This window comes from Eretmochelys imbricata, chromosome 7, assembly GCF_965152235.1.
Source record: "Eretmochelys imbricata isolate rEreImb1 chromosome 7, rEreImb1.hap1, whole genome shotgun sequence".
In the NCBI taxonomy this organism is placed as follows: Eukaryota; Metazoa; Chordata; order Testudines; family Cheloniidae; genus Eretmochelys; species Eretmochelys imbricata.
This window is the reverse complement of record NC_135578.1, coordinates 97,910,271-97,982,359: the sequence shown is the minus strand read 5'-3', so window position 1 is coordinate 97,982,359 and position 72,089 is coordinate 97,910,271.

The window sequence follows — 72,089 nt, the reverse complement described above, 5'->3', positions numbered from 1 at the left end:
TACCTATTTAGTGTTGTTATGCTCAGTCTGTAGTTTTGTTTATTTACTAAGGTAATCTGCTTTGATCTGTTTGCTACCACTTATAATCATTTAAAATCCATCTTTTATAGTTAATAAACTTGTTTTGTTTTGTCTAAAACCAGTGTGTGTGTGTGAATTATAACTTGGGGCAGAAAGCTGTTGTATATCTTCCTCCACATTGAGGGAGGGGGTGAATTTAATGAGCTTACGCTGTACAGTTCCCACTGCAGCGCAAGACGGTATAATTTTGGGTTTACACTCCAGAAGGGGGTGCACACGTTGGCACCTGGGAGGTGCCTTAGCTGAGCCTTCCCATGCAGAGCTGATCTCAGCATCTGTGTGTATAGCTGCAGGTGGGTGGGTCCATACCTGTATGTGTGTTGGTTAAGTGCAGTCTGAAGCCTGGGGAAAGGCTTTACAGGCTGCATAGAAGTATAGTGTAAAGGGAACCCAGGCGGGTGGGTCGGGGGGGGGGATTAGTGGTACCCCAGTTCCAAGTGGCACCCAGTGGGAACCCATCACATAGCTGTCCTCCGGTCAACTGGCACAGAAGCTGATTTAAATGATAGGTTACATACGACACTTATTAGCTCTGCAATTTCACATTTGAGTTCCTTCAAAACACTTGGGTGAATACCATCTGGTCCTGGTGACTTATTACTGTTTATCAATTTGTTCCAAAACCTCCCCTAATGACACATCAGTCTGGGACAGATCCTCAGATCTGTCACCTAAAAAGAATGGTTTAGGTGTGTGAATCTTCTTCACATCCTCTGCAGTGAAGACTGATGCAAAGAATTCATTTAGCTTATCCACAATGACCTTGTCCTTTAGCATTTCGAACGTCTAGTGGCCACACTGATTGTTTGTCAGGCTTCCTGCTTCTGAGGTACTAAAAATGTTTTGCTGTTTGTTTTTGAGTCTTTGGATAGTTGCTCTTCAAAATCTTTTTTGACCTCCCTAATTATAGTTTTTTACACTTGACATTCCAGAGTTGATGCTCCTTTCTATTTTCCTCAGTAGGCTTTAACTTTCAATTTTTGGAGCTGCTCAGAGGGAGGCAGTAAGCAGCTTTCAATGCTTCTCCTAGTCTAGGAAACCATAAAGCCAAGAATCAGAGGGGTAGCTGTGTTAGTATGGATCTGTCAAAGCGGCAAAGGGTCCTGTGGCACCTTATAGACTAAGACGTATTGGAGTGTAAGCTCACCCACGAAAGCTTATGCTCCAATATGTCTGTTAGTCTATAAGGACATTTGCCACAGGACTTTTTGCCACAAAGCCAAGAGACTCCCCACCCTAGCCTGCTTAGGGGACCCAGATTGCTTGGGAAGGAGAAAGTGCTGCTGACAATCTCTTCATTCCAGGGCTTTGGAAGGAGCCTTGAAAAAGAGAGCTGGAAGACTAGGAATAAATCTTAGGAAAGGGATGTTTGTGTTGGGTTGTTCAAGCTTATGTGGCTTTCTGCAGTCTGTCCGCAGAGTGCCTCAAACCCCTAAGAAGGATTAGGATGATGCCATGGAGGGGAAGTTTTGTTATCTAAACTCTTGCATTTATTGGGCTGGACAGACAGTACATTCAGCAAAGTTGGTTTAGTTCTTCTGTACTGCCAGAGACAGGCCACAAATACTCTGGGCCTAAGGGGAGCTGTAAGAAGTGGTTCAGGGAAGCAGGGAGGTCTCAAGGCTCAGACTAGGATGTCTGCTGCCTTTTTGGCTCCTCAGGCTCGATTTCCCAGAAACAGTGGGTGAGAGCTCCATTTGAACTTCACAATGTGGGAATGTACCGCACCCATTTAAAGAGACCTACCCAAAGTCTTCAGTCAGTATTGAAAGGTTGACTCTTGCCTTTGACTGGTTCATGATGCCAGCTTCCATCACCCACTTGTTAAATTTAAACAAGCACCTTTGTTCTTTCTCCTGTGCTACCTCTTGCGCTTGGGAGAAGCTCCCCATGAACATCCACAAAACTATCTCATTACCCGCTTTCAAAACCCTCCTTAAATCTCTCCTCTGCCGTGAAGCCTGCAAAAAACTAGTTCAGGCCATAGCCTATTGTGCTGACCAATATTGTCTTATTGTTTTCTTGTATTCCCCACTCTGTTGTCTTCTGTCTTCGATTTCGGCAGGGACTGCTACAGTAATATTTTTCAGTCTGGAATTATTTATTATTTGTAAGAAGTTATGTTTGGTAAAACATTATTCATTGCATGCATTCTTATCCAAACATACTTAGATTAGTCAAGGGTATTTGTGCTCTTAATTTGGGGTTGGCGGCATTGGTTATGTTTTTTGCTGTTTTTACATAATTGGCACTTGCACTATATCCTCCATTTGAGGACTGCAAAGTCCATTACATATATTCATGAATTAAGTCTCACAATATCCCTGCAGATCCACATGTTCAGTATAGATGATGGCCAAACTGTGCTCTTAGTTTTTTGATTCATCTAACTAGCAGCTGCTAAATGTATTCCTGAAGCAAATAAATCTGGAAAATGACTAAAAATACCTTTGGAAAACTACATACATTGCAGAAGTAGGTCAAAAATTCTGAGGAAAGCCTGCCTGGAGCTAACTGTACTGGTATCAGTACTGGCCTCTCCTTATAAATAATGGAGTGAATCTCCCCAATACAGTGTTGAGTTATATTTTTTTTCTTGCAGTACAATTTCCAAAGCATTAATTAATGTTCAGTATTTTTTAATATAACTGGGACTGCATTTTGCATTGTTATATGCTGCAGTAAATCCCTGTATAACAGAATTTAACTTGAAATATTCTGCATAAGAGATAACAAAGTAGTTTTTTACAAGAAGTAAATTGTATTACTTATTCTGTTTATCTTCTTTAGTTAGCTCTGTACTCCACATATTTCCTGCTGTACCCAAAAAATGAACACCAGGAGACAACATAAAGTGCTTGATAGAGTTATATATACCCATCACTATGCCTTTAAGTCAATTCAAACTGGAAATTCAATCAAAGTAATAAGCAGCTGAGGAACCACAATTTCCATTGGATTCAAGAGGGTGTGGGTGTACCTAACGGTGGGGTGAATTTCACCCCTGTCCTGGGGGCCAACACAAGGCCTAAATTCTAACACTTAAGTTCCCTTAAACTCTACTTTGAGGGCTTAAGATAGACCTGCAATGATGCATAGGTTTTGTGCTTCATTTTCTGCACTGGGGTGCATTTCAAACAGAAGACCCACAGCACCTCACACACTAGGGCTCTTGAATACGTTAATCACTTTTAAGTTACTAAATTATTCATTGTTCAGAGAGCATACTTTAATTTACTGAGTTGGCAAAGGAAAATATCATTGCTCCTACAAAAATAGGTCATCCTTACCCCATATATGAATTATCAGTGGCTTTTTTCCACCATAGATATTATTTTTATACTCTGTTTCATGAGATGAGGGACTAAAATAAAACCTGCATTTTTCATAGAGTTCCAATGCGCCAAATCCATGTCCTCACAATTTGCCCTTGGTTTGATACATTTTAATAAGCTGCATCAGCAACAAAATTAATAGACCTGCTCCCATCTTGTAGTAGAGTGGGGCCTGTTAGCAAAGCTACCTACGTTAACAGCATCACCTTATGACCCTGGCTTTCTGAAGTTTCTAACTCAACCACAAAAAATCACTCTGAGTTGGAATCTGGCAAGCAAAGATGCAATCAAGAAGCCTTTTTATTTGCTTATAAGTTTGCAACATAAAATCTTTTTGTTATATTAGTTTAAAAAATTAAGATTTGCTGGTCTCACTTGTGCTGCTCTTTATGTACTTCTATAAATCAAATGTAGCTTTACATTTTAAAGGCTATCCTTCAGCCAGCCATTAGTAATAATGGCCCTATGCCAGCTCCTATTGAAGTTAATGTAAATTTTTCCTTTGATTTCAACTGAGCAGGACTGGGCCCAGAGTAGAGCTAGTCCTTTTGTTATTTTAATACTTTGTATAGTTGTATGTAGCACTTGTAAATGTTAGGGAGATCCTATTGGCATATTCCTCCAGGAAACTGAATACAATTCAGAGGAGACTATGGTGAATGAAATAAAAGTACTTTCAGCACATAACAAACAGCCCTAACCAGTTGTCACTGAAATCAATGGGAAAGTTCAAGATCAGGCTCAAAAGGCATTTATACACAATTTCTCCACAATTAGTGGAGAAAAAACTAATCTGACAGGTGTGGTGAATGATGCACCAGTTAGGGATGGCAGTGTGGTCCATAGTATAGGAATCAGGAGACGTGGGTTCTATTCTTCACTCTCTCAATGTATCTCTATGCTGAAGTTACACCTGCAGCTGGCTGCTGTCAGCTGACGGACTCAGGCTGCAGGGCCATAAAACTGCAGTGTACACATCCAGACGTGGGCTGGAGCTCAGGCTCTAGGACCCTCCCTCTGCGGAACCCAGACATCTACACTGCAGTTCTATAGCCTCGCAGCCCCAGCTAGTTGATACAGGCCAGCCATGGCTGTTTAGTGGCAGTGCAAATACCCTTACTCACCTGTTGTGTGACCTAGGGCAAGTCACTTCACCTCTCTGTCTTGTTTCTTTAGAATGTAACTACTTCAGGAACAGGAATGTCTCACTCTCTGTATGTACAAAACCTAGCCCAATGGGGAATCCATTCTCAGTTGAGGCCTCTTAGTGCTACTGAATTAAAAAGAAATAAAACTTACCAAAAACATAAAATAACAATTTTTACTAATTCTTAGAAAGATCCTGCAGCGTAGGTAAAAACAGCGGGCACACAGATATTGCAAACCCATGCCGTATCTTTGGGGGGCACTGTATTAAATGTGTGAATGGTTTATTTATGATTGTGTTTTGCTCCATACGGAGCGGTACCATAGCTCCTCCAGGAACTTAAAACAGTATGGGGTGATGAAGGCAAGTAAGTTGCTAAGACAGTAAACAATTCCAGAGCCGTGGCTTGCGTATACTGGTTCAAACTGGGTTTTCCAGTGACAGAACACTTGGGATATATAAAGTTTGAGTTTAAACAGACTCAGGCAGTCTTCCTTTTGATTCAGCAAAAGGACAGGACCTTTACCCCTAGGAGGATTCCAATACTTGCTGAAGGGTTGGAAGAGACATTGGCCTGTCAGGCTCCCCATGTGAAAGTTAGGAGCTTTCTGGTGTGTTTAATAAGCATGTAGGAACTTGTACTGTTTGTATGTTTTCTCTCTGATGCTTTTACCCTGAGAATAAATTTATTCAGCTGAGAAAAAGCTGTGTGATAACTTGTAAGTGCTGGCACTCAGTGGTCATATGGCCCTTGGAGAGAAAGCAATGCATAGGTGCAGACCTTTAGGCAGACTGGCTTGCTGGGGAATGGAAGGAAGTGAGACAAGTGTCCCTGCTGAGAGACAAATGATGGCTAGTAGCCCAAGATCTAACTGGGCACTCCTATTATGGACCATGAAGGGAAGGGAAGGAGGAAGAAACAGGTACAGTCACCCTTGAAACTGTGACAAGTTTTTACTAATGAAAAATAATAGCAACAGAAGGCAAGCAAGGATAAAAGTTGTTTAAGTGTAAATATAGACTTGATCCAGTAATTTTAGAATTAGCAATTACGCATTCAATTATTACTATCTACATTTCAAGTACTGGAGTCCACCGTTGCAAACTCATAGTTGAACGAGCAGTCCCCATGAAGTCAGTTGGTTCCAATGCTACACAGGACTTGCATTTTTTGAACATTGCCAATATGGATGAAAAAGAGCTTGCATGTCCCAAAAGTGCACCAGAAGTGCGCTATTTATTATGTTTTGTTCACTGTGTGTCATTTTCCTGTTAAAATTTTCAGCCGTCCAGTCAAGGAGTAGAAATACTATGTGATCAAATCACATGCTGCATAGAAACTTGAATAGAATAGATGTAGTCAGCAGTACATGAATAACACATTGCATGAAAACTATTTATCCAGAATATTTGGTGAATTCCAATAAATCAGGAATGCTTCATAAACTATTTGCAAAATCTAAGAAGGCCTAACTTCACTGACCAACCCTATTTTAAAAGGCATTTGTAAACTTTGGAAGTGATGGTGAAATCCTGGCCCTGCTGGAGTCAACAGGAGTTTTGACATTGACTCCCATCACACCAGCATTTCACTTTTGGGGTGTGTCTGCAAAGCAACTAAACACCTGCGGTTGACCCGGGAGAGCTGACTCGGAGTTGCAGGGCTACAGCAGCGGGCCTGTTTCATTGCTGGGCTTGGGCTGAAGCCCTGGCTCTCGGACACTGAGAAGTGGGAGGGTCCCAAAGCTCAAGCTCCGGCCTGAGCTCAGCAATGAACAGCCCTGCAGCCAAAGACCTGCAAGCCCGAGTCGGCTGGCTTGGGCAAACCGTGGGTTTTTCTTTACTGTGTGGATATACCCATAGAAGGTTTTCACCTGAAAGCATGGAAGATAATGCATGTGTAGTTTGTGTCTGGTTTGCTCAAAATTTCAGCACAGTAAGCATAAGGTAAGTTGCATTTTCTTAATGCATTTGCACACACAAAAAAGAGTTACCAGATGAACAGATATTAGTATTAACTGCCAAAATCAATAAGTGTCAGTGAGCCAAGAAGCATTTCTTTAGGACAACTTTTAAAAACATTTGAGATGTACAATGTTGATTACTACAAAACAATCAAAACCTTAAAGGGATCATCAAGCTGATTGAGGGTTTTTTTAAAATATATATATACATACATAACTTCCAACTTTAGTTCCACAAAACGTCTTGGATTGGACTCACAACTGGTTCACTCCAGTTTCAGTTTGTGGCAAGCTGGGGTGTAAATCTGCGGCCAGCTAGCCTGCTGCGCACTGACTGTCTGCATGGACCCTGCTGCTGGCCTCTACAAGTTCCCTAGTGCAATTTAATTGACTCCGCTTTGAAACAGGAGTAGATTTAAAAGGACACTACCAAATGTTTAGAGCATGGCAGCAGGGCCCACATGGACAGTCAGTGAGCAGCAGGCTAGATTTACACCCCAGCTTGCCACAAATTAAGTCCTTGTCTAGACTACGGGGGTAAGTTGACATAAGTTATGCAACTCCAGCTACATGAATAACGTAGCTTAGGTCGACTTACTGCGGTGTCTACACCGCGCTGGGTCGATCTGCGGTCAGTTTAGCAATTCACTACACCTGCTAAATCAACCCCCAATGCATTGATTGCCAGAGCGTCGCTCTCCAGTAAGTGTAGACATGCCCTGAGTGTTCACATAGACAAGACCTTACCTGGGTGTGTTCACGCAGACAAGACCTTACTTGGGTGTGTAACTTCATTGACTGATTGGTACAAAACTGGTGTAAAGGCAGTGCTGAATCAGGTCCCTCGAGCTTAAAATGTGACTGTGTGTCTAGCTGACTTGTGCTTCATACCAAACACAGGTGACACTGATCACCGAAGTGGAAGCTGCACAAATGTATGCAGTAGATCACCAACTTGTATTTTTGCAGCAGGTCAACAATGATCATTATCATCTTAGCACAAAATACCACCAGGGTGCTAATAATAGTATCACTTACTACCAGAGTCTAGCATTAAATTCCAACCCAATTGTTTAGCTCAATAGCCAAGAGCCTACATTAATTCCTTCTCAGGCTTAATGTTTGGATAAAGGGAAATACATATTGAAATGGCACATTCTTATAATCAGAGGGATTAACTCTTCTTCCTCTAAACTTTATTATGTGTAGTCAGATAGCACTTGATGTTACTTCTTGCTTAGTTAAAGCTAACAATACACTTCTAATGACTTCAGTGTACATATGTTGATGGAGCTAATTAGGGCTCCCATAGTGCTGATCTCAACTTTTTTTCAGTCTTGTCTAAACTGAAAACACAATGTTCTGGAAGTCATACTGTGTGGTTCAGATTCTGTACAGACAGCTCATTTCTGTGCATCTGCAATAACTCAGCCAAATGTTTATAAGGGGGGAAAAAACAGTTTTATCATCTCAAAAGACAAAGTAGACATTAAATGCTCTAATTACCGGGCTCACAAAGGACTCAGATGTGAAGCTGATTGGATCAAATTGGGAACACACTCAAAGCCTTATTTGCATGTATTGAAATGGATTATGCAAAAAAACTGAATGAAATAAAAGGTCAATTTAAAACTACATGCTGGAAACTTTCTCTGTCTATGGCCCTGTCTTGAATGAGTGAAAAGAACTGCAAGTTAGTGCAGTTGAGTTAACCTCCATCTTAACAGGATTTTTCAATCCTTTAAAAATAAAAAACTGTCCGACTTGTAGTCTAGATTTATGAATTTAAGTAAGACAAAGAAGTGTTTAAAGAAACTAAAGCCCAATATTTATGAACAATCTCTCCTGCTTGCGGTCATGCCTCAGGCAGACAGAGAACTAAATTCATTTGTCTCTAACTCCCCTAGGGATAAATTGTGCTTTTATAAGAAGTCCTGGGTAAAAGGTGATGTGTTGCTGCATTGTCCCAGGTGCACTCCAGGGACAGAATCCTTTTCTCCCTTGCTCCCAGGGGTGGAGAGTGGGACTAACAGCTGGTCTATACTGAAAATTTACATCGGCATAGCTACCATCTCTCAGGGATGTGAAAAATCCACACCACTGAGAGACACAGCTATCCCAACGTAACTTAATTCTTTCATTGACCTAGCTACCACCTCTCAGGAAGGTGGATTAACTACAACAAGGGGAGAACTCCTCCCATCACTGTAATGAGTGTCTGCACTGAAGTGTCGCTGTAGCATTTTAAGTGCAGACATAGCCTTAGTAATCTTCCATTGGCCCATCCTAGTAGCAGGTTACTACCTCCTGATGCAATTCCACTATGCTGTTCTGCGTGTTGGAGGGACAGAGACAAGGCCTCATTCATCCCTTCCATCCACCTGCAGGGGAGTCTAAGTCCCTGCCGCGTCCCTGAGCGGCCACCTAGGCTGAGCTATGATCTAACCCCTAGTGGTCAGGAGGAGGTAGATGCAAATGAGTGACTAGTTCTTACTCCCATCATGTCAGAAATCCAAATCACAGTGTAGCCCTTAATATTATTTCAGTACCACTAAGTATAGAACTTTGTCCTATCAACAATTTAAGGGCTCAATCTAGCAGAGTCATATTCAGCTGAGTAGTTTTATTGAAGTCAATGGGCTTATTCATGTGAATAGTTACTGCTCAGGTGAGTAAAGGTTTTCAGAAGTGAGTCCAATATTATTATGGTAGAATATTTAGCACACTTCCAAGGGCTAATAAAGGAGGAATTGTTTGAACCATGTATGACAATGCTACTATAAATGCAAACTTGAAAATAGCATTAGGAAATTCTGATTTCTGAGAAGCATGTCTAGTTATCATCTGTTTTGAGGTTCTGTAAACAGAAATAGTTCAAACCATTGAAGTTATACCAAAATATCTCCATGGCACTGACTAATAAAACAAATCTGATTACCAGATTTCCTAGTGTCCTTTTTACAAGACGTAACAATGCTTAGCACCATTAGTTATATTAATTTTATGTTCTCATTTAGTTAAGGTTTTACATGTTAAATTATTTTCTGTTACTCTTGTCAGGTTTGTACAATGTCCCAGATGTATATCTTTATTATACATTGTTTTAAAGAAAGGATATAATTAGACAACATTCCAATCTCTTCAGATAAAAGTTTACAATTCCCAGTTGCCATCATATGGATTTTTATCAGCTCAACTCCTTAAAAACATCTTTCTTCACTTTGCTCACTACTATAACTTTACTGCAATCTGAATTGTAAGACACATGAATGAAACTGGAACAAAAGAGTCCGTACACCAAACTCAAGCTTTGAGAGCATTTTTGTTTTTTCAACTAGATAACATTTTAAAATTACCAGATTCATGCCCCTCTTGTTTTGAGGAGCTTGGCAAAGAGTCATACCGGACCTTGTCAATTAAGCCTGAATTAAAATGCTATCTTCCAAGTTTAGTGAATGGAAGCTGAATGAAAGTTGACACACGAAAGGTTATTCAGTACAGGACATAACATTTTACAAAAGAATTGCTTCAGGAATGTAACAAGTGACATGGTATTTAAGGGAGTTCTTTAAACCACAAAGTGACCAAAGTAAACAAAAAAAACCTATAATTTCCAGTGAATAATGCTCCAGTCTTTTCTTTCTAAAAAGAATCAACAATGTTATGTGCAAAATACATTATGGAAATAAATGAGCTGACCTGTGGTCAGGACATATAACAATTACATTTTACACAAAGCTATGTATTAAAAAAAAGAAAATTAACTTAAAAATTGCTTTTTACGGGATTGAGGTATAGGCACTACAGAACAGAGGGCTTTTTTTTAAAAAAAAAAAAATGGGAGTGAAAAATAAAAGATATACAGTGAAATTGCCTAGGTTCATGCAAATAAACCAAGCCCTATAAAATAGCTTCTTAAGCACATGGCTATGCTGCAGAGGACTTATTATATAAAATTTAATAAATAATATGAACATAAGGTTCTAAGCCTTAGGGAAGTGGTTAATCTTGAGGTGTATATGCCATAAGGACTAACTGGTTTCTTGGGGCTTTGGGAGGCCACTGTGAGGCACTAGACTGGGAAAGCCTTTGGCTGCTGGTGGAAGGGGTAGATCAGGACTTGTGTGAAAACTGAATCCTGTTCTACCTCTGCTATGCTAGTGGCAGTCAGGAAACTCTCCCCACAGGCAATGCTGTATGCGCAGCACAAGCGGACACCAACTCTTTCTGCTGGGCCCTGCCCCAAGTCCAGAAGTAACTAGAGGCAGATGGTGCCCAAAAGCAGGAGAGGTTGTGGGCAGAGATACTCTGGCACAGAGCTGACAGCTGCTTAATGCTGAAATGCAGGAGGGTGGCAGGGCTGAGATGTCCCCACTTCATGCCAAACTGCTGGTCTGCTGGGGATTGGAGGGTTCCTTTTAATTCCTTGAGGGACATTAGACAGAAGGGAGTGAGAGGTATAACCAGGTCGGCAATACAGCTCTGTGCTCCCATTATTTCTTTTTGAATGTGGAGGAGGAGTACACTCTAAGCTCCTGTCCTGCTCCCACAGAAGTCAATGGGAGTTTTGGCACAGGCGCCAACAGGAGTGGAACAGGCTGTGTAAAATCTTTGGGCTCCACATCACACAGGCTTAAACTTTCTTATATTCTTCTGTTTGGCTGTGCTGGGGCAATTGAGTCTCACTCCTGCTGTTGAACCAGCAGTGTCTGGGGGCCATTGCTGCCTTACCTGACTTCCAGCACTTTTTGCCAACAGGAAAATTAAGTCCTTCAGCAATTTATAACTTATGAAAAACTCTTTTGATACTACTTAATAGAAAAGAATCCCCTATTAGCACAGCCTGTAATTAATAAACACAAGTCCCAGCAGTCCTTTTTCAAAGTTGACTTGACTATCCCAGCAGCACCATCTAATGGGGAGGTCACAACATTACTATTATGATAACGAACATGTGTCTGTTGACCTTTGGGGCACATGGAAAAACCTATTTTTGGGGGGTGGGGGTTATGAAGTAGGATGACAATAGGTACTTGGTTAGGATGTGTGAGGCCCATGTCATGTGTAGTACTCACAATGGGAAGAAAAAATGCGGAGGAGCACATATAAGATGAGGATCAAGGGGGAAGACATCGTAAGAGGAAAGAAAAATATAGGAAAGGAGGATGAGTCGGTACTACAGAACAGGTCCAACCAGAGCCGGATACTGAATTGTTCTCTCTCATGTCATTTATCATTCCTTTCTTTATTTACTTTAACCTTATTTCAGTTTATTTTCATCCTTTTCACCTCTTTCCTCCTTCCCAACTACAAGAAAAACTGGTAGTTAAGTCTTGCTAGAAAAACAGCAACAAACTCAGCTCGCTAGAGCTCCTACTGCTCAGATGTGTTCAATTCATGTGAAGAACCAGCATCTTTCCCCTGATCCACCACATGCATGTGTCAATGATCCTTCCTCTGGGGTCCTTTTCACTTATTGAAAGAACAGAGGCAGAAGTAAAAATAACATTGAAGCTTGTAATAAATAACTACAGTATTCTATAGTAATGGCCCTCAAACTGCAGTAACATTGTCGTCTCCACCATTATTGGAAAAGATAGCTGGTCAAACTTACAAATTTAGCTGCTTTCATGGCTAATGAATCATTTAAGACCCATTCCTGATTTCTACAAATGCTTTCATAAGTATCCACCAAAAGGTTTAAAGGAATAATTTTCAGCCTGTTGGTTAATGCACAAACCTCCTAGAGTTGGCAAAAATGTGCATGAATGCCAACGGTCATCTGTATACTCCTAAATAATGTGACCCACCAAACTGAACTCTGTGCTTTCTGTTGTGAAAATATTTATAACCAGCTTTGTTGTACAGTGCTGGGCCTTTTTAGGGAAGAATAGGAGGCGCATTACAGGTTTATGGACATTCTTGGCATTGGGAGAACTTTGTAATTATTTTGTATATACAATGATGATTCTAAACATAAGGAATTAATTCTGACAGTTTCCCTAGACGCTGTATGTTTTTCTTCAAAGATTTAGCATGGAGAAAAGTACCAATATATATTGTACCTCTGAAAAGCATTTCTCTCTAATAGTGCTTACAGATTCTCTGACTATAAATCCTTCAGAATAGGTTGTTTTTATTACGTGTACTTCAATGTGTGGCAGGGTTGTTTGGTTTTGTTGGTTTGTTTTTCATTGTGTTTTAAACCTGCAATAATTAGATAACACTAGAAAGCAACTTCAAATTGTGATTCATTAAATGCTACCATGTGGCTACATTTTAATTATTCCTTTCCTGGGCTACACTATGAAATATAAAAGTAAAATTGTTTTATATTTTGAAGTCATCATTAACCCTGTACATTTATATTAATCTTTCACCCCATGACTACTATATGCTGGGTTTAGATATGAGTTGTTGTATAGCTACAAATATATAAATAGTCCTCTGAAAATGGATATGGATATAGTCCCAATTCTTATTTATACCAATGTCCCTTTACACTGCTCAGATGTTATAAAACAGAGCTGGATGAAATTTTTTCAGCAAACAGTAAATTTTCCAAAAAATGTATTTTCAGGGCACCAAAACTCCTTGTGAATTTGGGTCGAATTTGATTAATAGTTTCAGGTGATCATTTCAAAACAAAATGTTTCACTTTTCCATTTTAAAATGACTTTTGGTTTTGAAATTTAGCTATATATTTTTTTAAAGGGGATGAAAAACAAAACACTACACAAACTTTATTTTGGGTTTTTCATTTAGTTTTGGGAATTTTTTTCAATCCAAAACTTTTATTTTTTTTATTTTTTGTTTTGGCAAGAAAAACCCAAAAATTCAGCTTAATTTCAAAATTAACCAATTTTTTTTTTCAGTTCAGCAGCCATCAAACCAAATAACCAATTATTTGCTCAGCTGTAGCATAAAGCAGGGGATGGCAGGGTACAGTGTAAATGAAAATGAGACCCTGTATGTTCATTTTAGACTTTTACTTTAGAAGTGCTGCCATTCATATGCAGTTTAGAGCATATTTCTGGTACACTTGTTTCTGTTTGGTTTTATCTTAGAAATTTCTTTGATGCGAACATATAATTTTTAAATGCTCTTTTCCAGTTTGTGACCTTCCCTTACATCAACAAATACACTTACTGTTCCCCAATCTTAACAAGAATCAGGAAAGTGAATCTCATGATCAGGGAAAGCAGAAGCAAATTAAATAATCCCTACTGTCCATGAAATAACGACCTCCTATTGTGAAAGCAAGATCAAACACTCACAGGAATTATTGCCAACAACACAAGGGTAGCAAAACAAGTCTTCATGGACTGAGGAAGTGAAAATAAGCATATTCAACAAGGAATAAAGTTTCCAATGACTCATATATACCACTCTGCACCAGATGCTCTGGAATTTGGGGACAAAAACAGAGGTAACATTTGCTGGTCACACAAAATCATTTAGGTTAGTCCAAACTAGGGAAGGGTGTAAGAAATTCAACAAGAATCTGACAAAACAAGGGACTAGGACAGCACAAAGGAACAAGATATTCAACCTCAATTAGTGCAGTAAAATAGTTGCACACAGCAAGAAACAATTTAAACTACTTGGACACCAATGAGTTATGAATTAGGCAATGACTGTGTTTGCAAGAACCCTGTCTCCCATCGCACCAGCTCTCTAAACCAGGATGCTGTCCATGTAGAAACACATACGCACACTTCCATTATGGCAACAGGGTGTCACCAGTGCTTAATTTGTAATGAAAGAGGTCCTGGGGCTCAAGCAATTTTTTTTACATTCATAACTGATACAGCAAGCCTAGAGATGCCAGGGCTCTGAACTGCAAAGCCTACAGGTGCTGGGGATCAGCCCTAACAAGCCCTGGCACAAATTAAGCATTGGATGTCACGGGCTGACTGGCCCCTTTAAGTGATGTGGGACCAGTGCCTCTGTGCCAGCACAAGTGTGTTCCAGGTTGACCTGATGCACAGGTGGAGCACCATCTGGAACTAATAAATTAGAGGAAGACAGTTGTAGTTGAGGAGAAGGTGTTTAGAAGGCCTTCCATTCAGAAAGCTGAAGACCAACAGAGGAGGTAGAGCCAGAGTGCTGTTGAGGACTAGGAAATCAGGGGAGGGACTAACTTGCTGACCTTTCCCAGCCAGAGGCTTGGCATCTAGAAAGAAGCCTGAGAAAGATCCTAGGTAGAGAGGCTGGGATGGCTGTTTTGATAAAAGAACACATAGGGATGGAAGGAGAGACTTGTTAAGATTGGGGAACTGCGTAGCAGAAGTTGCTGGTGCTGGGGGTATGAGGAGTATTGATAGACTGCGTTTAGGACTTTTATGGACTATGTGTGTAAATGGACTGCATTTAGGGCTTGCAGGGCCTATTTATATTATGTGGGATAATGTGCCAGCCCCAGATCTGGGATAATATTGGACCTAAGAAAATTTGTGCTGGAGTCTTTAAGGAGCCTGAGAGGAGGAATGAAGACAGTAATTCTGGCGTTACTGTGTCCAGCTATAAGAGCGTGCTTTGGGCAATGGGGGAATTGTAATAAGGGGTACATTTGGGGCATATCTGGACTCCTCCCATATGACTACAGTGCTCAACACCACTATCTCAGAGCTGCTGCTGACCCTCCATGACCTTAGAAAGCAGGACAAGATTACCAAACACACTTGGTATTTGAATAGGGCAATCAATTACAAATACAGCATTTTACTCCAAGTCAGAACTGTTCTCCCCCTTACATGTCAACCCTAGAGATACAGATAACCAAGATATCTAGAAGCCTGAATTATAAGATGAAACAACAAGCCAAAATTCAGTTATATTAAGAAAAACAATCAATGCAACAAGCATATCGAAAGGAAAATCATGCCATCTGGAGTCAGCTGGATTTTCCATGTATTCATTACTGCATTTTATTTTCCAGATAATCTGGTTTGTGGGTGTATTGGATTTAAAGCAACTGTTTTAAAATTAGGATGTTTTCATATAGCAGCTACACATTAAAAAGTGTAAATTTTAAATTATAAAAAGATTCATAGAGGAAACTGAAAATAAGAAATGAAAATAGGCAGTGCCGGGCTGTGTTTTAGTGGCTAGTAACTGACTTTACTCAATTGTATGAGCAGAAATATCTGGATCTTATTATGGCTCAATTAGAGAATTACAAAAGATACATTTGGTAAACTCTCTGCTTCCTCTTATCACCAATCCCACTCCAAGCCCTGGGTTCAGAAACTTTATTTTTTGATCTGTAGAAGAAAATATAGCACACAGAAACTGAGAAATGGATAAACCAACAGATAATTTATTTAAATAGCATCAGATGAAGAAGTCATTCCTTGTGGAATGTCCTAAACATTGCCCTGCAATACATCTCAAAAATATAATGAAGTTCTGGTCCCATTGAAGTCGATGGCAAAACTCCCATTGACTTAAGCAGCTGGCAATGGCAAGGTTATAGGTTTATTGAGCTTTGTGTCATCAGGATGTAGACAGTTATTACATGGTCCTCTTACTTGTTTGTTACACCCTTTTCCCTACTGCGCCCTCTCCATTTCTCTTGTGCTCTCTGTTTATCTTTTCAGAGTGTAAGCCCTCTGAGGGCATGATTTTGCCTTCTTTTGTGTTTCTTGTGCCTATTGTTCTGTGGCAAACACTGGGACCTATGAATAATAGGACTGGATGGAAAAATGACAAATTTCCATAGAAATTTTTGCAGATTTCCACCCATTTTTCATCAACAAATTTTCTGGCCAGTTATGGAGCTGTCTGAAAAATGAACAACTCCCCTCCTCCCCACCTTGGTTTTTTTTTAATTGAAACTTTGAATATTTTCCAACAACTTTAATAACTGGAAAGTAGTAATTTATTGCTTTCTCCCGCTGACGTGGGTTACATCTCCTGCTTCTGGCATGAACGGTGAGCCATTGTTTGACAGTCTTTATAACAGCAATATGTTGGGAACATTGCAAAAACACAAACCTCCCTAAACGAACAGAGATATACAAACAAATAATGAATTAAATATAGGAGAGCTGGTTATTGGAACCATAACATTAGTTTTCAGCTTCACAGAAATTTCAGTCACAGAAATTAGAAGGAAAAAAAGATGACATAATTATGGTAATTCACTTCTACTGTTCTCTTAGAAGAACTCCATTATACTGAGAAGAGAGACTAAAGAAGGTCAATCTAGTTAATTTATCTAAGAGCTGTTTAAAAAGAGACTTGATCACAGTCTATAAGTATTTATGTGGAGAGTAGATTTCTGACATAGAGAGCTCCTTAATACAGTAGATGAAAGTGTAACAAAATGAAGAAGCTGAAGCTAGATAAACCCAGACAAGAATTAAGGTGCACTTTTTTCTCTGTGAGAATAATTAACCATCGGAACAACTTACTGAGAGATGCAGAGAATTCTCCATCGTTTTAAGTCATTAAGATTGGATGTTTTTCTAAACGATATGCTACAGCTCAAACAGACATTATGGATTTTATTCAGGAAACACCTCATGAAATTTTATGGCCTATGTTATGCAAGCGGTCACGGATGGCCATAATGGTCCCTCAAGCTTTAAAATCTATGAATCTTACAGAAGCCTAATTTTCATAGGAATGATACCTCTGTGACCCAGAAAGAAAAGGTTTAGACATTTCTAAAATTCCTTAATCCTACTTATCTTCTGCCTCTCCCTAACCTGCTGCCTCTCCTTGAAAAATCCAAAGCCTGATAAGTCCTTTAGGCCATCCACTTGACTAATAGATAAAATTGTCAAGTTGTGGAATAAATCTATGTCATGTGACTTGTGTTACTAATCACTTGAATGTTGAATATGGATTCAAATACTGTTCCCAATCAATCCATAACATACAAATATACATACACACACACACACTTTAAAAGAAAAAATTCAGTGAAATTGCAATTAGTTCACAGAATTTCTGCATGCAGGAAAAAAGACTAAATTCATTAAAAAATTATTTGCTCATTTTAACCATTAAGATAAAATAGTGTCTATACGCATAGCAGATATAATAAGGAAAGGGTGGGTTTTTTGCTTTGTTTTTTGCTCAAGCAATAGGAAATAATTAGACTTATTCTCTGCTTGAATGAATGACTATTCAACACAGGGTATTGTCTCATCACGACACAAGAAATTTAAATGTTATCTATCATCTTACAAATAACATTAAAGTCCCTACTAACAATATAGTTGTCTTTTATCTACCTTACTTAGTGCTTCTCACTGTGGAATCTAAGTATTGATGTCACATAATTTATAAGGAAATGAGGTTATGTTCTGCCCAAACCATTTTCTCAAGTCAAACCACCTACGTGACATGAGTGGAGAATTCTCAGCACAGAACTTTCAAACCCTCCCATATCAAGAAAGACATTTATTTCCTTTTTAAAATAAATTGTGGTGGTTTGATTTGGTTGTGAGTGGGTGTGTATTCTTTCAGTTGTTGTTTTCTAACTGAAGAGCATCAGCAGCAAAAGACAAGTTTCTGATCACCCAAAGTTTGTAACACAAACCAAATTTTCCCAAAGTTCCTGGGAATTCAGGGATAGAGTTTTGGTTGAGGCCTGTGTCTAAGTATTTTTGTCTTGTCATAAAATAATAATGTTTACAATATTGAACAAAATATTCAATAAATAGCTATCAAATACAGCAGGTTCAGTTAAGCGTTTAATTACCTGCAAATGTAATGTGTAACCTTGTAAATCCCCCACGAACATATCCCTAAATAAGTCCAGGCCAAATACAGTTCATGTTACTCATGAAGAGTGAGTAAGCAGGATTTGGTCCTTTCAACTGCAGTAGGGTGGATCACTTCCAAATGATTCTTTCATCTGACACTTCTTACATCAAAAATTTGGCCTACCTTAAATAGGCTGGCTATGCCTTAAAAGGTTTGGAGCTAGATTGTGACTTGAACTATATATCTTACATAGGCTGCCTACACCTTGGGTCTGGCAGTGTAGTAGTAAATAAAGTTAATCAACTGCTTACTCCAGCCCAGGTTCAAGTGGGCAAGGAATGGGCAAGTATGGGCAGGGAAGAGGTGGAGCCTTGGTTCCATCTCACCAGTCCCTGGCCAGAGTAGCTATGCCAGAGCAGAGTAGGATAATTATTTACTGTTGGTATAAGCCACTTGTAAATTACTTCTCTCTGGATACAGGGAGGAAGGAAAGGAGGAAATGTGACTCAGAGGAATGTCTCTGAAACAGTGCCACCTAGTGTTACTTTTGAGGTGGTGTTATTAGGAACCATTCCCCTACTTAGTACTATGCCTATAGACATAATCTAGCCCTTAGAGATTTAGTTTATAGGAATATTTGGCTGTTGAAACTTATCCAAATCTCTCAGGTCTGCAGTGCTGGGCTGGAAATCCCATAGAAACAGGTTCTCTTGTCAGAGTTCTACCTCCTGCTTCTAGTCAGGTTGCAAATAACTTGAGAAAACTTATTCTTTTGGTATTTCTGCTGCTTTTACACCAAGAAGTAGTGAAGTGTGCAAAAATGAAAAATGAGGAGAAACAAAGATGCAAAATTTTTCAAACCTCACAAAAAGTTCAGTCCAGATTTAAAATTCTGGATGAAGTTTCAGGTACATTCTTGTATCTTTTGCACCAGTATATGTATTGTTAATCAAAATCTATCTAGTGGGGAATATCTGTGATTTGGAAGTCTAAATACTTACAATACCAAAAAGTGTCAAGATGATTAATTTTCTTCTTGCAAGGAGGTCAAAGACCAGTGAAATGGCAGGGAGTCCAGTCACTTTGGTTTCTTCTGTTCAGTAAGTAATTTAAAAGAAAAATAATTGCTGCTCCTTCAGTTAGATAAAACCAAACTCCAGGCCTGTACAACATGTACACTTTCCGCCTGACCTCCCCCAAAGCGCTCTGTAATTAACCATAAAACAATGTGCCTTTGTACACCAGAGAAGGAAGAAAAATGAATGGAATGCACAGCAGTATAGTTCTTGATGATATTACCTCTCTTGCTGGTGCTAGAGGACAGAAAGGAAACAATGCAAAAGGCGGCCATCTTGCAGGCACTGGAAAAAGAGACGCATCACATCTTTGCTAAATGAAGGACAAAATCTGTAGTGAACACTTGCAGTGAGATCTTAGAAACTATGAAAAGTAAAACTAACAACACTGTGTGTTCTGAAAATAAGTACCTTAACAGTTTGGATCAGTTAGATTCTTGATTCATTTGTGTTACCAAAATAGTCACAACTCTTTGTGCATGAGATTAAAAAAATGTGTTCTGTTTAATGCTTTAACTATGGTATGGTAGTCTATTACTTATGCTATACTTGTAAAAGTTCAAATGCACAGTATAGAAGTTTCATTGTAACAGTATCAAAATGACTTTGCACCAGCCTTGTTCTATGGTTCAAGACAACCTTAGAGAAGTTTCTTTCATGTACTGGCTGGAATAGATCTACATCGAATAGGCTGACCGGACAAAAGCCTCAAACAGATCTGAAGTCATCTGATTATTTCTTGTCTTAGCACCTGATCCTACCATGCAAATTATACAGGAGCAATAGCAATCTGGACATGAATAGAAAATACTTCTGAGAGAAGGCTGCTTGTTACTCTTTCTGTTATGTTATGTTTATAATTTGGTGTCTTAGGTTACTAGATTTTAAAAATTATAACCAATCAGTTATTAGAAAGTTAAAAGAATTCTATGAAACCTAAAGGTAAACCATGATCTGCTAAACACTTAGCACCAATGGCTTCCATATGCGCATACAGCTGTCAACAGACACCATGAATCTGATTCTCGTCTCCCTGGGCCAAATTCTTCTCTGTTACACCAGGGGAACTTCACAGATACTGGTGGGGTTCTTCCAGATTTACACCACCGTAACAGCAAGAAAACCTGGGCTTCTGACATCAGTGTTACTCCACTGCCTTAAATGGAATTATCCCTGCTTTACATATTTAAGTAAGAAGACCATAAAGCACACTTGTTTTAACTGAGACTATTAAAAACCCCTGAGAAATCAAACTGATTACCTGGAACTGGGGTTAAACCTAGGAACTTCCTCCTATGGAACATATTACTGGTAATACACAGTAAAATTTCCAACATTGAAGGCCACATTGCCATTGGCTCCAGTGTGGGTTCACAGAGATTCTTCAAGGAGCAACCCCTTACTTGCTCATCCTGGTCTGTGGTGATCACCATCCATATTCCATGGGAATGTTCACCATCCATTGGGAATGGGGAAAGTGAGGGAGGAGAGAAGGCTGGGTGCAGTGAGTGAGCCCGCTGCAATATCCCTATGATATGGTGCACTGTCCAAGTTGAGGAAAGTGCAGAATGTACGCAAACAGCATAAATTGTGGGAAGTAAATTAGAAGCTTTAAATCTTTTCTGTTTTTTTATAATCCACCAGAGTCCACATAAACACAGTGCAACAGATAATCCAAAACATAGGCATATAAGGATCAGCTGTGGCATTAACTATAGCATGCACTCTGCCAGCCCTGCTCACATGGTCAATTCCATTGGCTGGTGTGGATGGGCTTCCCTCTGGGAAGGCTTCCTTTTGGAAGGTGAGTTTCTTTATGGGCACTAGGCTGGAGCAGTTCCTGGGAGGGCAAACACTTTTGACTGGCCTTTGATTGCATGCTTAAGGGAGGAGAACAGATCCTCATACTCCCTCCACCCTTGCACACCTTTACACAATGCAAGCCTAAACACTTATTTTAAATAGACATTCGCTACAGTGCATTATGGTTCTAAAGGAGCAGCAACCAAATCACGTTATTTGAAAATAAAGCTGGAATTACACTGTCGTGGGATGTGTAGTGTGGGCCACATAGAGGGGTGTTAGGCATAAGAGATGGTCAAACCTAGCTGGAGAGGAGCTGGATCTTCATAAAGGAGGGAGCTTGTCTTCATAAAGGAGGAAACGTAATGCAGCCTGAGCAGTGGCCTGGGTATGTGAACAGGTGACAATCAAATTACCATCTGAGATTCATACATTTTGGAGCTCAGGATCATAGTAACTGATTTGCCCCCAGAGAAGCTGTATTTGGGTGCTAAACAAATCTGCTTCTTGAATTTGATCACATCCCTCACAGTGATCAAAAATCTCTACTTTGTTCATTTATGGCATATGTGAATTCAGTGAATAATCTCTACCCATTCCTGTGTGAAATTAGAGGGTGATCTCTGTCTAGTTCTCAGAGAATAGGGTCTAAATACTCAGTTAGTATCATGTGATGTACCTTGATTGACTTCAAAGGAGCTATGCCAACTGACATCAATCAAGGATCTGACTCCATCCCAGCAATTATCACACTAACTGGCATTCTGTTTCACAAAAGAAACCAAAAAGTAAAGGAGCATGACATTTACCTCTCTACTTAGTTTATGACATTGTGCTGCTTTTCCAATTTGAGGTTTATTAGTGGGATGGCACAAATTCCAACTAGTTTCAGTTCTCAAAGTCCTCCCTTTTAACTGGGTTTAAGGTGAGCCTTAGGACTATATGTTCCCTTCATGTCTCATTAACATAGAATATCCATCTAAAGGTATAAAGACTAGAACATAATGGGCCCAGTATTACTCTCACTGGAGTCAGTGTCACTGGCTTTAATGGGAGCAAAACTGGGACTACAGCTGGTTAGAAGATACTCGTTTTTCATGGAATCATGCAGATTTTCAGTTAAACAAAAACTTGAAATTATTTTGTCTCAGGGTAAACATGGAAGAAGGAAGTGAAGGGGTAGGGGAAATAGTTCTTAAATACTCCCGCTTTTGAAAACTGTTTTCTGTTCCTTTTTTATCAAGAAAATTGAACATTTCTAACTTAAAAAAAACCTTCTGTGAAAATTTTGTTACAGTCAACAAACTAAGTTTTCAGTTTTGATGAGAAATTTTAACCAGCTCTACGATCTTTAAATGTATACTTCAGATATGTTGCCACTAAATTGATTTTGCAAGTGCATTGTAATTCTCCTCTCTTCTATTCTAAGTGTATATTCTAATTTACATTGTAATTATTACATTTTGTGGGTTACTTTTACTATTTCATTGTTACCACATACATGTTTCATTACATTGCCAGTCACAGTTATGAAATCATGAAAATTCTCTCTTTAGAAAGGGTGCAAAATATCTACCAAAGTAGTTTTACTTTGAAATACAGGCATGGTCCGGCCAGTTTTCTCTCAACTCCATGCTACATTTAAATGGGTTTTTATTAGTGGTAAATCAACTAAAAGTAAGACTGTTTAATGCTAACCATTTTAAAACTTTCTGGGACATTAAGTTCTAATAGGCCGTTCCAAACAGGTCTAAGTAGATCAGTAAGACGTCATTTGGCTGCTTATTAACTATTAATCCCAACTTCACTAATTCTATTTGGAGCTATGTGTACATTGCCACAGAAACCAAAAGTTAATGCACTGACACTACGACTTGCCCAAAGAGACATGAAGAAATAATTTACGCTTAAAACTGTTGACTTGCACTTGTTAAAAGTCATAGGCAAAAGCCAGCTTTCCATCTGGGTACAACATATTTCCAACAGGGATTGTCTTTCTTAACAAGTATTGCTTTGTTTAAAACAGAAATATGGATATTGAAGTAAGGCATGGTGGAATCTACACTCTGTAGAACTAGTTGAGCATTAATCCGGAGAAATGTGCAGCATATTTAAACAAATGTTGACAAGACTGCTAATATGGGTCTTCAATGCCGCAAAGAAATGTCCCTGTGGATCATAAAAGTTGTTTAGCTGAAGGACTGGTTAGTGAACTTCTTTATGTAAGAAAACAACATGGTTTAAAGTGCTATTCAGTTATTATAAACAGCCAGCCTCGTTCATTCAAGAAAAACTGCACAGCAGTCCCCTAAAACAGTTATAAAGGCTATGATGTTCAAGAGCTAATCGTGTCTTTGGAGGATTAAAGGCACAATGTCCCTGTATGTCATAACTTGTGAAAATGTCCTAAAGATTGGTACTGGCTTAGTTTGATCAAAAGAACCCTGCCATAATTTATTTTGACTACAGCATTCCAATGTTTATACATAAAAACTTCCTTTCTTAAAGTATAAGATGCACTTCAGCCATCTTGCAGTTTTGGGGACTGAACTCATGTGTTAATCATACCTCTCCTGCTAAAGAGTTGCCCATCGAAATTTTCATCACAGCCGTGTTGAAAATTATCTCCTTCTACTGATTTGATTCTGCCCAATTAAGTCAATGGGGTACATACCTCCATTCAAAATATTTTAGGGGTCCGCAAATGAAAAAAGGTTGAAAACCACTGCTTTAGAAAGAGCTCCCAATACAAATATTTACCCGGCTGATGTGACTGCTCCTTGGTGGCACAAGGCTTTAATGCTCCAATAATTGCAAAGGATAACTTCACAAAATTAGCAGTGATTACCACCGTGTAACTTTTTGAAAAATTTAATATTACCTGAATCTACTTCTTCTTCTTTTTTTTTTAAATGACATTCTGGGTGTCCCTTGGAGATGTTGGACACCTGAACACGAGATGCAGCTTTTCCATTGAGACTAGTTTTAATATTTTGTAGATCTCCATACTTCTTCACTGAGTAATGTTTTTGTAATACCAGCCTAATCTCCTTGCCTCCCAGGCCAGCACTGTATTGATTTAAAAGCATCTAAGCTGAGCTATAAAATCCTTAGTAATAAATATCCTATTCTTGATTAACTTTCTCTAGTAGCCAGTTTGTTACATTTGTGGCTGTTTGCTCAGTCAGCCACTAGCTGTTATCTGGTAAAATCCAAACACTAAAGAAAGCCTTTAAAACTATGCTCCATGATTGTGTAAACCACTCCCTGCCAGGATTAGAAGTCTGTTCAGTGGGCTATGTGAAAGAAGTTGGTGGTTCCCATTGGAATGATACACACACCACAACAACCATTATCAAAACTGGCTCTCTTATTGACTCCCTCAGCAGAGAAGTCTGATCAAATGAAATGGAGACTGTCCTCCCATTTTGCTCTGAAGGTGGTCCCTGCAAGTCTGTGAGAAAGAACCTTGGACATCATGGAGAATTGTGGTGTGTGATTTGTGGATTAGCATTGCTAGTTTTCAGTGTGCAAGGCTGTTGATCTGACAACTTTCTTTAAAGTTTATTTTTAAATACTATTTTTTCTTCAGAAAGAAGAGACTAGTCCTTTTTTTTTTTTGGTTTTACTTTAAAGGTGTTAATTTCATATGAGCCTCATTATTGTGGGGAGTCTTTTAATATCCTATATAAATGCATGTAACATCGTTTTCTAGTTCTGAATTTTCTCCTTTTGGAAAATCTGTGCATTGCAACAGGGACTATATTGAGCATTACTTTGTACCAGTGGTAGTGAAAGACACTTGAGGCCAACTGCTCCTGATTTCATTTAACTCAATGGGAGTTTTGCCATAGACTTTTATAAGGACCAGAATTTGATGTGTAGGACTGAATCTCTGTTGCTCTGCACCTTGTCTAGTCATTTCCTCTAGCCACAAAGTGGGAAAATGCTACCACATCAGGAAAGTAGCATCTCATACTCCATTCCATTTATTATGTGAGTGCTGTACAACATCTGTCTAAGGTGGGGAAGAGAGAGTGTGTATGTGTGTGTGTGTAATATATTTTAAGATGGGAGTTGAGTCAAAAAATAGATGAAGTGACATGTCCAAGGTCACGAAGGAAATCTGTGGGCTTGTCTTCACTGCAACAATGAGCTTGAGTTACTCCATTGAACTAACTTAGCCAAGTGAGAGTGGCCACATGATGAAACAACACTTAAGCTAAACAGAATGATAGAATAAGCAACACAAAGTGTTTGCTTTCACAGATGACTTGTGCTAATTTAGGCTGTAACCTGTAATTACAACCCCACTGCATTAATAGCTCAAGAGTCAGTATCACTTGAACTGCAATCTATATTGTCAGACACATAGATGAACATAATTTGTTGGGGAAGAGTCAACATGTTTTTTGTAAAGGGAAATCATGCCTCACCAATCTACTAGAATTCCTTGAGGGGGTTAACAAGCATGTGGACAAGGGGGATCCAATGGATATAGTGTGCTTAGATTTTCAGAAAGCCTTTGACAAGGTCCCTCACCAAAGGCTCTTAAGCAAAGTAAGCTGTCATGGGATAAGGGGAAAGGTCTTCTCGTGGACTGGTAACTGGTTAAAAGATAGGAAACAATGCGTAGGAATAAATGGTCAGTTCTCAGATGGGAGAGGTAAATAGCGGGGTCCTCCAGGGGTCTGTACTGGGACCAGTACTATTTCAACACATCTATAAACTAGCTGGAAAAAGGGATAAACAGTGAAGTGGCAACATTTGCAGGTAATACACAACTACTCAAGCAGACTGCGAAGAGCTACAAAAGCATCTCACAAAACTGGGCGACTGGGCAACAAAATGGCAGAAGAAATTCAATGTTGATAAATGCAAAGTAATGCATTTTGCATTTGTGTAAATTACTACACAAGGTGCAGGGCAATGGAAGATCAGGCCCCTTGGGCTTAAAGCCTTTAATTACAATTCACCATGGAAAAATATTGTTTTCAAGTTTATGCCCATTTTTCCCACACCTACTCTCAAGCATCTGTTGATGGACTAATTGATAAGTGGAAAACATGGACACAGACAACATCCCTACAATTTTCAAGAGAGATTGATGACAAGGGTAAATTATCTAAATTGGTACAAGTCAAGAATTTCTCTTTTAAAAAAATCACACACACAATGTGTACCTTGACTCTTGCATAAAAGATGTGAACCAGAATTGCATAATTTCAGCTTAAATCTTCTATTTAAGGAAGTGAGCTTTCATCTCATTTTCATTTACAATGCATTGAAAGCCTGTGATTACCATTTCAATGTGCACGGCTTTCTTAAAAAAAATAAAGCAAGCAAGAAAGAGAAACCATACTACAAATGTTTGTTTTTAAGTCCAATCTTTTAGGACCAGAGGTCATGACTTGACTCATACCCAGATCACATCTTGTACAGAGTTACTTGATGTTTCTTTTTAAAAAGCAACCCTGATATATGCTAGAAATTCTTAAATTCATGTTAGTGATTGGATAGTTCACATTGGCAGAAGGATGGGTTAGTCCCCTGCATCACACAGTTTATGCATGGGGGGTGGGGACTTCAGCAGAATGGATATACAGGGAGCTTCTGAACTCAACTCTTGGGTGTAAATATGGAATAAGGCCACTGAGTATGTCTACAAAAGGTCAGGAAACCCAACATTTTGAGTTTTGTGGGAGAAATGCCACAATACAAGTCTACAATTACTTACACAGAGAAGAGATTTCTGATAGCAGATGGCACTTTAATCTAGTAGAAAAAAAGGCATAATGAGGTTCAATGCTTGGAAGCTGAAGCTAGACAAATTCAGAAGAGAAATAAGGTGAACATTTTTAACAGTGAGGGTAACTAACCATTGGAACAATTTACCTAGGTATGTGGTAGATTATCCATCACTTGAAACTTTTCAATCAAGACTGGCTGTTTTCCTAAAAGATACGGTATAGTTCAAACAGAAGTTGTGGCTTTAATGCAGAATTTATTGGGTGAGGTTATTCGGCCTGTGTTACATATGCAGGAGGTCAGATAAGGTGATCATAGTGGCCTCTTCTGGCCTTAAAATCTATTAATATTAACCTGTACATCTATCCCTGACTGGGTGTGGTCAATTTCTTTTCACCCAACCTCCACTTAATTTCTTGAAAAAAAACCAGTTAGGATATATCAACACTGCACAGTTAACCCAGGCTCTTACCTGAGTTTTAGCCTTAGCACCACTACCATTCAACCTCTAACCTGGGTTTGGAAGTCCTTAAGCCCAGGTTAGCTGGCTCAACTTGGGATGTGGGTTAGAACAGTCTCTGTTTTAACTTTTGATGGAACCTGCCCACACTGCAGTGAGGACCCAGGTTAAATCACTCAAGTGCTGATAGTCCTCCAGCGCCCTTCCCACAATTCCTTACAAAAGACAGACAAGTTCTCCTACAATTGACAGGGAAAGAATTCTAGAGTATTTTAGCACAAGGAACCATGGGATATGCCCCCAGGCACACAGGTGAGTGCAGAACCACAGAGAACACAGTTAGTCGGGTAGGGCTTGGCAGAATGGATTCTTTCATTCAGGCTAGGCTAACCCAGATGCTGACCTTGTGGATTAACTCTGCAGTGTAGATATAGCCTTGCTCTGGGTGGGAAGGTGTGTTTCATCCATTACAAATTACTGAGTTTGCAATCACAAGTAAACAACTTAATAAAGATATAATAAAGTATAATGCATCATCAATATCATAATGTTCTACAATTGGCAAAATAATTGTACAGTTTTAATTAATGATAATACTTCCTAATGTATTAGGAAACGTTCTGTTATATTTTGTATAACCAAGGAAATTTCAGTAAGCCATCAATTTGAAATCTAGTCAATTTTTAAAAACTAGATTAAAAGTCATTTTCAGGTCCTATGGTTGCTTAAGAGTCCCCCTGCCAATTAGTGTTGGTTTTTCACTTTTTAAATCAAAAATTTAAATTTTAAATCAAATTTTCCACTTTTTAAACATGTCTTTCATTTCCACATAGCTACATGGAAAAACGCACACACAGAAAAGGGGAAACTCTTCTATGACTAGATATACATGGTAATGGTGACACTGACGAGATGCAAAGATCTGGCCAAAGCACAAACTAAACAATTGACAGGATGGGGAGGAAGAACCAGAGAAAAATAGATCTGTTTGTTTGATATTTAAATTACAAAACTCTTCTAGGTTGTTTGAGATTAGAATTCACAGGTCTCATATAATTTAGCATAATGTACTTTAAATCCAGACACTGTCCCATGCCTTTCTTTAGAAACTAACTTTTGGGAAATATTGGGTTTAGATTAAAATATTATATCATCTGCATTTAAAGCTATTTTGATGTGTTCCTGCCAGTTTTATTTTGTGATAGAGTCATTGTTCCATATTCTCAGTGCAAAAGTCACCATGGCTAGTGCAAAAAGTAAAGGAGACAGTGAACATCCCTGTCCAGTTCTTCTATGTAATTCAGACAAGGGAGACTTAACCCCATTAACTCACACAGCTGCTTTCGTGCTGGTGTAAAGAGCAGTTATCCATTTAAAAAACTGGGGGCCAAGGTCCATATGGGACAGGACATGAAACAGAAAGTGTCACTCTATAAAAGTTTTTTCCTCATTAGGTGATTTAAAAAAAATGATCTTTTCTGGATCTGGCATTATGGATGATTGCAAGTACTTTCCAAATATTGTCTAACATCTATTGATCCTTAACTAAAAGTTTGATACGGATTTATATAAACTGAGAGTAGGGACTGCAATCAGCTGGCTAGTACCTTTCCTAAAACTTTTGTCATGATTTTACAGTGATACTGGCCTACAAGAGCTGCATAAGGCAAAGTCTCTTCCCAGCTTTAGGGAGAACCACCACAGTAGCTTCTTTCATAGGTCATGGAAGTTCCTCCCCTAACTGAACATTGCAGCTGCCTCCTAAGGGACCCAATAACTTCCCTTTAATATCTTGTAAAATTCAACTAGAATTTTTAGCTGGAGTTTTACCACTTTTCATATTTGCTATTACTTCTAAGCTTCCTTTATCTAAAAAATTCTTTATCCATTTTTATCTTTGGCAAGCCTGCTCCTTCCAGATATTTTAGAATAATTTTAGAGTTTGGAGCATCTGAGGTTTAGAACTTTTAATAAAAGTATCACGCATCCATTGGGGTACATAACTAGTTTTTGCAGCTTATTTCTATTTGGTAGAATAATATATTGCTCTTGAATCCCTTTAAGCTTTCGAGCTAAAAGTTTATCACATTTATTTCCTTTTTTCATAAAAGGTCTGCATTGTAAACCTACGGGCTTTTTCAGTGGCATTTGTTATCAACATATTCAACTTCACTCTAATATTAATGAATTGTTATACTTTTTAACCTGTTTTTATGAGTGTCTTAACCTTTTTCTCCCCCTTCCAGTTTTATTTTATTCTTGAGCTTTATCTTTTTTCAGTTGAGAGGCTCTATTTATCAATTGGCCCTTCTAAATATTGCTTCTCTGCCTGCCACATAAGCCCTCTTTTTAAAATGTGTTAGTTCAATCTTTTCAAAAATGATGTCCTTTTGAATTGCTGCAGTCCAGTCTCTGTTTTAGAGAAAGGAGTATGCAGTTCATTTTCCAAAAGAGTGTTTTTAGGACACGTCCCAGATGTCAATATTACTTCCAAAAAGTGCATAATCTGGCTATATAATGGTGTCAATTTCTGCAGATCTTTGTCTGCTTCATTCGGGATTTAGAGGTTAACATTCAATCTTTTCTAGTATATCACTGATGACGGTGTAAATAAAATGTGTAATCCTGTTCTCTTGGGTGCAATTCTCTCCAGCAATTTGAGCCTGAATTGTTGGCACAGAAAAGATAATGCTTCACCTGCTTCCCTGTCCACCTTATTTTTAATCCAGTCTGTCCCAGTAAGGAATAAAAGTGCAACTGGAAGTCTCCTCCGAGTATTAACTCCCTTTCCCAAAGTGTTGCAGTATTTAAAGAAGTCCTTATTAATTTAATTTTTTTCTTTTGCTTTTGGTTGTCGATATACACCGAGACCACTGTTAATAACTGGGCATTTGTGCCCTTGAATAAGATAAAACATGACTCCTTATCCTTAAATTGATCTTTAACCTGAAAAGGTATGTGTTTAGCAAATATTATGCCCTCTGCTCTTTTCTTTACTGTGTCTGAAAAAAAGTCATCTGAAACCAATTACCCTTCATGTCTACAATTTGCCCCTCCTGAAAATCAGTTTCTTGAAGTAAAATCAGAGTGGGTTTTACACACTTTTTTTTTACCCCCCCCGGCTCGACACACACACACTTTTTTTAAAAAAGAAAAGGAGTACTTGTGGCACCTTAGAGACTAACCAATTTATTTGAGCATAAAATTTCATGAGCTACAGCTCACTTCATCGGATGCATTCAGTGGAAAATACAGTGGATAAAATAATGGGCACAAATCCCTCTGATATTAGATAAAGTGAATGTATCGGCCATCATCTCTGAAACAGTAAGGACCTTGTTATAGGCAACATTTCCCTTTTCCCAGCTCACTCCCTCACAGTGAGTGCCGTGGGTTGTGTTGCTATAGTAACAATGCGTGATAGCTTTTAGGGTATTCTCTAACACCCTCCACAATAACTTCCAACTCCAGGCTTTAGACACATCAGTGTCACTATTGTAGAAATGAGCATCGTAACAACATATTACAAGTGGATCCCTAGGTGATAAATAAGAAAAATAAACTAGTCCATGAAATCATTAATAGAGATGGTAGCATTTCCCACAATCAATCTAATAGTACCGCTGGACTCCCTTCTGCAAACACTCCAGGACACAGAGCATACATACTATAAGTAGCCCCACTGACTTCAGTGGGATTCCTCTCTATAGCTGGAGCTATGTCCAATAATAAGTATTTGTATTCCTTCAGCTATATCTTGGCAACCAGGGCTCACTGTACAATGTGTTGAGCACTCTGGCCCCACTCCAACAAAACTCTTAAGCAGCTTGAATAGTCTCCATGAGTTGAAGTGGGAATCCTCATGTGCTTACATGTAAGTATGTGCTTAAGTGCTCTACTGTTGTGGGCAGGGGCGGCCCTAGACTAGCTGCCAGCAATTGGCACTTTAGGTGAACATTGGCACCCGAGGTGAACCATGCAATCGGCGCACCCCAGCCCCAAACCCCAATGGCAGATCTAGGCTGAGGTTTTTGGTAAACTGGGAAACATTTTGTCCCTTTTTTCCTTTTAATGATTTAAGTGTTTTGGTTTTTTTAAACAGAAGCTTAATTATTCGGTTTGTCTGTCTGTCCGTCTGTCCAACCAATGTTTCTGAGATCAGATAAAATAGAGACACTAAATTTTCGGAATAGATTTGTACACGACAGCTAGATGATATTTCAGTCTGATTTCAAATAAAAATGCATTAAAAATCTTATTTTTATTATTACAAATCCAAAATCATCCATTACACTATCCTGCTTTAACTGCCATTACCACCACATCCAATATAGAAAGAAATAAGAAAACACTTCAATGAACTTTAATCTGTATTTACAAAACACTCCGAATAAAAAAACACTCTGTGCTCTTAAAACATGACTTTTCTTGCTTTAAGTTTTGAAAATTCAGTCACTAGTTCTTTTAGATTCAGTTTTCCAGCTATTTCATGCTTTATTGACATTGTGGCAAGTCCAAAAAGTCTCTCTTGCACCATTGTTGAACACAGATATGTTTTTATCAATTTTAACTTTGAGATGCTACATTCCCCACTAGCTACGGAAACTGGCAAAGTTAAAAGACTGCATAGAGCTATACAAATGTTTGGAAAACTGTCTGTGAGTTTATTTTCACAAACAAACCAGTACTTCTTCAGGAGTGGAATGTTTCTTAAGTCGTCTTGAAAAAGCCTGAAGCTCGCTACACAAATCTGTAGCATCAATGTCTTTTGAATTTTCATGAGTCAATGCCGACTCCAGTTTTATACAAAATTCTCTTATCTGTTTTGCTGATTTATTTTGCAAGCTGTGGCTATCATATAGAAAGCCAAATACTGAGTCTAGCTGCTGCATCTGTTGAAATCTTTCATCAACTGAGTGAATAGCAGTATCAAGGACTATGAAGTAGAAATTCACTTTGAATCTTTGTTTTGGGTTCTGAATGGGTGTGTCTCATCCTTCATATGAAAACTGCTGTTTCTTTTGCCGAATGCGAATTGGCTCTGGTTCAAATTCTGTCGGAAAGTCTATTTCTTCAGCAAGCTCAAGAGAATCTACCAGTGTTCTTTCGAACCCTTCATCACTTTGAATTCCTCCAGAATAGTTTTAGTTTGCTGCAGTTTTTGAATAGCAGAATGTACGTTCTTTTCCTGAAGCTGCTTACTAGTGAGGTTAATCTCAAAAAGGATATTATACCACAAAATGAGTGAAGTTACAAATTTGAACTTGGAAAGGCCATTTGCAAGAGCTTCTGCATCTGAACGTGCCATATTGCCAGATGATCCAGTAAAGGTAGTATCATCAGAAATTTCAATTAGGGCATCATAAATGTTTCCAAGTTCATAGCAAAGAGGCTTCAAAGAATCAATGAGACTCTCCCATTTTGCCTGACTAAGTGGTTTCACAGTTAAAGAATTCACGTGGCAAGTCAGAATCTCCCAACGGCATGTTGAGCCTGAGAAAAAACACAAACAACGTTGCACCAGGTCAAAGAAACTGCTTGTGTCCAAACAGCATCTAGCAGCATCATTGACAACCAAATTCAGAGAATGCATACTGCAAGGAATGAAAAAGGCCCTAGGATTGATTTCCATCATTCTTCTTTGCACACCACTGTCTTTACCCTTCATATTACTCCCACTATCATAGCCTTGGCCAAGTAATTTTTCAACAGATAACATTGTTTCAAGCTCTTACAGAATAGTTTCAGTCATAAATGCTCCAGTCGTCTCCTTCAGTGATACAAAACCCAAAAAATGTTCCTTTATGTCCACTTCAACATTATCTTCATCTGCAGACTTTTCCATATCCACAAAATGAATGATCGTCATTTGTTCAACATGACACACATCTGGTGTACAGTCCAGTATTACTGAAAAGTATTTTGCAGAATGGGCAGCTTCTGCAATTTTCTTTTTCATGGCATTTGCTAGGATTTGAATCAGTTCATTCTGCATATTTTTTCCTAAGTAATGAACCTGTGTTTCATGATCTGTTATTTTACGTAGCTGCTCCTTCATGACTGGATCAAAGAAAGCTAGGTATTCAAGAAATTTTAAAAAGTTTCCATTACCTGGAGTGTATAACTTTTCATTTCTACTGCAGCCACGGAATGCTAAATTTTGCCCACTAAGAACTCTCACTAAAGCAATCAGAAGCTCTAATATTTGTTGCCAATATTCTTCTTTTTCCTTGATCACACACAAATTTTCTTCATTAATTGAGAAAAGGAAAAACTATCGTAATGCAAGTTCTTTCCAATTTTGAAAACATTCTAAATGTTCTGTACTTCTTTCATGTGAAGAGAGAATTGAAGATATGTTTTTCAAGTCCTTCAAACCATTTTCAGTAAGTGATGTACCAATTGCTTGATTTCTAAACAGCAAAAGCAAAATGGAGTCCTTTGACACTGAATATTGTAACCAGTTTTGATGAATTTCTTCCCCATTAATGAGTTTCTTCTTGTAATGCTGAGCAGAGAATTTTCTTTTATTTCCATCCTTAGGAAAGGGAAATTCATGAACTTGTTCAGATTGACGAGAATGGTCCACGAGAATTTGCCGCGCACTGCGATCACATCTGGGCCATGAAGCTGGGTCCCCATACTGTAACTTGTTTGTAACTTCCTCATTCTCTCTTCCTTCTACTTCATTTACTTCAATTTCTGCCTCTGAAGGTAAATAAATTTTCCCCACTTCCATATCAGTCTGATGCTGTGAACTACCTTCATCTAGAAGTAAGTTGCCATCATCTTGGGTTTCCAAATTGCTTTTTTTTGGATGTGAGCTACCCTCATCTCGAAGTAATATACCTTCATCTTGATGTTGGAACTGCTTCCATCTTTATTTGGATTAAAGAGAAGATATTTCAAGAAGGATCCTTGCTGTTTTGCTTGGTCCTTTTCCTTCTCAGCCTTTCGTTTACGATACTCAACTCCTGAGGGTTTTCTTTTTCCTCTTTCTGCCATGGGGCATTTGGATATTGTTATGTACTGTGCTCCCGACTGCAAGCATTATAGCATTAAGGATGGCTGACATACCACATGGTTGGCGATTTAAACCACATTGCAGCCATCCCAACACATCTTTTCACTACTTAAAGGTTCAGTGATTAGTAACATACAGTCACTTACCTATTAAAACAGTTACAGCGTTTACATGGAAACAAAATGGCCTTTTTCGACGTTATAACCCGACACCAGTTGTTTGGAAAGTAATCCCCTTCCTCACAGTCACCCGCTTGGAGTGTGACATCATCACTTTCGTAGTCTATTAACCTTTAATGCTGTTACTTTTCTTTTATTGACCTTATTTATTTCATGATGTGAACTAGTTACAACAAAGAAGTTCATAATTATACAGACTGATAATAATGCTTTAATAATGCTTAAAGATACTCACATTTTGGATTTATAATTCTGAAAGATGTTATTTTTTATTCTTTGGCACCAAGAAACACAATTTTCCACAGTATTCGCTTGATTCTTAACCATCTACCTGGATGTGTGTTAAAATGTACTGTTTGACATGTATCAACTCGTGATATCTCTGCTCTACATGAATTTCCGGCTACGCGACCTTGATATATATTTGAGTTAGGTGTCATTAGCATTGCAGCTCTTGCCGCTGGCAGATATGTTTAATTGTGGCTGAGTTATTGCTTATCAAAATTGAGGAGTGGGTCATCTTGACCCTACGTCACAAATTGAAGAAAAAAATTCACTAAAATCTTACTTATTTTTGCAGTAAATAAAAGATTTGACATATTGATAAATTCTCAGAAATGTAGAGAAATTAATTATAATTCATATTACCTCTGTACGTGCACAGAGATTGAAATAATGACATCTTATTTTTTTCATCTTTTTCATATTTTTTTCATTTTATTTTTTTTAAATTTGATTTTTTTCCCCTCGAATTTGGCCCCTCATTTAACTTGGCACCCTAGGTGACTGCCTAGTTTGCCTATATGGACAGGCCACCCCTGCTTGTGGGGCCAGACTGCTCAGCACCCTGTGGGACTGAGTTCCCAAAGTGCTAACAATATCCTCCACTATTGACTTAGAAAGTCAAAGATCCAGATCCTCAGAATTATTTAGGTGCCTAACTCCCATTGCTTTCAATGGGAATTAGGTGCCTAAATAACTTGGAGCATCTCGGCTTTAAAGTAAAGTAATTTTCTTCTCATAAATCATCCTACTTTCTTTTAGCACACAACCCTGCAATGGGAGATTTGCAGATTGTGAAATGTTATATGTGTTTACTTTCAGCTTCGATGCTTTAAAATATTCATAGGTTTTCATATTAACTGAAAATGCATGTGTGATATGATAACTGTCCCTCAGAAACATCAGTTTGTATATTGACTGTTTTAAGGAAGGTGGCATACCAGATCATGTGAATTATTATTACTATTTTATATTAGAGTAGCGACTAAAGGCTCAAAAAGAGATTGGAGCCCATAATATGCTAGATGTTGTACAAGCACAAAAGAGATGGCCCCTGCCCTAAAAGTTTTACAATCTAAATAGGCAAGACAAATGAATGGTGGAGTGGCAACAAAGGCATATGGAGGTGAAGTGGCTTGCCTAAGGTTACATAGCAGGTCAGTAGCAAAACCGGGAATATGCACCAGGTCTGCTGCCTCCCAGTCCAGTCGACCATTTCCTTCTTAATAGTTCATGCAATTGTACTCTCTAGAAAATATTCCAATCCCTAGCCAATGAATCAAATGCAAATGAGACTCTATTGAATGTAAGAGTTTAATACTAGCAAGAAACTTGTTTTCTTTGCCTATGACAAAGGGTAACTCTAAAAGAAAAGAAAACAGAGTTAAATAGATTTTAACACATGCATGTGCTTTCCACAGGGGAAACTTTGTTCAAAGAAATCACCTCTTGTTGTTTCATCAGGTTAGACATCAGTGCCTATCCAATTTACCTTAACTCTCACTTGCTGATGTGCTCTATAATCTTGAGCACCAACAGTCTATCAGTTTTCCCACTTACTATGAAGATCACATACTTCACCTAAAAATCTCAAACTGCTCTGCAATTTTCCTTCACTTTGGACCCTGTCCTGCTTCCACTGAAGGCCATTGTAAAACTCCTATTGATTTTAACAGAAGGATTGGGTCCTTTTATCTCCTATCTTTCTACTTCCAACCTCTGCATGATTTCATTTGACTTTTCTCTCCCGATACTATAAGCCTGAAGTCCTCCATCTGGAAACAAATTCCTCCTTTGTCTTTGCAGAAGGCTTTTTTTGTGTCATGTATCTAGGGCATGTCTACACTTGCCATTTAAAGCGGAAAAAGTCCCTTTTTTGTGCAAAAACCATGGGAACATCTGCACTTGCCAATGACTTTTTGTGGTGAAACTCAGAAGTTTCACCATAAAAAGAAAACCACCTCCACGAGAGGCGTACAGCTCTTACCGGTGATGCTTTTGCGGTGATGTGCAAGTGAAGACATGTTCTTCCTGTTTACAGAGCTTTTAGCCTCTGCAGGATATCCCACAGTGCCTAGGTGACCACTCTGGCCAGCAGCTCTGCTGCTCTGATGCCAGGTAAACAGACATTCACACACACACACACACACCCCCGTAAAGCCCCGGGAACTTTGAAACTCCCCTTCCTGTTTTCTTGGCAAGTGCTCACTTATCGTCTGGCCGGGTGACAATGCCTGCTCCATGGAGCAACGCTGAGCTGCTGGAGCTGATCAGTGTTTGGGGAGAGAAGGCTGTGCAAGATGCCCCGCGATCACCTCCCCCCCTTCCCAAAAGACCCATTGTCAAACTGGAGAGAGCTGCACTGGGGGATAGCTGCCCTCAGTGCGCTGCTCTCATCCGCGATGGAAGTGCTGTAAATGTAAACACTCTGTGATGCCTGTGGAAGCGAGTGCACAAAGCAGCGCTTTACTTTCACCAGTTCCCTATCACCAGTGAAAGTGACAGCGCAAAAACTCTGCAAGTGTGGACATAGCCTAATCAAGTCACAAGCCAACAACCTCTATTCATCATCCTGACTCCTGCACAAGTGACAGCAATTACAACACAATTAAAAGGGCAGCAAGATAAGCTGAAGAAGTAACATTAGAAGGAATAAGCATCAGGTTTTTTTATCTTGACAATGCCTCAGACTCTTGGCTGTATTGTAACTTTACAATCTATTCTTGCAACTCTGCAATTCATTTCCTCCGCTCATTTTTCTAGGGGGTGGGGGAGAAAGAGGGTGAATCACTTCACCCTTTTTCAAACAGAAATTTACTTCTTTTCTTCCTCTAGCCCCGGACAGTTATTCTAGCCAGGGCTCCTCCCACTCCATGTGCCTCCCACCCACTTGTTGGCAGGGAGGAGCATCAATCAAGAAGTCCATGCTTTCTCTATTGTGGGGAAAGTTGCTGTATGTCTGAGCAACCCTTCCTCAGTCCAGGAAGGGCTCTGAGAATCTAGTCATTAGTAAGTATTAGAGGACCTTTGGGGAAACCCAAATGTAGATTCCAAAGATTGTGATATGTATAAGATTTGAATATACCTGGTAAGCTTAGGATATGACAGAGAAAAGAGGTGTTTAAAGTTGTTATTGTCCCAGAGAGGCTAGTTGCTTTATCAGGAAATAGAAGAGATTGTCATGAATACTATTATCAGCCCTGTGGAAATGAAGCATACTCTTGCTTACTAACTACAATACTAAAACAGATTTCATTGCTATAGAAGTGCCTTAACAACTGTGACCTTTTGTAAAACAGCATTACTGAGCCATATTCTACCCTCCAGGACACAATGGGGTTGCACCAGTGTAAAAGAACAGAAATTGGCCCAACATTTTTCTCCCAGCACTTGTTAATTGGGTGTTTGGTAATTATTTTCTGGGACTCTTCATGCAGGGGTCTGACTCAATGTACTAAGTTTTGCTGAGAAGTAAATGTGGTCGAAGTTAAACATTGGGTATTAGCTGATTAGAAACAGGTTGTAAGTTAGTATACAAAGTGATGCAGAGTTACTTATTTGAACTGATTTGGCATATTGTGAGTGTGCAAAAAGAGTAACGCATATTCCCAGGGGAGAATGCATAAGGAAAATCAACCAAAAGGAAAGTGTAATATACAATGGATGGCTTGCTTTAACTCACTTTCTTCTGTGAGTTTTCTTGCTGCCCCCACTCTGTCTTAGCTCCCTTGGAATGTATTAAATTTTGCACGTCCACTGAATGGTGAAAGTTTCACTACTTTACCATATACAGCCACTTCCTGTACACGTCTTTCCTTACTAATTTACACCTAGTGTGTAATTTCTACCACTATTTATGTCTCCATAGAATTGACTGACTGTCATGGAACTCTCACCCAGTTATTCCAACTAAGAATTAGGTTCAATGACTGCCAAGTGAGGAGGATTAAGGAGGAGGGAATCAGTTTTGGAGAGAGAAATTACTTCTTCCACTGTGCTCAATGGTGATGATTTGCTGAGCTCATCAGTGTCCAGTTAGTGAATTAATGTTGCTATGCAGCCCAGTTTTTATTTTAAATTGTACAGGACACTTAGAACTGAGTATTTTTAAAGAACTTCAGTTACCTCCATTAGGAATCACACAGTCTATCATCCATTAGATTTCAATATTTAGAAGGATTTTATTCCAACTTTGCCTTGTACAACATGCTATAAAAATTGTGATCATCTTAATAAAGTCTGACTTAAATAATAATAAAGTCTGTACTGAAATAAAAAAATTCAACAAGACTTGCCCATTTTATGCAATCTGCCATAGACTTTTCTACACACGAGTTAGAATATGATCCATAAGATGCAAAGTTCCAATGGACATCTACATGTCTGTGCTGAAGGTACATCACAGAGCATGAGCTAACATCTTCTTTTCTATGAAGTGAACAGTTTAATAATGGATGACAGATTTTTATTTAGCTCTTTCTACCACAAATACAATATTGACTATTTGGAATGGAAAGATCACTACAGCTGTCCCTTACTACTACTATGAGTGGGTGGTTGTTTTTTTAATAGATTATAACAATTCAAAATCCTGCAAGGGTAGAAGGGAAATATGTAATAAGATGTCCTGCATGCTCTTGCTAAAGCCTTGTAAAGGGAGACTTCAGGATTGGTGCACTATACAGAAATCCAAATCATGATCATGCAAACACACCACATGTGAGCAGTTTTGTGAGTAGCGCTACTGAAGTGAATGAAACTACTAAAATAAGTAAGTGCTCACTGTTGTAAATAAAAATTCCAAATCGGTCTCACTATCTTTTTTTTTTTTTTTAACATGTCGCGACTCTGTTTTTCAACCATCGAATAAAGGAAGTGAAGTAATTAATATAAGTGATATTGAATCTGCTGCCCTTGTTCCTAGTGAGTAGTATGTTACTGCATGAACAGCCACATTGAATTCTAAAGCCAATCGAAGGATAAGGTATTTCTCAAAAGGCCTGAGCCAGTGCTGATTGGAATCAATGGTAGTCTTTCCATTGATTTCAGCGGGCACTGAATTAGGTCCTATTTGAGTAAACATAGCAGGATAAAGGTATAGTAAACACAAGGCCCTGATTTTGAGAGGGCACAGAAAAGAATAAAAATCTAGATTACAGATTGAAGCCTCAGCAGAGGCATGATCAAAATGTGGTGGAAGCCAAAACATTGTAGTACATTAATTTGCTTCTAAACCAAAGAAATTAGCCCTGATCTTTTTCTTCTTTGCTGCTTAACTGAATACTAAAAACTATATACAAACAACATTAGGGATGATGTACAAAGATGCTCAGAGAAATATAAACACATGCTACTCCTCATACCTTGTATATATGCAGGATGCCATCTATACCATATGGGGTGCAAATATCCTGTCATAACAGTGTGAGAGGGATGGATAGACAGCTTTATCTCTGGATTTTCTTCCTTTCATTTCATCATCATTATTCTAATACAATAGTTCTAGTTATTTCCCTTTTTTAATACTTATAAAGGCTAACAGAAAATAGTGCAAAGCAGATTTTAAATGGCAAGAAAAATACTACCAAAAATGAAAATAAACCCAACATGCTTTTAAATCAGGAAAAATGCAAATTGATTGAGTGCACTTCAAATATATAGTTAGGAATAAGATCCTATAACAAACTCTGGGCCTGTGATTTCTCATGAGTGTGCACTCAGGAGGCTAATGAAAAGGTTCCTCACTGTCATAATGAAAACTCTCTATGGATATAAAGATTAATTTCTTTTAGACATTTGTACTCATCAGGAATTAGCAATTTTGATTCTTTAAATTTAACAGCAAAGTGTTGTTAGGAAGCTGGGGGTCACTTCTCCAAAAAGCAATGTTCTTCTCTGGATAATTACTATTAATTAATGGACACTTATTTAATTAAAGATTCTTGGGAGACCTTGTGACAATCTCTCAGCTTACCTGCCTGCCAAGGTGTTACACTAGCAAACCACAATTTGGAACATAAGGATGGCCATAGTGGGTCAGACCAATGGTCCATCTAATCCAATATCCTGTGTTCTGAGGGTGGCCGGTGTCAGATGCTTCAGAGGCAATGATCCATCTCCTGACATCCAGTCCCAACTTCTGACAGTAAGAGATGTAGGGACACCCAGACCATGAGGTTGCATCTTGACTAAAAGCCATTGATCTTCCATGAACTCACCTAATTCTTTTTTTAAGCCTGTTATACCTCTGGCCTTCACAACATCCCCTGGCAACAAGTTGCACAGGATTGCTGTGCATTGTGTGAAGAAGTACTTACTTATGTATGTTTTAAACCTGCTGCCTATTGATCCCATTGGGTGACCAGAGGTTCCTGTGTTATGTGAAGGGGTGAATAACACTTCCCTGTTCTCTTTCTTCACACCATTCATGATTTTATAGACCTCTGTCATATCCTGCCTTAGTTTTCTCTTTTCTAAGATGAACAGTCCAGTCTTTTTAATCTGTCCTCATACGAAAGCTGTTCCATACCCCTAATCACTTGCCTTGCCCATCGCTGTACCTTTTCCAATTATAATATCTTTTCTGAGATGGGGCCTTCACCAGGAATGGCATAAATGTAGACAATTCAGAGTGACATTCCACTGATGGCTAGAATCAGCAGATCTGCTACTTCCACCCATTAGTAGGGAAAGTGCTACACACCTGTGTCTGAACCAAGGCTACTCAATGTGTACCCAGCTGGCCACATCAGCCCCCACCCCGTTAAATGAATCTGTGGTCCCTGAAGTCTTTTGGGGTGGGATTTTCAAAAGCCCTTAGCATTGGCTTAACTTTGCTCCCATTGGTATCAATTGCACAATTCAAATTTTGGCTAGCACTGAGCCCTTTTGAAAATCCAAATCCTAATGAATAGGAAAAAATATCAAAATATCTGTATAAATTCTGTTGATTTTAATTATATATTTAAATATATACTTTTAGATATAATTAGTAAATATATACTAATTACCCACTAATTATTAAATGCAATGTCATCACAAGTATAACATTACAAGAGAGCACCATAATTGTTTTCATATTAGAATAGCAGATTTACTTTTTTTCCCTCACCAATTAAATCCTGAGAGTAGGTACTTATAAAGCCAGGGACTGACTGACAGCCAAAAACTAAGCCTCTTCTTTTGGAAAATAGTGACATGTGGCAATCCCCACTATTTTAAGGCAGCTCACTCTGAGCTTTAAATTCAGCATAAATACTGTATTTCTTCTTGAACATCTGAAGTTACTATAACTGAAAGAGCATTGTTCTCTTTTTTTGTTTGTTTACTTTGTGCATTTCCCAACACTTTGTGAATAGTGAGTTTCACTGTTTTCCCTGTATAGTAAATCAGACAGTAAATTTCCCCTGTTATCTGAATTCAGGGAGAGACACTCTTGTTTTTGTTTTAATAGGAAAAATTGATTGCAAAACCACATAAATTGGCAGGGGGACTTTTGAGTACCTGAAACTACTTTTAACTTACTTTTTAAATTCCTATATTTCAATTGGACAGTGCCCCTTTACTATCAGTGTCCCACATTACTAAACAAAATATATTACAAAAAATTCTCCAGCACATTAGGAAGTTATTTCATAAATAATTAAAACAATTGTCAAACAAATAAACAAAATAGATTTTATGTATATATACACTGAAGAAGCCTGCATCCCAAGAAAGGGGAAAAAAGTCATGGGCAGGAGTTGTAAACCAAGCTGGATGAGCAAGCATCTTAGAGAGATGATTAAGAAAAAGCAGAAAGCCTACAAGGAGTGGAAGATGGGAGGGATCAGCAAGGAATGCTACCTTATTGAGGTCAGAACATGTAGGGATAAAGTGAGAAAGGCCAAAAGCCATGTAGAGTTGGACCTTGCAAAGGGAATTAAAACCAATAATAAAATGTTCTATAGCCATATAAATAAGAAGAAAACAAAGAAAGAAGTGGGACCGCTAAACACTGAGGATGGAGTGGAGGTTAAGGATAATCTAGGCATGGCCCAATATCTAAACAAATACTTTGCCTCAGTCTTTAATGAGGCTAATGAGAAGCGTAGGGATAATGGTAGAACGACAAATGGGAATGAGGATATGGAGGTAGATATTACCACATCCGAGGTAGAAGCCAAACTTGAACATCTTAATGGGACTAAATCAGGGGGCCCAGATAATCTTCATCCAAGAATATTAAAGGAACTGGCATATGAAATTGCAAGCCCATTAGCAAGAATTTTGAATGAATCTGTAAACTCAGGGGTTGTACAGTATGACTGGAGAATTGCTAACATAGTTCCTATTTTTAAGAAAGGGAAAAAAAGTGATGCGGGTAACTGCAGGCCTGTTAGTTTGACAATGTAGTATGCAAGGTCTTGGAAAAAATTTTGAAGGAGAAAGTAGTTAAGGACATTGAGGTCAATGGTAATTGGGACAAAATACAACATGGTTTTACAAAAGGTAGATCATGTCAAACCAATCTGATCTCCTTTGAGAAGGTAACAGATTTTTTAGACCATTTTTGAGAAGGTAACTGATTTTTTAGACAAAGGAAACACAATGGATCTAGTTTACCTAGATTTCAGTAAGTCATTTGATACGGTTCCACATGGGGAATTATTCATTAAATTGGAAAAGATGGGGATCAATATGAAAACTGAAAGGTGGATAAGGAACTGGTTAAAGGGGAGTCTACCACGGGTCACAGTGAAAGGTGAACTGTCAGACTGGAAGGAGGTTACTAGTGGAGTTCCTCAGGGATCGGTTTTGGGACCAATCTTATTTAATCTTTTTATTACTGACCTTGGCACAAAAAGTGGGAGTGTGCTAATAAAGTTTGTGGATGACACAAAGCTGGGAGATATTGCCAATACAGAGAAGGACCGGGATATCATACAGGAAGATCTGGATGAACTTGTAAACTGAAGTAATAGTAATAGGATGAAATTTAATAGTGAAAAGTGCAAGGTCATGCATTTAGGGATTAATAACAAGAATTTTTGTTATAAACTGGGGACACATCACTTGGAAGTAACAGAGGAGGAGAAGGACCTGGGAGTATTGGTTGATCACAGGATGGCTATGAGCCACCAATGTGATATGGCCGTGACAAAAGCTAAGGCGGTCTTGGGGTGCATCAGGCGAGGTATTTCCAGTAGCGATAAGGAGGTGTTAGTACCGTTATACAAGGCACTGGTGAGACCTCATCTGGAATATTGTGTGCAGTTCTGGTCTCCCATGTTTAAGAAAGATTAATTCAAACAGGAACAGGTAAAGAGAAGGGCTACTAGGATGATCCGAGGAATGGAAAACCTGTCTTATGAAAGGAGACTCAAAGAGCTTAGCTTGTTTAGCCTAACCAAAAGAAGGCTGAGAGGAGATATGATTGCTCTCTATAAATATATCAGAGGGATAAATACCAGGGAGGGAGAAGAATTATTTAAGCTCAGTACCAATGTGGACACAAGAACACATGGATATAAACTGGCCATCAGAAAGTTTAGACTTCAAATTAGATGAAGGTTTCTAACCATCAGAGGAGTGAAGTTCTGGAACAGCCTTCCAAGTGAAGCAGTGGGGGCAAAAGACATATCTGGCTTCAAGACTGAGCATGATAAGTTTATGGAAGGGATGATATGATGGGATTGCCTAATTTTGGCAATTAATTGATCTTCAACTATTAGTAGTAGATATGCCCAGTGGCCTGTGATGGGATGTTAGATGGGGTGAGATCTGAGTTACTACAGAGAATTCTTTCCTGGGTGTCTGGCTGGTGAGTCTTGCCCACATGTTCAGGGTGCCATATTTGGGGTCAGGAAGGAATTTTCCTCCAGGGCAGATTGGCAGAGGCCCTGGGGGTTGTTCGCCTTCTTCTGCAGTGTGGGGCACAGGTCACTTGCTGGAGGATTCTCTGCACCTCAAAGTCTTTAAACCATGATTTGAGGACTTCAATAGCTCAGACATAGGTTAGAGGTTTGTTACAGGAGTGGGTGGGTGAGATTCTGTGGCCTGCGTGGTGCAGGAGATCAGACTAGACGATCATAATGGTCCCTTCTGACCTTAAAGTCTATGATTCTACTAATGTTGGAACAATGAAGCAGACTATGGACAGCAACAGGGATGGAAGAGAAGAAAGAAGAGAGGCTGAAGGAAGAGATGGGAAAAGGGAATCAAAATATTATATGGGGCCTAATTTTCAGTTAAACTAAAACCTGTTTGGCCATTCTGGCAGTATAAAGGGGCTTTAAAGGAGTCAGAAATGGCCACCTGAGAATGCTCCATGAGCAGGGGGTATCCCCAGTCAGTGCACAGCTAAAGGTAGAGGTGTAAGGGCTCTATGCTAGCCCTGCTCCTATCCAGTGGCATTGGGGGCAGTGAGGAAACATAGCTATTTCCTGCTTCCCATGAGCAGTAGAGCATAAATTACAGCAGCCTGGAGACTATAACTTGCACTGGGAGCTGGGCAGATCTCCTGCTGCCTCAGAATACAGGCAATACAAATGTGGTTTAAAGGTTCCTTTGCTCCACCCACACCAACACTCCATTCCTGCATCCAGGGGAATAGAGTAACTGATAATCAGGCTTGTTGAATTTTTAGAAATATGTGGCTAAGGTATCTAGGATCTTGACAGAAATGAATAACAGCATAATTTATCACAGCTAGAGGAACCAGCCCAGCTAAATCCAATAGCAAGAGAACAATAAACAATCCAATAATAAAGACAAACTGAAAAGGAAACTGACATCTTGGGGATCACCCAAACCAGTGAGGGATTCTGTCACCGCCTTCCTTGTAACTCTGGGTGCCTTCATGATATGCTGCTATGGCTCAGAACACTGACAAAAGTATCCAGCTTACAAGCATAAAGGTCTCAACCCTAGGTTCCACCTCCCTTACTGCTTGCAGGGTGACGTCACCAGCCCTTCTGATCCTAACTCCCCACAAATCTGCCTCCCTGAGTTCTTAACTACCAGACACTTGGGCTTTTCCCCTCTGGTTCATCACCCTGAAGGAGTGAAAGCTACCCCCAATTATCAATTCATTTTGGCATATACATTCCACACAATTTGCACACCAAAGACCTGCATGGGGTAAAAACAAACAAAACATTTTGTTTTAAAAAGCAAATTCAAAGATGAAATAGTAAGGGAAAGCAAATGCATACATGTTAGACAGCAAATAAGCCTAAAGATACAATCTCAGGCTTTACACTTCTATACTAGCTAAATTCTCTTTTCTAATATAAGTTATCTGTGGCCTCTGAACAGTTTCCCAGCATGCCCTCTGTCCTAGAGGGGATCCAGTGTTTCATGGATAGCACCCTGCTTAGATGCTGTCCTCCGTTTCGGGATAGCCTTCACTTCAAACCCTCTTCCCTCTCTCTCTCTCACACACACACACACACACACACACACTTTCTCTCAGACTATGGTAAGTCATGGTTACAGAGAAGGGGGTGCGGGTAGGGGACTCCTTCCTTCCTTATTTTTCCAAGAGTGGGGTTTTCTTTTGTGCTTCAATTTTTTTCCATTAATTTTAATGGTCCACCATTGTCTTTCACTAGATTGTACACGCTAGGTGCTTTCCGTTCGTTTCATGTAAAGGTGTCCCTCCCTACCTGATTACGTCACCCCCAGTTGTGAGGTGATGCTGCAGTTACATCATAAATACAGTTATAATGTTCTCCTCATATACACATGCATACATTCTTAACCTGTATACGTATGTCTGGCATCCTACCAAATTCATAGTCCATTTTTGTCAATTTCATGGTCATAGGATTTTAAAAATCGTAAATTTAATGATTTCAGCTATTTAAATTTGAAATTTCACAGTGTTGTAATTGTAGGGGTCCTGACTCAAAATAAGTAACGGGGGGGGGGGGGGCGGGTCCACAAGGTTATTGTAGGGGGGATTGCGGTACTGCTATCCTTACTTCTGCACTGCTGCTGGTGGTGGTGCTGCCTTCAGAGCTGAGCTGCTGGAGAGTGGCAGCTCTCAAGGCAGAGCCGCTGCCAGCAGCAGCGCAGACATAAGGATGGCACGGTATGGTATTGCCCCCCTTACTTCTGCAGGCAGGGCGCCACCTTCAGAGCTGGGCGCCCAGCCAACAGCCACCTCTCTCCGACCACTCACCTCTGAAGGCAGCACAGAAGCGAGGGTGGCAATACCGTGACCCCCCTAAAATAATGTTGTGCCCCCCTACAACTCCCTTTTGGGTCAGGATACCCAATTTGAGAAATGCTGGTCTCCCTTGTGAAATCTGTATAGAACAGGGTAAAAGCACACAAAAGTTTAAATTTCACGGACCATCAAGTTCAGAACATACAAGCTTTCATAAAAGACATATATTTATACACAACAACATTCTATACAAACAGTTGATTCAGTTGCTTATTTGTTTGGGTTCAAAACCCCTACTCTCCCTTTGGGGTGTCTGGACTCTGACTGTCACAGAAACAACAGTCTCACCCTAAAGGTGTGTCCCAGATATATGCTGGCAAATAGATATGGAAGAGCAAGCCAGAGCTCGCTTGAAAGAGAAGGCTTTGCCTCCCAACTATTTCGCAGTATAAACAAGGACTCTCAGCAGATCCAACTTCATCTCTCTAGCTGCCACACAGAGACCCAAGGCAAAATGGTCCCTCCAGAAGAAAAGTGCAGGATTATGTTTTCTTGCTCCCATGTATACCAGAAGACATTCAAGATGTACCTTTGTATGATTGCACATCCAACAGTATTACAGAAAAGAGCTTAAAATACTGGATTCTTTTGGTTCACCTTAAAATTGAAAATAGTCATTTTTGTGGCACCCATATAAACAAATATTTTGTTCTGGCTCTAACTGGTTAACAAACAAACACTGTTTCCAGAGAAGTGCTGACAACATCTGATGCTGCTAATGCACAAACATGTTTTCACAGAAGATGCTTCAAAAGCTTAGGTAGCTGTTACTTTTAAAAGCTATACACATTTTGGACAATGTCCTCACATGTTTAATCACAAAAATGAATATCCCTTAAGACTCCAGAATTGAAGTTGCAGACTCGTAGACTGGTACATTTGATCCAAGCAGCAGTTTCCCTGGGTTAGTGCTTTGGATCTCGCAGCACATCTCTGCCATGCAGGAGAGAGATTCAAGAGCAAACTCATGCTGTACCATATACAAGTTGGCAGAGGATGTGTACATCAAAGAAAAGATGCACTTGACCTGATTGCATTACTTAGAGAGCTTTCCTCTACAAGCCAACTTAAATAGAAACAGCGGGAGTGGATCCAAAGCAACATGCACTTGCTTGCCTGCCTGCAGCTCTTTTACAGGAACGGGAAGGAAAGAATGATGAAACAGAAGAGAATAGGGGAGGATGAAGGTAAATGAAATGAGATCTGAGGTCAGAAGTGAATAGAAAGCCAGTCCACAGAAGGAAGGGAATCCCATCTCGCTCACCACCCTTCTCTCCTAGTTCCCCCCCTCCCCCACCCCCCTTTTCCCTTCCCAATTTTTCTGCATAATCCTTTGAAGGGTTGGGCCTTAATCTCTCTGACTCAGTTCTCAGTGTGTGAAATGGTGATGGTGGTAATGCTTCCCTAACCCACACAGTTAGTGGGATGAGAACTTTGTGAGTAATTGGAAAGGCACTCTGATATTATGGTGATAGCAGTCATATATGTAGACTCCTCATATACACTGGGATAAGATCAGAATCATGTCCATAGTTTCCTTCTAGTCCCCTATTCCCAAACCCTCGCCTTTCTCCTCCTCTTTTCCGCAGTGTCCCTCATCTGAAATATCACATGAAGATATTTCACTGAAAATACCAATAGCACGATGTCTTTCTGGGGGATCAAACAACCCCACTGCTTCAAAGGGAGCTGCATGTCACTATAGAAAAGGATAATGGAAGTAAGGCAGACCAGATGAATACATCATTGTTAAAGAGATGCTCTGTGGAATACACATACACGGTTGTATAAGTATACAACTGACACTGGCCTTACAATGTTAAACAATGTCAGGAAACATTTCAGATCAAAATACCATTTAAGAATGTGACTGGACATGGATGCCAGAATCTGAATGCAAATTTGTGATCTGTTCAGATAACCAGGTGAAATGATCTAGTTTAATTCAGCTTCCTATGGGTGTATCCTTCTGCTGGTGCTATTTCAGTCTCGCATTATCTTTCTGAGAAGCATTTGTAGGAAGAAGAGATTTACATTGGTCAGATACATGGTATAGGACAGGGGAAGTCAATAGGCAGATGGAGGGACAAATCTGGACTGCTTTTAAATGGACCCCAAAATATTTTTATTTACCTTATTATTATCATCATTGTTATTTTATTTATTTTATGGAGTCTGGACCTTGACTATACCTTGACCAAGAAATTTGGACCTTGATACAAAATAATTGACTACCCTGTTATAGGGGGCTGGATGGCATTACTATTATTTATTATGTGTATTACTACAGCACCTAATCAAGGATGAGGACCGTATTGTGCTAGGCACTGTACAACAGAAGAAAGAGACAGTCCCGGCCTCAAGGAGCTTACAGTGTAAGAAAATAGACAACAGATGGATACAGACAGATGGGGGGGGGGACAAGGAAACAGTAAGATAATACTGGTCAGCATGATAGGTTGTGGTCTCTGCACATCAGTAATCTAAATGTTATCTAGTTTTTTTGTAGCCTCATGGCAAAGAAGAGTTTTGAGGAAGGATTTGAAGGTCGATAATGAGGTAGCCTGGTGGATGTTTATGGTGAATGCCTCCCAATGAGAGCAGAAGCATGAGAGACAGCACAAAGGTGCTTGTTTGAAAATTTAACAAGTGGACCATAGAGATCGTATCATGGGCCAATCTGACATGAGCATTGACAGCCCTATAGAGAATGAGAGACAATAGGTAAGGTGGGGATTGGCTGTGAAGGCCTTGAAAGTGAACACTAGCAGCTTATATTTGATGCAATAGAGATGGGGGAGCCAGTGATGAAAGCAATGGGCTAGGGGAATGATCTTTACAGCAGCATTCTGAATGGATCTGAGTGAGGCCCGACTGCATTTGTTAAGACCATACAGAAAGATGCTGCAGTAACTGATACACAAGAGGATTAGAGCCTGGATAAGAGTTTTAATTGTGTGGATAAGAAAAGCAGGATCTCAGCGATGATATTTGAAAAATCAGCAAGATTTAGATATAACCTGGATATGAGGACATAGAGAGAGGTCCAAGTTGAAGATGATGCCCAGGGTACGGCTTACAGTGACTGTGACATACCCAGGGTAAAATCTAGACTGATGAATAGTTGTGTCACATCAGCCATCTTACCTGGAGCATCCTTTTCACTGCTTTGCTGCTGGAGCCACTACTTCTAGTCTGCTCACACAGTCTCCAGCATGTAACTCACTCCCAGCTATATTATATGAGTGGTGCAAGCCAGCCTCTCTTGAATCACACTGCATGGTAACACCAGCGTATTCCCAGTGCCAGATTTCCCCCCATAAATGTGTGTCTTGTACTACCCAATCTTCTCCTGCTCATAAAAAGTCTGTCATTTTAATAGAAATTATATGCACAAATCCTGTTATCCCAAATGGAGTTTCCCAAATACTCCAATTCAAGCACACTGGATTAGATAAAACAAAAGAAGTTCATTAACTACAAAGAAAGAGATTTCAAATGAACACAATTAATGAGGCATAAAAATCAGAATTGGTTACAACAAAAATAAAGGTAAAACACAATTAATGCCTAACTTAAACTAGGGTAAGTTCAAAGCAAAATTCCTCTCACCCCATGTTTCAGCAGTTCTACTGGCTGAACTTCTTTCAGTTAGGATCCCTTCCCCAGTTCAACAACGCTTCCTTTATTCTTCAGGTGTCATGAATGCCATGGGCAGAAAGAAAGGGAGGGATCCTTTGGGGTCTCTCTCCTTTCTTTTTATGGTCCTCTCCCTCCTTTGAAAAGCTTCTCCAGCTGGGAGCAGAGCTCCTGGCAGTCTCCCGGGAGACGAACTCTATGCTGTTTCTTAGCTATAATGTAAATTTTTCACCCATGTACCTTTTCCTGCTAGTATATAGCCACCTAGCAGGTGATGGCCCATTTGGCCTTGTTTACACCTGACTGAGGTGTCAGCTTGCCATTTATCTCTGAGGAACTGATTAGGCCACTCCTCAGACTTGGAACATGTCTTAGAATACCATGCCATGGAATCTTATAACTTTATATGCAGACATACATTTTATCAGAACCAGCAGATTAGTTTTCAAATGATACCTCACAAGGCATACTTTGTACAAAGATTATCACATTAGTGTGCAAGGAATGAATACACGGGCACAAACTGTCACAGTGACACACACAATGGTGGTGTTATCCATGGAGATTGAGAAAAGTAGCTGCAGGGAGAGCTTCAAGGGGGGAAAATTAGGAGTTCTGTTTTAGCCATGTTCATCTTGAGTTTTGAGCCTACATAAAGTTGCTGCTTATAGGTTTACTTCTGTAGTAAGCTTTAAACATGGTGCATACTGCATTTTAGGAAACAAAACTATGGAAGTGTCGAAGTGCCGTGCAAAACAATCTCATAGGTACATTTCTACTTGACCTATCACATACCCAACAAGCGCCTGTGAGAGACCTGGGTGGTTGGATCTTCCTGGGTGACCCCTGTTCAACCTTCAGTTTCCTTCTCAATTGTGGAGGGCCATAGAAGGATTGAAGAGTGTGAAGAACATGCTGCTGGGCTCTGTAGCTCATCAGGCCTAGCTACTCGGTGTAAAAGAAGAAAAGAGAGCTTTGGTAGCCTGGTAGAGGAAAGATCAGACAGAGGAGGGAGCGAAAGTAGCTTGAATACCAGAAAGATTTGGTGTTTACCTGGACTATTACACCCTAGCAAGGGGAAAGATATATTGGATTCATTATTAAGGAAAGGAATACACAATGAAAAATTTTGAGTCAGTGTGTCTGGGTGGATTTGGCTGCCTGTATCTCTAGAGATGCTATAATAAATATTTTTACATTTTTTCATGGTTGAGAGGGCTATCAGCAGCCACTTTAAAGAACGAGAAGATTGCAGTCTGGCATGAGAGGTCAGGGAAATGAATGGAGCAGGTATAGTTTTGACATTTTATTTTGTACACCTGCTTTGTACATAGAGTTTAGATTCTACATACCAGCAGACCTCACTGCTGTTTCACATTTCTCTTGGAGCACCTTGCAATGTGAAAAAAGAAAAGTGATTTGGACTTGGAGTCTACCCTCCCATCATGTTTAGGGATTACTGCTAACCACAACCTTTGAAACAGGTCAGCAAATTGGAGTGCATGACTTAGAACTCCATATTTTTATTAATTGTAAAAAAAGAAGTGACTTACATTAAGCTCTCAGAGTAGAAGAAACCATTGTTAAAGTCAGTGCTGTTTACTTTTTGGAAGGGCACTGACACAGTATCTGACTAAGGATACCCAGGGGAACCTCCGTGCTAATTAAGAGAGGCAAATTAGCAATGTTAAGAGTGAAGAACTCTTTTCTGAGAAAAGAAAAGGAGTACTTGTGGCACCTTAGAGACTAACCAATTTATTTGAGCATAAGCATCTGAGTTAGTTACATTAAATCCAGTGACAAGAGAGACAATGTATTGACTGTAATTGTTAGAGATCTGGAAGTAGCTCTGTACCTGTTTGCAAGAACAAGAACAAAACAAAAATAGAGAGGGATACTAACTGCTTAAGGTCCATCAATGGCTATGAGCCAGGATGGGCAGGGGATGGTGTCCCTAACCTCTGTTTGCCAGAAGCTGGGAATGGGTGACAGGGAATTGATCACTTGATGATTATCTGTTCCATCCATTCCCTCTGGGGGCACCTGGCATTGGCCACCGTCAGAAGACAGGATACTGGGCTAGATGGACCTTGGGTCTGACCCAGTATGGCCGTTCTTATGTTCTTATAATCTGTCTTGTTGTTTAACTAAATATTTAATTTAGAAAATTAATGCTGAGGTATTGTGAAGAAATAAGGTAACTAGTCTTACAATGATGATATTATGACTGATCATATTTAAGAGGGGAAAATGTCCCTTATTTTTAAAATAGCTAGCCCTTCATCGGTTAACACTGGGGCTCCAATTCACAAAAGTATTTAGGCTTCTCATTTCCATTGATTTCAAAGATCTGATCCTTCTTTAAAGTGTTGTACTATGGTTTATACCCTATGGGTAGAATAATCTGTAGCTCGGTATACAGTTCTGGGAGGTTAATTATCCTGATCAGGGCTGGTGATGATTAAGACCCTGGTCCTCCAAACTGGAGGCACAGGTCATTTCCCATACCTGCATGGAACTCCACTGACTTCAGAAGGGCTCTGCACAGATGCGAGGATCTGCTTGCTTGGAACTTATCAGAGGAATGGCCTAAATTTCCCAAATCTTCTCTCAGTGAAGCTCAACAACTCTAGAAAAGTAGATGATTGTCCTTTAACCTTAACTTGGTGCTTGAACTGGCAATTAGAGCGACCATTTCTAGGTGATTCTGACACTGTTCAAAAAAATGTACCTAGCTACATGATCTGGAAATATTCTGTGATCAAAAGACATTAACATTGTATTGCACTTTATAAATGTAAGTTGTAAGATATGATCCTAAAATAGACTGTAGCTGGATGGATTGTCTAATCTATATGTCAAAAGTGTTTGCTTTAAAAACTCATCCCCTATTGCTGTGTAAATGTCAAGAGTCGACAATGGCAAAGGGCACTGCTGACATGCATGTTAAAAAATAATTAATTAATTAATTAAATGGAACCCTAAAGAAGTCAACCATGTGCTATTTTTTATCTGTGCTTTATTGTTGTTTGAGAAAAATCTGACTGTGCTTTCATTCATCTTCTCAGGCGATGAAGAAGTGCTTCTATAAATATCCTCGCTGCTGCAGACGAGGGTGGAATATCTAATAAGGCCAACATATCGTTTGTTAGCTCTAAAATAGAAGTCTGTGCCATCCAGATGTGAAGATTTGCTGAGCATCCAAACAAGGTAGAGAACAAAAATAGCCAAAATCACTGTTTTTAAATACTTATTAAATACATATATTCTGTATTAAATTCAAAGGGCAAAACTTTGAACTCTGATACATGTATACACTCTCACAGATTAAAGTATTACATGGGATCATCCAAGGGCAGAATTTTACTCTTAGTCTTGTGACTTGCACAAGTTTCACTAATGTGATTATAAACAATACATGCTGGTCTAAACATATTTATATTGGTGTATTGACAAATCTGCAGTTAACTCCAATGATGTCAAAATGAGGAAAGGCACGGACTTCAAGCTCCGTGGAGTCACTGTGCATTTATGTTAGTGTAACTGAAAGCAGAATTTACCCCAAAGAGCAGTTTGTGTGTAAATGCCTTTGAGGATTTAGACCTGAATGAACATGAGCAATGTGATGCCATCTATTTTCTGGCAGATCTTTCAACCAATTTGAAAATGTATGGTCTAATTTGGCTTTCAGTTGACGGTGTCTGTCATGTAGTGGCTCTAAACTGTAAGTGTACCTCACTAGTTGTTAGAGGAACACTGCATCCCCTGGCTGAATTTGCTGTGTGGTTGGAAGATTTTTGTGAGTACATCACATTTCTATAGATACTTTTTACAGATGGAACTGATGAGTGAAGTGAGAGTCTACCAATATCTGCCTCTCTTGACTCCACAACTTCATCAACAAAGCTCTTCAGCTTTGCATTTCTTCTGTAGCATATACTTTGTATGAGGAGGAGCCATTTCCAGACATATCTTTCTAAATAAACAAGCATGGATACCAATTAATGGATCAATTAACATTTCTAGTGAGACAACAACTTGAGTCCCTAGGTGAGTGCTCCAACAGCCGAGCTCAAAGGCATGCACTTCTAGTTAGAAACCAGCAATTGCTTGGCTCTGACTGCCTGGTAACATTGAACATTGTTAAAGTCTGTCACGTGACCAGCTGTAGCCTAATGCATTCATCACATGGGAACTGTGAAGTAAAAATACTCCTACCACCCCCTTCCTGTGGGCCGAACAGCACACAGATAGTGAAACATCACAGCTAATTGACAACTACTGGGACATCATGATTGAAAGGCGGTAATTCATAACATAGTGCAACATGACTGGCAGTTGATGTTGCATAACAGAAAGGCAAGTCTTCCAAGATGCTCTGGCATGGGGGAGGGCAGGATAGTAGGCAACCACAACAGTAATAGCAGGGTGGAGAATAATGGCACAGCTGAAACTGGTTTAAAAATAACTTTCAGTAGCTCTACATTTATAAAAAAGCATTTTAAACAATATTTTGCATGATCTTCTAAGACCCAGAGAGTCCCTGCTTTTCCCCCACTTTACACCTTCCCCCTGCTTCACAGCTCCTGGCCTTGCCACTTAGGAGTATTAGGCAATATTCCTTTCCACAAGGAGACCCAGCATCCAATACCCCTGCTCCAATCACTCTTTCTTCATTTATCCACAGTGAAACAGCTTCAACAAGAAAGACTGAGGGAGATGCATATCAGAATATCCCACAGCTCTGTGGTTAGAGTACTCTGAGAGGTTGAAGGCCCCCTATTTAAATCCTTTCCCCCTCTCTGACCGAGAGGGGGGAATTGAACCTGCATCTCCCACATCCAAGGTAAGTGGTCGAAGCACTTGGCTAAAGGGTTATGCCCTACCAGCAACTGTTTTATGTGGCAAAAAGCAGGTGCCTAACTCATTCCCACAAGAAAAGCACTGACTCCAGAAGAGAGGTTCCCATTTGTGGATCACTAAGAAGAGCTAGGCACCTCCCAGCAGCTCAGACTGAGGCATCTATCCCAAGAAAGGGGCAGAGCTTAGCACACACCCCTCTCTTCTTATCTCCCATTGGATAGCTTAGGCAGTTCGCTCCCTAAAATGCAATCCACAAAACCCATCATGCTAAGCCACTTATCTCTTCCCACGTGTTGTATAGGGAGTTTAGGTGCATAACAGCTTTGTGTCTCACAGTGTCGTTCCAGTGAGTGATTTTTCCAACTTAGGTGCCATGATACTCAGGACTGCAACATCTAAATGCTTTTGTGGATCCCACCCTAAGTGATTTGTGGTAGGGATTGCCTCTTGGTATGTGTTTGTACAGCACCTAACACAAGGGGGCCTTGATATCAGTTAGGGTCTATAGGTCTTACCATAATGCAAATTAATAATAACAAAGTTACATTGGTGGCAGTCTAGTCAGGCTTAGGTTCTTGCATCCAACATTCTTTCTGCTGGGGTCTAACAGTCCTGTGTGAAGGGTTGGAACATCAGGGGTTTAGTGAGAACAGTTGGTCCTACAGAGACTGCCAGAGCTACTGAGCATAAAAAGAAAGGAGTCCTGCTTGGGGTTGGAGCACAATTTCTCTTGCTAAAATATTTACATTAATGAATTGGTCTACTGAATATAGTTTGTGTTTAGTATGAGATTTAGCATGTGAATTAGAATCTTTGTTATGTTTTTCCAAACAAGTTCAGTATCCTTAATTATAAGTTAGCTAAGGGTTTTAAGTGTGAAACTAGTGAGAAAATAACTGTTGAAGAGGCTGCCTCAAGTTCCAAATTTATGCTTTCAGTAACTTCAGATCCAGCTGGCTCATCTGTAAGTCAAAAGATGTTTTTACTACTTGCCATCATGGCAAATCCTGGAATGTGAAAAATCAACCTGCGTTCTTTCTGCCACTTTCACTATTGCAAGTAATAAATATCAGCATTTAGATAAAAATGTTGTCAATCATGTACAACCCAGATTAGAATCCACCTTTCTCTGCCATTGCTCTATTGAATCTGCAGAGCTAGGCATGTGAAATATTTTGGATTTACAGTAAATTAATCAAACAGTGTATAGTATAACAATGATACACAGAATAGAGATGCCATTTTATATGGTTACTTTTGTGACTGTGAGCAACCTTTGAGACATATTTTCTTATCTGAGCTGAAATGAATGCATTGAAGGAAGGTGTTTTTTTCTGCATTTAAAAACTAAATTTGATTTGCTTGATTCCCATTTCTTTAGGTATTTACTATAAATTCAGTAAAGCTGTGAATAAAATAACGACAATATTTCAGGGACTCTGTCTAATAAAACCAACCATCTCTGCAGTGGCAAGTTGCAACACACAGAACCCTGAAGAAAATTGGAACAAATATCTCATGAACAAACTGGGTTGCAGTAATAACAATTACCACAGTGCTGCCAAACACTGATAGCAAAGTAGATTCATATGTCTGTAGTTCATACAGGACAATTTTGAGTTATCTAGAAGGTTACTTACATTGTCTTTGTAAAATGGCTGTGTCTTTAACAGAAGGAGTTCTGTCCTGCACCCACTGACGTCAACTGCAAAACTACTATTGACTTCAGTGGGTTAGGCATAGGCCCTAGGCCCGCAAAAATAAAGATTATCTTGACATGCTAATTTTCTGGAGCTACCACCATGATGGGGGAGGTATAAAAACCAAAAAGGAATTTGTTGTTGTTATGATTTATATTATGGCCATGCCCAGAGATGAGGGGCCTATTGTACTGGCCATTGTACATAAATATAGCAAGATATATTCTATATGCTCGTCACATAATATTATCCCTCAAAAGATATCGTAAAAGCAAGATACACACAGAACTAAAATCAAATAAGCTTTTTGTGAAGGAGTGTACTCCCCCTTTAAGGGTTAGCCTGGGGCTCACAAACAGATCAGTCTGGGTACAATTAAGGAGACTCCCTGCTCTGCCCTGATGACCTAGTTAAACAGGAAGAGGAAGTTGAGCAGTGGGGAAAGGGCTAAAAGTTGAATAGTCTGTAGAAGGAGATGCTCCCTCTCCAGCTGCAGGAGGCTAGGTGTACCAGGCACAGAGACTCTGTTTGGGACTTCTAGTTTGACAGATTAGAACCAGGATCCTGAGGTAAGGGCCTTTGATTTGTTATTACATTTCATCCTTTCTTGGGGCTTCATTAAAGTAGGCCCACTTCTTTTGAGTAGCTTGGTTTGGCTTCTCATTGCCTTGATTTGTGTAAATGGATTGGTTGACACCCAGTTGGGGGACAGAAAGGTGAGGCTCACCTGAAGTGACATATTGGGTCAAGTGGGGGTGCTTAGGATGGCCCACCCTCTTACAGTCTTCTATTTCAAAGGGTGGACAACTCTCCAAAAAACTAGCGAATCCTTGATTTATCTACCTTCTCTGTGATATGACTAGTGCGGAGGGGTGTGTATGTGTGTATCCTGTTAATTAACTTGTAGTTTATTTATATGTAACTGAGTTAATACAGCTTTTTGTGTGACAACCATATCAACATAATTATGATGTCTGGAAAACAAACACCAATTCTTTTTTGTATTCAGGTGCCATTGGTGCAATTTGCATTGTTAATAGATGGCTCTAACATGCTATTTTAAGCACAGTCATTTCTTGATCCTGTAATTCATGAGAAAACAGACATGAACTCTTAAAACAGTTTTAGCTTGCATAAATGAATGAGCTGTTCTGACAGAGGTGGCTCAATATTTTAATGCCCCCGGGGAATGCTGCTACTCAACCAACTTACAAGTTTTTTGATATGTACAATTTAATGGAGGTTACACAAACTGGAGCAGTGCAGTGTCCATTGCGTTCAAAGGTTTTGAAAGGAAAACAAATCATAATAATCAGACATCTGCATGACTCTCTTGATCAGTTCAGCCACAGTAATTCTTTCTTAGTGGAATGAAACTAAGGTTAGGTTAAAGAGAACATTTCAACTAAAGTCAACCATGAAGGCTTTATCAGAAAGTATAGAATGTGAAATCAACAGTAGTAATGAGTTTTTTAAATCTCTAAGGCATCTCTGGCATCTATATGTATTGCACCATACTCTGCCCTCCATCAATAAAATTATAGGATTGTAACTGATGGTATCACTTGATCTAATTTATTTAATTCTGACCATTAACATGACCAACTCACTTTGCTTCAAAGAAATGAGTAAGATGATTTAAGCCAGATTTGAGAGTGTAAATATTAATGGTTATGCACTCACCTTTCCCAATTAATGTGGCTAATCCTGGAACAGGAAGACAAAACAAGGCCTCAGTGATTCCTATGCACTTGAAGGAGGCCCTTTGAATAGCACAGATACGATCTTGGCTAAGAGTAATGGCCCAAATCCAGTTCCCCTAGACATCAATGGCAAAATTCCTATTGACTTCAAAGGGAGCAAGATCAGGTCTCATAGGTTATAGCTATGCAGCGAGTCTCAGAGACCACATCGACAGACCCAGGCTTGCACTGGGACACCAAAAATAGCAGTGTAGATGGTCAGGCTAGGGCTCTGAAACTTAGGGAGGGGCTTGGACTTCAAAACTTGAGCCACAGTGTCTACATGGCCATTTTCAGAGTCCTTGAGCAAGCACACATCTGTTGACACAGGCTCTAAGACTTGCTGCTGCAGGCTGTGTAAACATACCCACAGATATACCCAGTGAAAATGAGAGGGAGCCATTCCTTGCTCTTGCTTACCAACTCAGTTTATTTGTGTTAGCTCCCCTTGCTTTTTGTTTATGGACTACCCTGGAAGAGGAGAGACTTTTGAAGTGACTTGGAGGGAGGGCCAAGTCACAAGAAGATGCAGACCACCACAGTGGTGGAGCAACCAGCAGCAGCAGACCCCAGTGGACAGAGAGCTGCCACGCCACACTCAGCCACAAGGAGGAACCAGAAGTGAGCTCACCAATTTACACAGAGATTTACTTTTAAGAAATCCCCTATTAATGTTGGTTACTATTTTGGATTTAGGAACATAGGAATTGCAAGGCTGGATCAAACCAAGGCCTGCCTAATCCAGTGTCCTGTCACTAACAGTGGCCCATACCAGGTTTTTCAAGAGTTAGAGGCAGGAAACTCTGCAATAGGGTGTGGAATAAACTGTTTCCAGGGGAAATTTCCTCTTAACTCCCAACAGTTAAAGATTGGCATAAACCTTGAAGTATGAGGATGAAAATAGAACCTTTCTCACTAGAGCTTAAAATCCCACTATAGATTAAATGGACGCTCTGACGAATAGCTCAACTTTAAATAAGGGGCCAAACAATCCTAGTGGAAACAAGCTTATCTGATCACTATTTCCTGGGGGGGGGGTGTGAAAAACTGAGTGAATTACAACTGAAGTGGCAATGGGTTAACAGCAAAGTTGTAGCCTTAACTTGCTATTTCTTGTTTAGAAATCTTCATCCTTATATTAAATCACAATCAGAGAGAACACGTAAAAGCAGACCATATTTGAGCAGAAATGGGTGGGGGGGAGCGGAAGAGTATGCTTCTCAAATGTTTTTTGTAGTCAACCTGGGCTATGGGCCCATTAGATTAATAATTCCTCCCCAGTCCCAAATATAGCAATTTATAGAAAGAAAGTGGAAGCCTCCTCCCTTGACTCAAGCTGCCCCCTTCAACTGGGGCCTCTACAACACCATGGGTAGGGGCTCCCACCATCACCAATGACTGGAACAGGAGCTTTACTCCACAATCTCTCTGTACCTACCAGGGATAAGGAATCCCACAGAATGCCCCTATGCACTGATTGTCCCAATACCCAACCATCACCTTCAAAGGGATTTTGAAAATAGAGAGATGCCTGACAGGGCCCATCCTTCTTCCCCTCTCTAGCCTGCAAGAGCAAAGGGATTTGTGCAGCCACTGTAGTAAATTCCACCACCTGTAAAGCTACACAGCCTCAGTGAAGGGAATGGGTCGGTAATGGATCCATCAGCACTTCATAGGTAACTATGGTGTGTGGAAATCAGCTCACATTCACATGAGTTTTCCTCCCTGGGGAGCTTTATAGCTTCTTGAAGTAGCAGTAGAGGCATTCTCCATTACTATTGGAGGTCGGCCCAACTCCTAGATGGTATTCCCTGACTTCTCAAACTTGCACATGCCAAAAGGACCTGGATATTTTCAGCTGATTAGAGCTTTAAGACATGGACCTCACCTGGCAATCTAGCTGGGGCATGCATTTACTAAAAGAAATAATGCTCACACAGCCAATGCCTGAGAACTTGCAGCCTCCAGAGCTGTTAATCTACTCTTTTCCCACCAGCATTAATTCACACTCACACACAAGTAAAATCTGCATACACAACCTTAATAAAGAGAATGAGAGAAATCCACTGACTGAAGATTTCTATCTTTATAAACAAAGCCCTTTATGGGGGGAAAAGAGACCATCTTAACAGATAAGTTTTTCCATGCAGTCAGTTCACTAAATCACTGTCACAAATGCTCAACAACCATTTTTATACCTAACACAGGGGCTAGTTAATTGTTGATCTTACTCAACACTTTCTGAGAAATAGAAGCAATAGATCTTGATAAAAAAGAAACTTGTTGCTTTAGTGTAATGTCATGAGAAGTATTTTTTATGCAGAGGGTTTTGATGGAAAAATCAATGTTGAAAATGTTCACTAATAAATCCTTAAATTTGCCTAAGAAATGTACTTGTTTTGACACAATTCATAGTTAACGCTTGTACACAATACTCTTGCTAAAAGAAAAGGAGTACTTGTGGCACCTTAGAGACTAACAAATTTATTTGAGCATAAGCTTTCGTGAGCTACAGCTCACTTCATTGGATGCATTCAGTGGAAAATACAGTGGGGAGATTTATATACACAGAGAACATGAAACAATGGGTGTTATCATACACACTGTAACAAGAGTGATAAGTTAAGGTGAGCTATTACCAGCAGGAGAGCCGGGGGGGGGGGGCACTTTTGTAGCAATAATCAAGGTGGGCCATTTCCAGCAGTTGACAAGAATGTCTGAGGAACAGCTGGAGGGGGGAAATAAACATGGGGAAATAGTTTTACTTTGTGTAATGACCCATCCACTCCCAGTCTTTATTCAAGCCTAAGTTAATTGTATCCATTTTGCAAATTAATTCCAATTCAGCAGTTTCTCATTGAAGTCTGTTTTTGAAGTTTTTTTGTTGAAGAATTACCACTTTTAGCTCTGTAATTGAGTGACCAGAGAGACTGAAGTGTTCTCCAACTGGTTTTTGAATGTTATAATTCTTGACGTCTGATTTGTGTCCATTTATTCTTTTACGTAGAGACTGTCCAGTTTGGCCAATGTACATGGCAGAGCGGCATTGCTGGCACATGATGGCATCTATCACATTGGTAGATGCGCAGGTGAATGAGCCTCTGAGAGTGTGGCTGATGTGATTAGGCCCTATGATGGTGTCCCCTGAATAGATATGTGGACACAGTTGGCAGCGGGCTTTGTTGCAAGGATAGGTTCCTGGGTTAGTGGTTCTGTTGTGTGGTGTGTGGTTGCTGGTGAGTATTTGCTTCAGGTTGGGGGGCTGTCTGTAAGCAAGGACTGGCCTGTCTCCCAAGATCTGTGAGAGTGATGGGTCGTCCTTCAGGATAGGTTGTAGATCCTTGATGATGCGTTGGAGATGTTTTAATTGGGGGCTGATGGTGATGGCTAATGGCGTTCTGTTATTTTCTTTGTTGGGCCTGTCCTGTAGTAGGTGACTTCTGGGTACTCTTCTGGCTCTGTCAATCTGTTTCTTCACTTCAGCAGGTGGGTACTGTAGTTGTAAGAATGCTTGATAGAGATCTTGTAGGTGTTTGTCTCTGTCTGAGGGGTTGGAGCAAATGCGGTTGTATCATAGAGCTTGGCTGTAGACAATGGATCGTGTGGTGTGGTCTGGATGAAAGCTGGAGGCATGTAGGTAGGCATAGCGGTCAGTAGGTTTCCGGTATAGGGTGGTGTTTGTGACCATCGCTTATTAGCACCGTAGTGTCCAGGAAGTGGATCTCTTGTGTGGACTGGTCCAGGCTGAGGTTGATGGTGGGATGGAAATTGTTGAAATCATGGTGGAATTGCTCAAGGGCTTCTTTTCCATGGGTCCAGATGATGAAGATGTCATCAATGTAGTGCAAGTAGAGTAGGAGCATTAGGGGACGAGAGCTGAGGAAGCATTGTTCTAAGTCAACCATAAAAATGTTGGCATACTGTGGGGCCATGCGGGTACCCATAGCAATGCTGCTGATTTGAAGGTATACATTGTCCCCAAATGTGAAATAGTTATGGGTGAGGACAAAGTCACAAAGTTCAGCCACCAGGTTCGCCGTGACATTATCGGGGATACTGTTCCTGACGGCTTGTAGTCTATCTTTGTGTGGAATGTTGGCGTGGAGGGCTTCTACATCCATAGTGGCCAGGATGGTGTTTTCAGGAAGATCACCAATGGATTGTAGTTTCCTCAGGAAGTCAGTGGTGTCTCAAAGATATCTGGGAGTGCTGGTAGCGTAGGGCCTGAGGAGGGAGTCTACATAGCCAGACAATCCTGCTGTCAGGGTGCCAATGCCTGAAATGATGGGGCATCCAGGATTTCCAGGTTTATGGATCTTGGGTAGCAGATAGAATACCCCTGATTGGGGTTCCAGGGGTGTGTCTGTGCAGATTTGTTCTTGTGCTTTTTCAGGGAGTTTCTTGAGCGAATGCTGTAGTTTCTTTTGGTAACCCTCAGTGGGATCAGAGGGTAATGGCTTGAAGGAAAGTGGTGTTGGGGCAGCCTCTTGTTCATATTCCGACCTATTAATGATGACAACTTCACCTCCTTTGTCAGCCTTTATTCTTGCTGTGACATTCAGTATGAAGTCTCAATCAATTGAACAATGTGAATAGAGAAAGCAAAACCCTGTTTTTAGCCCCTTGCAGCAAATACTACACCAGAACTGATGAAAGCTAAAAAAATTTTTATCATTGTCTTTGAAGTATTGCTAAAGGATCCATTTTTTAAATTCATTGTCTTTTAATATATTAACACCATACAAATAATGAATGTACACAAGTCACAATGCCATCATGGAATTCTCATCAATTTTCCTATGACTATGTAAAAATCAATGAACCAGGTTGTCCTCACCAACATTAAAACTCAGCAGGGAAGCAAGGAGGATCTTTCTCTGGGCAGCCTTTTGTGGTGTTCCTTCCCTTTTGTTCTGTTGGGAGGAGTGGAGGCTGCCTTAACCCTATGGAAGACAACATGGGGCCTACCCTGCATATCCTAGTCTGTGGGAGGCCAGGGCCATCTATGGAGGGCCTATGACCCTATTAGTTCTGCTCTCTGTTAGCCAGGCTCCAGTGGACCCTCTCCTTTGGAAGAGGTTTTGGAACAAATTGATAAACTAAATAGTAATAAGTAAGTATTCACCCAAGAGTTCTGAAGGAATTTAAATGTGAAATTGCAGAACTACTAACTGTAGTCCGTAACCTATCATTTAAATCAGCTTCTGTACCAAATGACTGGAGGACAGCTAATGTGACACTAGTTTTTTAAAAAGGGCTCCAGAGGTGATCCCGGCAATTACAGGCTGTTAAGCCTGACTTCAGTACCAGGCAAACTGGTTGAAACTATAGTAAAGAACAAAATTCTCAGATGTATAGACGAACGTAATTTGTTGGAGAAGAGTCAACATAGTTTTTGTAAAGGGAAATCATGCCTCACCAATCTACTAGAATTCTTTGAGGGGGTCAACAAGCATGTGGACAACGGGGATCCAGTGGATATAGTGTACTTAGCTTTTCAGAAAGCTTTTGACAAGGTCCCTCACCAAAAGCTCTTAAGCAAGGTAAACTGTCATGGGATAAAAGGGAAGGTCCTCTTATAGGCTGGTAACTGGTTTAAAAGATAGGAAACACAGGGTAGGAATAAATGGTCCATTTTCAGAATGGAGAGAGGTAAATAGTGGTGTCTCCCAGGGGTCTGTATTGGGTCCAGTCCTATTCAACATATTCATAAATGATCTGGGAAAAGGGATAAACAGTGAGGTGGCAACATTTGCAGATGATACAAAACTACTCAAGATAGTTAGGTCCCAGGCAGACTGCGAAGAGCTACCAAAGGATCTCTCAAAACTGGATGACTGGGCAACAAAATGGCAGATGAAATTCAATGTTGATAAATGCAAAGTAATGCACATTGTAGAATATAATCCCAACTATACATATAAAATGATGGGGTCTAAATTAGCTGTTACCACTCAAGAAAGAGATCTTGGAGCGATTGTGGACAGTTCTCTGAAAACATCCACTCAGTGTGCAGCGGCAGTCAAAAAAAAAAAAATGTTGGGAACCATTAAGAAAGGGACAGATAATAAGACAGAAAATATCATGTTGCCTCTGTATAAATCGATGGTACGCTCACACCTTGAATACTGCATGCAGATGTGGTAGCCCCATCTCAAAAAAGATGTATTAGAATTGAAAAAGGTTCAGAAAAGGGCAACAAAAATGATTAGGGGTATGTAATGGCTACCATATGAGGACAGATTAATAAGACTTGAACTTTTCAGTTTGGAAAAAAGATGACTAAGAGGGGATATGATTGAGGTCTATAAAATCATGACTGGTGTGGAGAAAGTAAATAAGGACGTGTTATTTACTCCTTCTCATAATATAAGAACTAGGGGCCACCAAATCTGCTGCCCATTAATTTCCAAACAAACAAAAGGAAGTATTTTTTCACACAATGCACAGTCAACCTGTGGAACGCCTTGCCAGAGGATGTTGTGAAGGCCAAGACTATAACAGGGTTCAAAAAAGAACTAGATAAGTTCATGGAGAATAGGTCCATCAATGGCTATTAGCCAGAATGGACAGAGATGGTGTCCGTAGCCTCTATTTGCCAGAAGCTGGGAATGGGCAACGGGATGGATCACTTGATTACCTGTTCTGTTCATTTCCTCTGGGGCACCTGGCATTGGCCACCGTTAGAAGACGGGATACTGGGCTAGATGGACCTTTAGTCTGACCCAGTATGGCCATTCTTATGTCCTTGAAGGGATATTCTCACTGCAGAACAGGCTCCACAGAAAAGATAACAGTACTGCCCTACACTGTATTATCATCCAGTTAAATGCCATGGGGCCAGAAAGGAGACAATGCATCAGCACCACCCCCCAATCTGGCTACTTCTGCCAATTCCCTGTACATTCCCCCCAGTCACTACCCATGGAGTGACCCTGCACTGCCTTGAGGGCATGGTGCCACAGAAAATGGCCACCACATACACCCTTCCACTCGGGAGGGGAAATCTGCACATGGAGAGTATATTTCACATACACATTTGGGGGCCTAAGACCCACCATTAACCCACACACTCATACATTATACGGCTGCCATTGGAAATACTTACTATACCACATCCATTTTCCCATAAATGCTATGGTGATTAGGCACTTTTAAAAATACCTACATATAGACCAGACATGCCAAACCTGTGAAAAAAGTGCAGAAATTGGACTTGTTTTTGGCTTCATTGGCTTGTGAGTTGCTCTTTGGCTCATTTTTGGCTTGTTGCTTGTCTGGCTTGTAGCTTCTTTTTTGATTGGCTCCCAGCAAGCAGGGGCAAGGCAGGGAGAGAGTCAGGGATGCACTGTGGGCCCACCACAGTCCCAGACTGCACACTGGAGGGATCTAGTCACATAGAGTGTTGGGGTTCTTAGGGATTGGTTTGTTTTGGCCTTATTTTGAAATGGGATTAGCTTGATTTTTTTGTCTTATTGTGAAAGTCGGGGTGCTTATTTACCATATGACAGTGGGCAACCATGATATAGACTGTGTATTAGGCATTATAAGTTAGGAAAAACTGTGCTCTGTATGTTGGCTCAGGATTCCTGGCTCTGTCATTGACTTACTAGGCATACAAACCAAAACCCATTAAAGTCAGTGGAAAGATGCCCAATCATTTCAATGGTCTTTGAATCAGCCTCTGTGTGAATTCTGTCCCAGTCACTTAATTTTTCTGTGCCTCCATTTTCTTTTGTGCAAAATGGGGAAAAATAATGCTCCCTGTACCTACATCACAGGGGTGTTTTCAGGCTTAATTTATATAATTAAGGGCTTGGACATTGTTAGTAAATAGCTGTATAGCAAGTACTTGTGCTTTTATTTTGGTTTACACGTACTGTGCCTCATTTACACTAACACGCATTTACACTGCTTTTTAAAGGCCTCTTTGCAGTAGCAGAGTAGCGTAAATGAGAATCAGGCCCACTACTTTTGGAAAAGATGAGGAAATCCCAGGACAGGATATATGCAAGTTACACTGTCTGATTAGGCCGAATGAGAATAAAGCAAAGCTGTGGTATGACATAGCATACCACAACCAAAAAAAGGAAACTTGGAAATAAAGATGATGATTCGCCATATTTGTGCTGGCAAGATAAGCCAAGCACACCATTTTATTGGAAAAAGATGAGGATAACAAGTTGATTTTGATCACATCACTGCTATCGAACACTGTATATTGAATTAGTTTATCTTCAGTGTTCGCTATAGTGTGAATTTAATATCTTGTATCAGTGTAAATTATTTTCACTACCACTTTTTCTTTTCTTTTCTAACTGCAAAGGCTTGGACTAAGCTAGTAGTAACAGCACAAACTCATGTTGACTTTTCTGGCAGGGTTTATCATCAGTTAAAAGTGCAGTGATGTATGAAAGTAAAGGAAAACAGGTCAAGGGCAAAAACTCCAGGAAGTTTAATTACTGTGCTACAGAAATTTTCAGAGCAAGCAGGTAAAATTAATCCTGAAGTGGTGGTGTGATAATTGGGCCCACAAATTAACACTAATTATGAATCCAACGATAAAAAGTGAATGAAAGTTTATAAATGTCACAACAACCTATAAAAACAAATGTTGATGGGGGGAGGTGGGGAAAGGGAGACTGAATTAGAAAAGGCCTGCTGTTATAATTCAAGGACTGTGTTAAGACCTGCCTGATAAACAAGAATAGTGTGAGACTGAAAATCAATGAATCAAAACTGGGGTGGGAAATTAGGTCTAACTGATGGACAAAATAATGAGGGGATGGGTTACTCTATTCATCACTCCCCTTTGGGGATCCTCAAAAGAGACTCTGAAGAAGAAAACTGGCTAGTGGAGCAAGCTTCACCATCATGGCTGCCACCCCCACCATCTCCTGGGATCCTGGACCATCTTTGTCCTAATCCTGAGAGAGATCCTGACAAGATTGTGCTAGAGAGAGGAACCCAGATGATATCACCACCTGGCTCCAGCTAAATCCTGAATACAACCTGGAATGTGAGACTATTTCCCCTCTCAAATGTGTGTCATTTTCCTGATTTGGTGGATGGGGGAATGTGGTGGACATATACCTGGATTTCAGCAAGGCTTTTGACACAGTCCCACATGACATTCTGATAAGTAAACTGGAGAAATGCAGGTTCAATAGAACTACCATTAAGTGGATACATAATTGGTTAAACAACTGCAAACAAAGAATAACTATTAATGGAATGATGTCAGATTGTAGGGAGGTCTCAAGTGGGGTTCCACGAGGATCTGTTCTGTGGCCAATGTTGTTTAACATTTTTATTAATGACCTGGATGTAGGTATAGAGAGCATCCTGACCATGTTTGCAGATGACACAAAGCTATGGGAAGCTGCTAATACATTGGAGGATAGAGCTAAAATTCAGAGGGATCTCGATAAATTGGAGAACTGGGCTATAGACAACAATATGAAATTCAACAAAGACAAACGTAAGGTGCTACAGTTAGGGAAGAAAAACCAAATGCACAAATACAGAATGGGGAGAAACTGGGTTGGCAGCAGCACTGCTGAGAAGGATCTGGGAGTTGTGGTGGATCACAGCCTCAACATGAGTCAGCAATGTGATGCTGTTGCAAAAAAACCAAATGCAATTTTAGGTTGCATTAATAGTGGTAAATCATGCAAATCAAGGGAGGTGATAGTACTGCTCTATTCAGCACTGGTTAGGCCTCAGCTAGAGTACTGTGTCCAATTTTGGTCACCAAGGTATAGAAAGGATGTAGAGAAAATGGAAAGGCTCCAGAGGTGAGCGACAAAGATGATCAAGGGGACATAATGCAAGCCATAAGAGCAAAGCTTGAAGGAATTGGGTATGTTTAGTTTGAAAAAGAGAAGACCAAGGGGGGATATGATAGTGGTCTTCAGATATTTGAAAGCCTGCCACAAAAAAGATGGAGAACAGTTGTTCTCTTTGCCACAGAGGACAGGACTAGAGGCAATGGGTTCAAACTACAGCACAGCAGATTTAGATTAAATCTCAGGAAAAACTTTGTAACTGTAAGAACAGTAGGACAATGAAACAGACTGCCTAATGAGGCTGTGGAAGTTTCTTCACTGGAGGCTTTCAAAAGGAGGCTGGATAGCCACCTGTCTTGGATGGGTTAGACACAACAAATCCTGCATCTTGGCTGGGGGTTAGACTAGATGACCCTTGTGGTCCCTTTTAATCCTATGATTCTGTGATTCCTTCCTCACCCAATTTCTTTTTTCCTATTCCTCTCCCTTTTTCCTTCTGTCTAATAAGAGTCTGGCTTAGCCAGCCAAGACTGTATAGTCTGCAACACTGATGTAAGCCTGTGACCAGAAAGAGGCAACTAAAAGCAGTGCCCTAAACAACCTGATGCTGGTACAAGTTTGCCAGGTTTTGAAGTGTCTGACAAGACTCTGTGCTACACCTGTTTTTTTTCCAGCAGTGAGATTGCAAGTGACTGTCAATACCAGAGACAGAAGCTGCTTTTTCCATCTTTGCTGTTCTTTTCTCTTCCCATTTGTGTGTGTATTTGTCTTGATACTTCTTAAAGGAAACAGGATCAACTTTAATAATAACAGCAACAAAATTGGTCCAGCCCATCTCTGTTAACTTCTCCTCTATTTGCCAAAAAGAACAGTTATCACCGTCTTTAACACAGTTTGAGACTGTCAAACAAGGGTTTTTCTCCCTTCAAAAAATTTTATCCAGCTAAAGAAAAAGGGATGTTGTTAAAATGAAACCCTTACTTAATAAGTTTACATTTCAAATCTAACTTTTTTTTTCCCTTTTCTGTATCTTTTTAATAAAAGTTTTAAAGGATTTTTAATCGTGTGTTTGCCTGGGTACTAAGCAGCCTGAGCTCTCTGTATACCAGATCCCAAACCTTGTTTTAAAATGTTTAATGTTGGACAATGACTGGGTTATATTAAACAGCTTTATCCCATATATCCCATCTTAATTAACACTTCAGTGGCTAATGAGGAATGCAATGACTGCTAAGTATACAGATGACATACACTGTATCAAGAGCTCTCCATTTAGTTTTAAGTTAGGGATGTCTCCTGATCGCTTGTGCTGGAGCAGTGATTGACTGATAGATCTGCTGAAAGTTAACAGCTAAGATTGGGCTTTAAATGTGAAATGATTGTTTTGGGACTATCTGAATGAGTAAGGATTAGTCATGTGATTTAAAACCTGCAACATCAAACCTTTAAATTATAAGCTCTTTGGAGCCAGGACACAGCCTTATTTTCTATAAAGCGCCATGCACATTTTGACATTGTATAAATAATAAAAGTCTAAGGTATCTAATTTGTATCTTTACCACTTACTGTTTTCTGCCATTTCCTTTTAGACTAAAGAACAAATACAATATAACAATGTACAGTATATAGTTTCTAACTAATTACATTGTGTTCTCTTTATACGGTAATTTAGCCTGCTGTCATAAAGAGAACTTGTTGTTAAATTCCATTGTCACAACTGATATAATGTTACACTGCACAGTACAAATGCAAGGAGATGATTCAGAAAAGTAATGTCATGTCTGGAATAAACATTTAAATGGCTCTTTATTGGATGGTTGCCATTGTTGGCTGATTGTTTTCAAGAGACAACTATGTCTACTTCAGCCAAAAGGTTGAACATGAATATATACCCAATGTACTCCCATGAATACCCTTGGACAGACTTCAGCTTTGTTCAGTTGTCATAGTAGTAGTTTGTGGGTGTTTGCAATATGTGCTGATGGGGAGCGTGAAACTTTTGTAATGTGTTTGTCATACAATGCTTTAAGAGTGTTCATGCTGTAACTGAAGCAGTACAGAAAGCGTACTAGTAGTAAAAAGCTATTTGTAAAGAGAAGGAAAGAAAATGTACATGTCCAGAGTTCTTTGCACTGACTATTTACATGACACTTATTTTTAAGTCTTTGGGAATTGTGTGTCCTGTTAGACCCTCAAAGTACTCCAGATGACTAATTAGCATGTAATCAATATGAGTCTTGATAACTTTCCTATCTATTACTTCATTGAAGATTGCAGTTACCCTCTATCTTAACCAAATTCCTCTATTGTCTCCTTCTTTGTAATCCTTATGGAGAACTGCTCACTCAGAAGTTTGATAAAATTTATTAACTGGATTATATGAGGGGGTTGCCTGTGACTTCACCTGGCATTTAATTGGATCCTCACTGTATGGGATGACACTAAAATTTGGAGTTCTCCAAAAAATCTTGGAAAGGGGTCTATGTTAATATTTTCCAAATGGCTTGATATTGAATATCCTGTCAATACATTGTCAATAAAGTCCTGCAGATATGAGATGTCTTGGGTGCTAAATACTTAAATACTATAATAGTGCATTATCAATGTACATTCTTTTTTACAGTTTTACTGTTCCAGGTACTACACCTAGAGCCTCTTTTTTCAATCTCTGCATAATTCCTTTGTTTTTTCTGTGGGTATGCCACATTTACACAATGGCCTTTTCTTGTAAACTCTTGGAAATCACAGTTGCCCCCTCAAATAGGAGAGGCACCATGAGCCAAGATTACAGGTAAAGAAGAGTCAAAATATAATCATAGAAATATAGGGCTGGAATGGACCTCAAGAGGTCAGTTAGTTTCTCCCCCTCCCACTGAGGCAGGAAAAAGTATACCTAGACCATGCCAGAAAAAGAGCTCTGTGTGTCTTAAAAGCCTCTCTCTCTCTCTCTCTCTCTCTCTCACCAACAGAAGTTGGTCCAGTAAAATATATTACCTCACTCACTTGTTTCTCTAAACCATCACAGGTATTTATCTAATCTGTTCTTAAAACTTCCAGTGACTGGGATTCCACAACTTACTGTGGGAAGCCATTCCAGTATAGACTATCCCTATAGTTTGGAAGTTTTTCTGGATATCTAGCCAAAATCTTTCTTTCTGCAGAATAAGCCCATTACTACTTGTCCTACCTTCAGTGAACATGGAGAACAACTGCTGATTGTCTTCTCTATAACAGCCCTTAACACATTTGAAGACTGCTGTCAGGTCCTCCCTCAGTCATCTCTTGTCCAGTCTAAACATACCCAGTTTTTTAAACCTTTTCTC